The sequence below is a fragment of the Hordeum vulgare genome, chromosome 6H, assembly GCF_904849725.1.
Source record: "Hordeum vulgare subsp. vulgare chromosome 6H, MorexV3_pseudomolecules_assembly, whole genome shotgun sequence".
Taxonomy (NCBI): Eukaryota; Viridiplantae; Streptophyta; class Magnoliopsida; order Poales; family Poaceae; genus Hordeum; species Hordeum vulgare.
In genome coordinates this window covers 227,487,616-227,559,704 of record NC_058523.1, presented here as the reverse complement: position 1 = coordinate 227,559,704, position 72,089 = coordinate 227,487,616, and positions in this window count along the sequence as shown.

Genomic DNA, 72,089 nt, shown 5'->3' with positions numbered 1-72,089 from the left:
GAGACACCACGAACGAGCCCACTGTCGCAGGAGAAATCATCAGCCTCGCGACATCACATGCTGGCAACAGTCGTGGCCAGTATGGAAGTGTTGGGCATACCTCGTCATCAGGGAAAACGTTAAAATGTACCCACCAGACACGACCTAGCTACTGTTAAATTTCACACATGCACCTATCAGGAGGATGAGGTTGTGGATCGTAAGGACGCGTCATCATAGGAGCCCATGCGGCGACCCTTTGGAGCAAGCCTTGTCACTAGGTCTTCCACGTGATCCTCGACCCATTCGGCCAGGGCGGCGTGGATCGTCTCTGGTACTGGATCCAGCACCGAAGCAAAGTCAAAGTTGGGGTCGAGGCGAAGGAGGTGGATTAAGACGTCCGAGGCGGCATGAGCAAAAAGGTCGTGGCTCTTATCCTCCGCAAGCGCAAGGGCCATCTCGGCGCCCGCCTCGAGATGCTCCATGACGCGGTAGAAAAAGCCCAAGTACCCAGAGTCATCGTGAATTAGGGGACTGGAGACGCCTTCTCCACAGATGTCGCTCAGAGCGTGGGAAGCCCTCCGCTCGAGGGACCGGAACATTCTGGAGCACTCAAGTTGAAGGCTGCGAGCGCAGGCTGCCTCTTTAGAAGCCTCTCCAACCAGGGAAGCTGAGCCTTTCACTTGTTTGCAGATATTAGACAGCTTACCATCGGCAGTGGCCTGTGCGTCCTGCGTGGCCTGTCGGCTTTCCACTTCCTGATCCAGCCTCCTCCGGAGGGCACTGACCTCATTTTGCATGCAACCATGATGCTTGAGGAAGCGAGACTCCTGGAGCCTCAAGTTCGCACGGTAATCGAGAAGAAGGGAACGCCGAGCCTCCACCACCTCCTTGTCTATATCCTCCTGAAGCTTCGCTTCACAAGAGGCAAGGGATTCCTCAGCAAGCAACAACTGGCGCTCCCGTGTCTCCAAACGCTCCTGCTCCGGGCACTGCTCCACCTCTCTAAACACGAGCGAGTCGGCGGATGCTCGAGAACCAACGAGGAAGGACTCCGTCGGCAGGCCCCGTAGGGAGGCCCTCGGCGGAGCTTCCGCTTCAAGACGAGCGATAAGGTCGAAAAGATCCTTGTGGCGGTCTTCGGAGGCCCTGCGCTGATAATCAGCCTCATGAGCCTCAGCGAGGGCGCGCTCGCAGGCTTCTACCGCCACAGCAAGGGATGCCTCCGCCTCAGCGCGAGCGCGCTCCCGCTGCAGATGGACAGGTTCATGGCGACCTCAAGCTGGCGCCACCTTGACGCATGGTACTAGCGCTCACCTTCCCGGCGTGTTTCATGACTGGCAAGCCCCGCCCCCACACGTTGAAGCGCGTCCACAGCAGTGCGAAGCAAGCCCCATGGTGCTGCAGGAGAACCCGCGGCAGGCTCCAGAGGCCAGCTGGTGTCCTCGCCTCTCGTACAGCGGATAGGAGAAGCGTGCAGAGGATCACCCGGCCCGAGTCCATGCCTGGGGGCTGGGGGCTCTCGTGCAGCCATTTCGTCGACATTGAGCGCCCCATGAGGCCCCTCATCCCCATGCTGGAGGGGTCCAAGGGGATGGCGCGGCATGGCCCTAGGAGGGGCCACACGCGAGGGGAGAGACATCCCCCCGATGTACCGAAGGCCTCCAACGAAGAAGATCGAGGGGGGTTCACATGCACAAGGCTTAGGAGACAGGGTCGTGCGGAGTGCGAGAGAAGACGCTGCGGGACGCTCGGTGACCTCCGGAGCAGGCGAAGGGGAAGCAGAAGAACAACGGTTCATAAGACATGTGCATAAAGGATGACGAGGGGGTATACGGGCGCTTACTCGTCAATGGCCATCCACTTCTTCCTCGCCAAAGCCCCTTGCATCGGGGGCGGCCGCCCTCGGACAACCTCCTCTGCCAGCCGGCAGGGGCGCCCCAGCGAGGGGACTCAGCACCGCTCGAGCGGGGCTTGGAACTGGGGGCAACGCTTTCCACCGTCGATCGATCACCACCACCAACCTCGGCTTGACTCGGAGTCAGAGCCGGGAGGACGGGCCGGGCCGCACCACCCTCCATGGTCACGGGGTAACCGCACAACCACGGTCTTCGCGGGGCTGACCCCCGAGGGGCGCGGCCTCCACGAAACGTCTTTCCCCCTCAGGGAGGAGACCCTATTCATCGAAGAGCGGCATCTCCGCAATGAGAGATCTCGGAGCCTTGAAGTTGTACATCGGCATGCCGTTCGGGGGGAGCTCGTCAGGATTGCCTCCGGTCAGCCGACGAAGGAGCTCACGCATGACATCAGGGGAAAAGGAGACGAATTGGTTCCTCATCGAGTCGATGAGCACTGTGTCGGCCCACATGGGGCGGGAGTGGCGCGTAAGGGGAGCAATCCGCCGACAGATGAACTCACGCTCCACCATCGCCATCGACACCCCTGCGGGCCTCAGCTTTTCTAGCCGGATCAACACTAGGACGAGCCGGGGGTCGCTGAGCTCTTTGTGCTCCCACCCCCGGTTCGGCGTCGCGGGGGTCGGCGGAGGTTGGAACAGAGCTCCATCCTCGGAGGCCTCAACGTGCACCCACTGCCACCGGAACCCTTCTGCTTCAGGGAGGAGCTCAGCATATAGGACCCTAGGGGTTGTTGCATCGCCAGTTCTCAAGGACGCAGGCCCACAGCATTGTACCTCGGAGATCAACTCAAGGGATAAGAAATGGTGGAGCAATGTCACGGAAGGAGTAATGCCAATAAAAGCCTCGCACAAGAGCGGAAAGGAAGAGAGGAGGACCAAATAACGTGGGTCAAGATGGAGCGCATGGATCTGGTAATGCGAGAGCAATGCATTCAGAAAGCTTGAGAATGGCAGCAGTACACTAGAAAGGAGGACGTGGAAATGCAGAGGAACCGCGGGGGAAACCCTCTCCCTCCGAGGCCATGAGCCCAACCAGATATGGGTCCCCCCCCCACTCATTGGAGTTGGCAGTAACTACCAGCCAATCCTTCTTCAAACCTCAAGGTTCACCACCATCGACCATTCCAGCGCGGGCCAAGGCGCCGCCGTGACGGTTGGGCCCCAAGAGCCTCCATGTTTCCCCCCTTTCTGAGAATGATGGAGAGAACAAGGCAAAGACGACGTGATGCGCGTGGGTCAGAGGAAGAACCGGCGGTCGGATCAACAGAAGGAAGAGCCGGCGACGGAATGGATAGGGGGCAGAGACGGTCGGCGCACGCAGGTCAGGAGATGCTGCACGAAGAGGACGGAATCGCCGTTTTAAAAGCCAGGTCTGAAGGCATTTAGGGACCGCGACGCTTCGGGCCTCCGTCAAGGCTCCGCCAAGAAGCCAACCCAGGCGCGCCTTGGGCCCGTAGGCTACTGTCGGCGTTCTGGGAATGGGGGTATCCATACCTACCTGGCTGTGGCCCAGGTCCGGCCCAACTCACCGACCCAAGATCAACTAGAGCGACATCACCCTTAACGAGTGATAACCCACAAGTGTAGGGGATCACAACAGATTTCGAGGGTAGAGTATTCAACCCAAATTTATTGATTCGACACAAGGGGAAGCGAAAGAATATTCTCAAGTATTAGCAGCTGAGTTGTCAATTCAACCACACCTGAGAGAATAGTGTGTGCAAGCAAAGTATCACTAGCAAACTGGTATGATAGCAACGGTGCCAGAAAAAGGTCTGTTGACGGCAGACTATTCCTAACTTGTTGTATCAATGGCGCCAGAAAATAGCACGTTGACGGGGGACTATTCTTGAGAATAATGCTTCCCCGGCTACGGCTCCAGAAAAGTCTTGCAACTGGTAACAACAAAGTAGCGAGTAACAACAGTAGTGACAGCAGTAGCAAGGAACAGCAGTAGTGACAACAGTAGCAAGTAAGAGCAGTAGTGACAACAGTAGAAGCAAAGTAACGTAGCAAGGACCAGTTGTAAAAGACTCGTGGGCAGTGGATCGGTGATGGATGTGATTCATCACGTAACATCTATAACACGGAGAGATAAGTAACTAGCTCCCGTTCGTCAATCTAATGTAGGCATGTATTCCTTATGTAGTCATACGTGCTTAGGGAAAAGAACTTGCATGACATCTATTGTCCATGCCTCCCGTGGCAGCAGGGTCCTAATGGAAACTACGGGATATTAAGGTTCTCCTTTTAATAAAGAACCGGACCAACGCATTAACACTTGGTGAATACATGAACTCCTCATACTATGGTCATCTCCGGGAGTGCTTCCGGCTATTCTCACTCCGGGGTTGCCGGGTCATAACACATAGTAGGTGACTACAACTTGCAAGATAGGATCTAAAACACACATATATTGGCAACAACATAATAGGTTCAGATCTGAAATCATGGCACTAGGGATCTAGTGACAAGCATTAAGCATGGCAAAGTGGTAGCAACATCAATCTCAGAACATAGTGGATACTAGGGATCAATCCCCGTCAAAACTACCTTGATTACATGATAGATCTCATCCAACCTATCACTGTCCAGCAAGCCTACGATGAGATTACTCATGAACAGTGAAGAGCATCATGGAATTGTCGATGGAGGAAGGTTGATGATGACGATGGCGACGATTTCCCTCTCCGGAGCCCAGAACGGACTCCAGATGTGCCCTCCAGATGAAGAACAGGAGGTGGCGGCGCCTCCGTATCGTAAAACGCGATGAATCCTTCTCCCTGATTTTTTCTGGGCGAAACGGAATATATAGAGCTGAGTTTGGAGGCTTTGGAGCCTCGTGGGCCCCACAAGCCCTCACGGCGCGGCCAGGGGAGTGGCCGCAGCCGCTGGGCTTGTGGCCCACTGGTTCACCTCCTCCGATGGATCTTTGCACAGGTATTTTTCATTAATTCCAGAAAAATTCTTCGTAAATTTTCAGGTCATTCCGAGAACTTTTATTTCTACACAAAAACAACACCATGGCAATTCTACTGAAAACAACGTTAGTCCGGGTTAGTTCCATTCAAATCGTGGAAATTAGAGTCCAAAACAAGGGCAAAAGAGTTTGGAAAAGTAGATACGACGGCGACGTATCAACTCCCCCAAGCTTAAAACCTTGCTTGTCCTCAAGCAATTAAGTTGACAAACTGAAAGAGACAAAAGAAAAACTTTGACGAACTTCGTTTTATCTTGTTGTTGCAACTATATCTAACTCATAACCAGAATTTCAGCAAGATCACAAGCAAACCACATAAGCAAATGACATCTAGGTCTTACGGTAAACTCATATCAATGGCATAATCAACTAGCGAGCAAATAACAATAAGTCTCAAACGTAAACACTTCAATCAAAACAATCATGAAGCAGTATGAATAGATGGTATCTCTCTAGCTCTTTGTGAGACCGCAAAACATAAATGCAGAGCACATTCAAAGATCAAGGGCTGACTAAACATTGTAATTCAAGGCAATGAAGATCCAGTCACAGTCATACTCAACACAGTTAAAAGCAAAACATAAAAACGACAGAGGTGCTCTTTAATTGGTGCTTTTATAAGAGGATGATGACTCAACAGGAACATAAATAGACAGGCGCTTTGCAGAGGGAAGCATTGATTTGCAGAGGTGCCCGAGCTCAAGCTTTAAAGACAGAGATAATAATTTTGGGTGACATGCTTTCATTGTCAACGCAATGACTAAGAGTTCTCAACATCTTCCACGGTACACATGCTATAGGCGGTTACCAAACAGAAAAGTAAAGTTTTGACTCCCCCCCACCAATCAATCACACTCTACGACTAGCCGAATCCTCGGGTACCGTCCATACCAACATCAATCCTGGGGGAGTTTTGGTTGCAATTATCTTTTCGATTTGAGCATGAAACTAGGAATTCCAAATACCGGCCCCTTTCTCGTGAATGATAGTGAATAAACTCATATCGAGGATAACATGTTGAGGAACGTAGCATAAATTCAAAAATTTCCTACGCATGTTCAGATCTTCCTATGGAGAGACCAGCAACGAGAGAGGAGTAAGAGCATCTTCGTACCTTTGAAGATCGCTAAGCGGAAGCGTTGCTAGAACGCGGTTGATGGAGTCGTACTCGCAGCGATTCCGATCTAGTGCCGAACAACGGCACCTCCGCGTTCGACACACGTGCAGCCCAGTGACGTCTCCCGCACCTTGATCCAGCAAGGAGGAGGGAGAGGTTGGGGAAGAAGACCAGCAACACGACGGCGTGGTGTTGGTGGAGAAACGAGGTCTCCCGGCAGGGCTTCGCCAAGCGCCGGCAGAGAGGAGGAGGAAGAAGTGCAGGGCTGCGCCGAGGGAGAGGGAAAACTGTGTACTCCAAAGGCCAAAAGTGCCCACTATATATAGGGGAAGGGGAGAGGGGGTGCCACCCCTAGGGTTCCCACCCTAGGGGGTGCGGCAGCCCTCCCAGATGGGGGGAGTGGCGGCCAGATGGGGAGGAGGGGTGGCGCACCCCTCTGGTGGGCCTAAGGCCCACCAAAGTTAGGGTTCCCCCCCTCTTTTCTTTCCCCTGCGCCATGGGCTGAGTGGGGAGGCGCACCAGCCCAACTAGGGGCTGGTTCCGACCCCCAATTAGCCCATCTTACCTCTTGGGGTCGCAGCCCCCTTCGGTGGTCCCCCGGTGGTCCCGGTGGTCCCGGTACGTTACCGGTGATGCCCGAAACACTTCCGGTGTCCGAAACCATCCGTCCTATATATCAATCTTTACCTCTGGACCATTCCGGAGCTCCTCGTGACGTCCGGGATCTCATCCGGGACTCCGAACAACTTTCGGTAATCTCGTATAACAATTCCCTATAACCCTAGCGTCATCGAACCTTAAGTGTGTAGACCCTACGGGTTCGGGAGACAGGCAGACATGACCGAGACACCTCTCTGGCCAATAACCATCAGCGGGGTCTGGATACCCATGGTGGCTCCCACTAGCTCCACGATGATCTCATCGGATGAACCAAGATGTCAAGGATTCAATCAATCCCGTATACGATTCCCTTTGTCTGTCGGTATAGAACTTGCCCGAGATTCGATCGTCGGTATACCTATACCTTGTTCAATCTCGTTACCGGTAAGTCTCTTTACTCGTTCCGTAGCACGTCATCGTGTGACTAACTCCTTAGTCACATTGAGCTCATGATGATGTTCTACCGAGTGGGCCCAGAGATACCTCTCCGTCACAAGGAGTGACAAATCCCGATCTCGATTCGTGCCAACCCAACAGACACTTTCGGAGGTACCCGTAGTGCACCTTTATAGTCACCCAGTTACGTTGTGACGTTTGATACACCCAAAGCACTCCTACGGTATCCGGGAGTTGCACAATCTCACGGTCGAAGGAAAAGATACTTGACATTAGAAAAGCATTAGCATACGAACAATACGATCTAGTGCTAGGCTTAGGATTGGGTCTTGTCCACCACATCATTCTCCCAATGACGTGATCCCGTTATCAATGACATCCAATATCCATGATCAGGAAACCATGATCATCTATTGACTAACGAGCTAGCCAACTAGAGGTTTGCTAGGGACACATTGTGATCTATTCATTCACACATGTATCACTGTTTCCTGTTAATACAATTATAGCATCAACGATAGACGATTATCATGAACAAGGAAATATGATAATAACCATTTTATTATTGCCTCTAGGGCATATTTCCAACAGTCTCCCACTTGCACTAGAGTCAATAATCTAGTTACATTGTGATGTATCGAACACCCATAGCATTATGGTGCTGATCATGTTTTGCTCGTGGAAGAGGTTTAGTCAACGGGTCTGCAATATTCAGATCCATTTGTACTTTACAAATATCTATCACTCCACTTTGGACATGGTCCTGGATGGAGTTGTAGCGGCGCTTGATGTGCTTCATCTTCCGGTGAAACCTGGGCTCCTTGGCTATGGAAATGGCTCCAGTGTTATCACAGAAGAGTGTCATAGGACCCGACGCGCTTGGAACCACTCCAAGGTCGGTGATGAGCTCCTTCATCCAAATTCCTTCATGAGCCGCTTCTGACGCAGCTATGTATTCCGCTTCACATGTAGATGCTGCCACGACTTCTTGCTTGCCGCTGCACCAGCTCACTGCCCCACCATTCAACACATATACGTATCCGGTTTGTGACTTAGAGTCATCCGGATCTGTGTCGAAGCTAGCATCAACGTAACCCTTTACGACGAGCTCTTCGTCACCTCCATAAACGAGAAACATTTCCTTAGTCCTTTTCAGGTACTTAAGGATATTCTTGACCGCTGTCCAGTGTTCTGCACCGGGATTACTTTGGTACCTCCCTACCAAGCTTATCGCAAGGTTTATATCAGGTCTGGTACACAGCATGGCATACATTAGAGAGCCCACGGCTGAAGCGTAGGGGACAGAACTCATCTTCTCTCTATCTGCTGCCGTGGTCGGCGACTGAGTCTTACTCAATCTCATACCTTGCAAAACTGGCAAGAACCCTTTCTTTGAGTTTTCCATATTGAACTTCTTCAGTATCTTGTCAAGGTATGTACTTTGCGAAAGACCTATGAGGCATCTCGATCTATCTCTATAGATCTTGATGCCTAATATGTATGCAGCTTCTCCAAGGTCCTTCATTGAAAAACTCTTGTTCAAATAGGCCTTTATGCTCTCCAACATCTCTATATCATTCGCCATCAATAATATGTCATCCACATATAGTACGAGGAAAGCTACAGAGCTCCCACTCACTTTCTTGTACAGACAGGCTTCTCCGTAAACCTGTATGAACCCAAACGCTTTAATCACCTCATTAAAGCGAATGTTCCAACTCCGAGATGCTTGCACCAGCCCATAGATGGAGCGTTGGAGCTTGCATACTTTGTTAGCACCTTTAGGATCGACAAAACCTTCTGGTTGCATCATATACAACTCTTCCTTAAGATTCCCGTTAAGGAATGCTGTTTTGACGTCCATTTGCCAAATTTCATAATCATAAAAGGCGGCAATTGCTAACATGATTCGGACTGATTTCAGCTTCGCTACGGGAGAGAAAGTCTCTTCGTAGTTAACTCCTTGAATTTGTCGAAAACCCTTTGCGACAAGTCGAGCTTTGTAAATGGTTACATTACCGTTTGCATCAGTCTTCTTCTTGAAGATCCATTTATTTTCTATGGCTCGCCGGTCATCGGGCAAGTCCACCAAAGTCCATACTTTGTTCTCATACATGGATCCTATCTCGGATTTCATGGCCTCAAGCCATTTGTTGGAATCCGGGCCCGCCATCTCTTCTTCATAGTTCGAAGGTTCACCGTTGTCTAACAACATGATTTCCATCACAGGGTTGCCGTACCACTCTGGTGCGGAGCGTACCCTTGTGGACCTTCGTGGTTCAGTAGTAACTTGATCCGAAGCTTCATGATCATCATCATTAACTTCCTCTTCAGTTGGTGTAGGCATCACAGGAACAACTTCTTGCGTTGTGCTACTTTCCTGTTCGAGAGGGGGTGTAATTACCTCATCAAGTTCTACCTTCCTCCCACTTACTTCTTTCGAGAGAAACTCTTTCTCTAGAAAGGATCCATTCTTGGCAACAAAGGTTTTACCTTCGGATCTAAGATAGAAGGTATACCCAATAGTTTCCTTAGGGTATCCTATTAATACGCTTTGGGTTCGAGCTTTTCTGGTTGAAGTTTCTTCACATAAGCATCGCAGGCCCAAACTTTAAGAAACGACAACTTAGGTTTCTTGCCAAACCACAGTTCATACGGTGTCATCTCAACGGATTTAGACGGTGCCCTATTTAAAGTGAATGCTGCAGTTTCTAATGCGTATCCCCAAAATGATAGCGGCAAGTCGGTGAGAGACATCATAGGTCGTACCATATCTAATAAGGTGCGATTACGACGTTCAGACACTCCGTTGCGCTGCGGTGTGCCAGGCGGCGTCAGTTGTGAAACGATTCCACACTTCCTTAGGTGTGTGCCAAATTCGTGACTCAAATATTCTCCTCCACGATCAGATCGTAGACATTTAATTTTTCTGTCACGTTGATTCTCAACCTCACTCTGAAATTCCTTGAACTTTTCAAACGTCTCAGATTTGTGCTTCATCAAGTAAATATACCCAAACCTACTCAAATCATCGGTGAGAGTGAGAACATAACGATAACCACCGCGAGCTTCAACATTCATTGGACCACACACATCAGTATGTATTATTTCCAATAAGTCGGTGGCTCTCTCCATTATTCCTGAGAATGGAGTCTTAGTCATCTTGCCCATGAGGCACGGTTCGCATGTGTCAAATGATTCAAAGTCAAGAGACTCTAGCAGTCCATCAGTATGGAGCTTCTTCATGCGCTTAACGCCGATATGACCAAGGCGGCAGTGCCACAAGTATGTGGGACTATCATTATCAACTTTGCATCTTTTGGTACTCACACTATGAATATGTGTAACATCACGATCGAGATTCATCAAGAATAAACCATTCACCAGCGGAGCATGACCATAAAACATATCACTCATATAAATAGAACAACCATTATTCTCTGACTTAAATGAGTAGCCGTCTCGCATTAAGCAAGACCCTGATACAATGTTCATGCTTAAAGCTGGTACTAAATAACAATTATTGAGGTTCAAAACTAATCCCGACGGTAGATGTAGAGGTAGCGTGCCGACGGCGATCACATCGACTTTTGAACCATTCCCGACGCGCATCGTCACCTCGTCCTTGGCCAGTCTCCGCTTATTCCGCAGTTCCTGCTTTGAGTTGCAAATGTGAGCAACAGCACCGGTATCAAATACCTAGGAGCTAGTACGAGCGCTGGTAAGGTACACATCAATAACATGTATATCACATATACCTTTAACGTTGCCGGCCTTCTTGTCCGCTAAGTATTTGGGGCAGTTCCGCTTCCAGTGACCTTTTCCCTTGAAGTAGAAGCACTCAGTCTTAGGCTTGGGTCCGTTCTTTTTCTTCTTCCCAGCATCTGGTTTACCGGGCGCGGCAACAGCTTTGCCGTCTTTCTTGAAGTTCTTCTTACCCCTGCCTTTCTTGAAACTAGTGGTCTTGTTGACCATCAAGACTTGATGCTCCTTCTTGATTTCTACTTCTGCAGACTTGAGCATCGAGTACAACTCGGGAATGGTTTTCTCCATCCCTTGCATGTTGTAGTTAAGCACAAAGCCTTTGTAGCTTGGTGGGAGAGACTGGAGGATTCTGTCAATGATAGCATCATCCGGAAGTTCGACTCCGAGTGAAGTCAGACGACCGTGTAACCCAGACATTTTGAGTATGTGCTCACTGACAGAACTGTTCTCCTCCATCTTACAGCTGAAGAACTTGTCGGAGACTTCATATCTCTCGACACGGGCATGAGCTTGAAAAACTAGCTTCAGCTCTTGGAACATCTCATATGCCCCCTGTTGCTCAAAACGTCTTTGGAGCCCCGTTTCTAAACTGTATAACATGCCACACCTGACCAGAGAGTAGTCATCACTCCGCGCTTGCCAGACGTTTAGAACGTCCTGGGCTGCTGCGGGAGCGGGAGGGTCACCTAGCGGCGCATTAAGGACACAAGCCTTTTTAGCTGCTTCAAGGATGAGCTTCAGGTTGCGAACCCAGTCCGCATAGTTGCTACCATCATCTTTCAGCTTGTTTTTCTCTAGGAATGCGTTGAAGTTGAGGTTGACGTTGGACATCTACAATTTTTATAAAGACAACTTTTAGACTAAGTTCATGACAATTAAGTTCATTTAATCAAATTAAGTATGATCTCCCACTTAAATCGACATCCCTCTAGTCATCTAAGTGATACATGATCCATGTTGACTAACCCGTGTCCGATCATCACGTGAGACGGACTAGTCACCATGGTGAGCAACTTCATGCTGATCGTATTCAACCATACGACTCATGTTCGACCTTTCGGTCTCTTGTATTCGAGGTCATGTCTATACATGCTAAGCTCGTCGAGTCAACCTAAGTGTTTCGCGTGTGTAAATCTGGCTTACACCCGCTGTATGCGAACGTTAGAATCTATCACACCCGATCATCACGTGGTGCTTCGAGACAACGAACCTTCGCAACGGTGCACACTTAGGGGAATACGTTCTCGAAATTTTAGGAGGGATCATCTTATTATGCTACCGTCGTTTTAAGCAATAAGATGTAAAACATGATAAACATCACAATGCAATCATATAGTGACATGATATGGCCATTCTCATCTTTGCTCTTTCGATCTCCATCTTCAGGCATTGCATGATCATCATTGTCACCGGCGTGACACCATGATCTCCATCATCATGATCTCCATCATCGTGTCTCCGTGAAGTCGTCACGCCAACCACTACTATCACTACTACTATGGCTAACCGTTAGCAATGAAGTAAAAGTAGTAAGCACATGGCGTTGCATCTCATACAATAAATTAAGACAACTCGTATGGCTCCTGCCGGTTGTCATACTCATCGACATGCAAGTCGTGAAACCTATTACAATAACATGATCATCTCATACATCATACATGCAACATCACAACTTTGGCCATATCACATCACATGCCAAACCCTGCAAAAACAAGTTAGACGTCCTCTAATTTTTGTTGCAAGTTTTACGTGGCTGATTTGGGTTTCTAGCAAGAACGCCTTCTTACCTACGTGACAGCCAGAACGATGATATGCCAAAGCTATTTACCCTTCATAAGGACCCTTTTCATCAAATCCAATCCGACTAGAGTAGGAGAGACAGACACCCGCTAGCCACCTTTATGCACGATGTGCATGTCTGTCGGTGGAACCAGTCTCACGTAAGCGTACATGTAAGGTCGGTCCGGGCCGCTTCATCCCACAATACCGCCGGAAAAGAATAAGACTAGTAACGGCAAGCAAATTGACAAACCATCGCCCACAACTTTTGTGTTCTACTCGTGCATAGAATCTACGCATAGAAAACCTGGCTCGGATGCCACTGTTGAGGAACGTAGCATAAATTAAAAAATTTCCTACGCATGTTCAGATCTTCCTATGGAGAGACCAGCAACGAGAGAGGGGTAAGAGCATCTTCGTACCTTTGAAGATCGCTAAGCGGAAGCGTTGCTAGAACGCGGTTGATGGAGTCATACTCGCAGCGATTCCGATCTAGTGCCGAACAACGGCACCTCCGCGTTCAACACACGTGCAACCCGGTGACGTCTCCCGCACCTTGATCCAGCAAGGAGGAGGGAGAGGTTGGGGAAGAAGACCAGCAACATGACGGCGTGGTGTTGGTGGAGAGACGAGGTCTCCCGGCAGGGCTTCGCAAAGCGCCGGCAGAGAGGAGGAGGAAGAAGTGCAGGGTGCGCCGAGGGAGAGGGAAAACTGTGTACTCCAAAGGCCAAAAGTGCCCACTATATATAGGGGAAGGGGAGAGGGGGTGCCACCCCTAGGGTTCCCACCCTAGGGGGTGCGGCAGCCCTCCCAGATGGGGGGAGTGGCGGCCAGATGGGGAGGAGGGGTGGCGCACCCCTCTGGTGGGCCTAAGGCCCACCTAAGTTAGGGTTCCCCCCCTCTTTTCTTTCCCCTGCGCCATGGGCTGAGTGGGGAGGCGCACCAGCCCAACTAGGGGCTGGTTCCGACCCCCAATTAGCCCATCTTACCTCTTGGGGTCGCAGCCCCCTTCGGTGGTCCCCCGGGACCACCTCCGGTGGTCCCGGTGGTCCCGGTACGTTACCGGTGATGCCCGAAACACTTCCGGTGTCCGAAACCATCCGTCCTATATATCAATCTTTACCTCCGGACCATTCCGGAGCTCCTCGTGACGTCCGGGATCTCATCCGGGACTCCGAACAACTTTCGGTAATCTCGTATAACAATTCCCTATAACCCTAGCGTCATCGAACCTTAAGTGTGTAGACCCTACGGGTTCGGGAGACAGGCAGACATGACCGAGACACCTCTCTGGCCAATAACCATCAGCGGGGTCTGGATACCCATGGTGGCTCCCACTAGCTCCACGATGATCTCATCGGATGAACCAAGATGTCAAGGATTCAATCAATCCCGTATACGATTCCCTTTGTCTGTCGGTATAGAACTTGCCCGAGATTCGATCGTCGGTATACCTATACCTCGTTCAATCTCGTTACCGGTAAGTCTCTTTACTCGTTCCGTAGCACGTCATCGTGTGACTAACTCCTTAGTCACATTGAGCTCATAATGATGTTCTACCGAGTGGGCCCAGAGATACCTCTCCGTCACACGGAGTGACAAATCCCGATCTCGATTCGTGCCAAACCAACAGACACTTTCGGAGGTACCCGTAGTGCACCTTTATAGTCACCCAGTTACGTTGTGACGTTTGATACACCCAAAGCACTCCTACAGTATCTGGGACTTGCACAATCTCACGGTCGAAGGAAAAGATACTTGACATTAAAAAAGCATTAGCATACGAACAATACGATCTAGTGCTAGGCTTAGGATTGGGTCTTGTCCACCACATCATTCTCCCAATGACGTGATCCCGTTATCAATGACATCCAATGTCCATGATCAGGAAACCATGATCATCTATTGACTAACGAGCTAGCCAACTAGAGGCTTGCTAGGGACACATTGTGATCTATTCATTCACACATGTATCACTGTTTCCTGTTAATACAATTATAGCATGAACGATAGACGATTATCATGAACAAGGAAATATGATAATAACCATTTTATTATTGCCTCTAGGGCATATTTCCAACATAACACGCCTACCATCGAAGATACCAATAGCCCCCTGTCACCACATGAGCGGTTCTGGCATGCAAAACAGATTATTTCTTCAAGGTTTAGAGAGTGGCACATGCAAATTTACTTGGAATGGCAGGTAGATACCGCACATAGATAGGTATGGTGGAGTCATATGGAACAACTTTGGGTTTATGGGAGTGGATGCACAAGCAGTATTCCCGCTTAGTACAAGTGAAGGCTAGCAAAAGACTGGGAAGCGACCAACTAGAGAGCGACAACAGTCATCAAAATGCATTGGGATTAACTAACATTGAGTGCAAGCATGAGTAGGACATAAATCACCATGAACATGAACATCATAGAGGCTATGTTGATTTTGTTTCAACTACATGCGTGAACATGCACCAAGTCAAGCCACTTGAATGATTCAAAGGAGGATACCATCCTATCATACTACAACACAGTCATCTCAAAATTCATGTGGGCATCCAAGACAAACCATTATAAGCTACTAGCTAAGTAAACATGGCATAAGCAACTATGATCTCTAAGTTGTCATTGCAAACATGTTTCCCTCACAACAAAGCTGAATCAGGCATGATGAGCTAGTCATATTTATAAAAAAAAAATAGATCGAGTTCATACCAGCTTTTCTAGGCTCAGTCACTTCATCATATATCGTCATTATTGCCTTTCACTTGCACGACCGAACGATGTGAACAATAATAAGCGTGCTCGTGCATTGGACTAAAGCAGGAATCTGCAGGCAAACACAAAGGAGAAGACAAAGTAATATGGCTCTATGACGGCTAAACAGGTATGCATGCGAGAGCCACTAAACATTATAACGAATATCTTCTACCTTGACCCAAAGAAAAAGAAAACTATTTACACGGGAAAGCTCCCAACAAGCAAAATAAGAAAATGAAAATCTTTTTGGGTTTTGTTCAAACTAGACAGACACACGAAAAGAAAATGAGAAAAAGAAAATAAACTAGCATGGATGATACAGTGGCAAAGTGTGAACACCCGCTAACAAAGTGAAAGCATAAGCAAGAATGTAAAGTCGGTGAGAACACGTACTCCCCCAAGCTTAGGCTTTTGTCCTAAGTTGGTCTACTCCGAAGGATGGTCCTGGTGAAACCGAAAAAAATAATGGGGGTTTTACGGGAGCGCTGCAGCCACTGCCTGAATAGCTGCCTCACAGAGACGAGCAGCCTTTGACTCCCTCTCATACATGGGACCTCTCTTGCTTGAGGAATCACCATGAATGTTTATCCTAAACATCTTCCTTTTCTGAAATCTTCAGTGACCCAAAGGAAAAGTGAACAAGGCTCAACTAAACTAGTAGCAACTACTCCCACAACTGCCTAGAGGCCATATTATGCATCAAAACTACTTGGGACCAGCTAAAATTAGCATGCAAAGCTCAAGAACATGGTCACCAAGGCAGCAAATATACGCGGAGTATAAGGCACTAGAGCAAAAACTAATTGAACCAATGGAGGAGTCACTTACCAAGGAGTAATTTCCCCAAAACAGTTCGGAGATCGGTGCTTTGAGCAAAGAGATCAAAAATCTCAGCAAGAGGAGCAAGAACACGGGTTTGAGCTGCGAAACTATTTTTTCTCGAGGTAGGAGAACCAGATGAGGGCAAGAATGAGTGGAGGGGGTGCCTGTGGGCCCCACAAGCTTGGGTGGCGCGGCCAGAGGGGCCCGCGCCGTCAGGGCTTGTGGAACACTGGTACAGCCCCTAGACAAGCTCTTCGTCTTAGTATTTTTCAAAAAATCCAGAAAAAATCAAACTAGATTTTCACGGCATTCGGAGAACTTTTATTTTCGGGGTACTTTTCTACGGATGCTAAAACAGAAAACAGGGAAAACTAAACTAAATCTATCATTTTTCTTCTAAGCAACCTAAAGTGAAAGCTTGGAACAGAGGTTTGTGACTCCTCGATTCATCCATCTCATGTTCATCGAAAGAAATCCGTCAATTTGGTTGATCAAGTCTCCTCGACAAACCTTTTCGAATCGCAAAAGAGAACGGAGAATTTTCAAATAGTGACTAGGTCACCTCAATGGGGATGAGTATCTCCCCAACGAGCAAATCATACTTCATCTTGACACGAGGAATAGGGCATTCAAAGCTCCCAATAAGAATCGATGAAGTTTTTTCGATAGCATTGATGTAGTGTACTCGATATTGTTTCTTCGAAAAGTGCATCATATGCTCTTTACCGTTGACATGGAAAGTGACATTGCCTTTGCTGCAATCTATAACAGCCCCTGCGGTGTTTAAAAAGGGTCTTCCGAGGATGACCGCCATGGCATCGTCCTCAGGAATATCCAAGATAACAAAGTCTGTTAAGATGGTGATGTTAGCAACCACAACAGGCACATCCTCGCAAATGCCGATAGGGAAAGCAGTTGATTTGTCGGCCATTTGAAGAGGGATTTCAGTGGGTGTCAACTTATCCAGTTCAAGTCTACGATAAAGAGAGAGAGGCATAACACTAACACTGGCTCCGAGGTCGCATAAAGCAGTTCTAACGTAGTTGCCTTTAATGGAGCAAGGTATAGTGGGCACACCGAGATCACCTAGTTCCTTAGGAGTTCCACCCTTGAAGGTGTCACTAGCAAGCATGGTGGAAATCTCAACAGGTATCCTTCTCTTATTAGTCACAATATCCTTCATGTACTTAGCATACACCCACATTTTGAGCATATCTATCAAACGCATTGGCAGAAAGACATGTGTGATCATTTCAACAAATCTCTCAAAATCCTCATCATCCTTTTTCTTGGATGGTTTGGGAGGAAAGGGCATGGTTTCCTGAACCCATGGTTCCCTTTCTTTACCAAGCTTCCTAGCAGTGAAGTCATTCTTATCGTATCTCTTAGTTTTAGGTTGTGGGTTATCAAGATCAACAGGTTCAATCTCCACATCCTTATCATTGCTAGGTTGAGCATCATCATGAACATCACTATTGATATTATCATTAGGCTCATGTTCATCACCAGATTGTGTTTCAGCATCAAAGATAGAGACATTGTTTAGACTCTCAGGTGTAGCAGCAATAGGGTTGCTAGCGTGCAGGTTCCTATCATATTTCTTCTTTTTCTAGGATGACTAGGTGCATCAGTGCTAACTCCTTGATAATCTTGTTCAATTCTCTTCGGATTACCCTCAGGATACAAAGGTTCCTGGGTCATTCTACTGCCTCTAGTGATGACTCTAACGGAATTGTCATTCAACTCATTGAGCAAGTCATTCTGAGTTTTAAGTACTTGTTCTACCTGAGTAGTAACCATAGAGGCATGTTTACTTAGAAGCTTAAGATCATTGACATTTCAGTCCACACAAGCACTTAAATGACTAAGCATACGAGCATTCTGTTCCAATTGTTTGCTAACATAATCATTGAAACTCTGTTGTTTGGCAAGGAAGTTATCAAATTAATCCGTGCATAAGCTAGAAGGTTTATCAAAAGGAATATCACTCTCATCAAACCTACGTGGAGAATTTACTTCTACTACGTGTATCGGGTTATCAAGACCATGGATCTCTTCGATAGGTGGTAGATTTTTGACATCTTCAGATTTAATGCCTTTCTCTCGCATAGATTTCTTGGCTTCTTGCATATCTTCAGGACCGAGGAATAGAATACCTCTTTTCTTCGGAGTTGGCTTAGGAGGTGGTTCGGGAATAGTCCAAGCATTCTCATTGCACAAGATGTTATTCAGTAGAATCTCAGCTTGTTCTACGGTTCGTTCCCTAATAACACAACCGGCACAACTATCTAGGTGGTCTTTGGAAGCATCAGTAAGTCCATTATAGAAGATATCAAGTATTTCATTCTTCTCAAGAGGGTGATCAGGCAAAACATTCAGTAGCTGGACGAGCCTCCCCCAAGCTTGTGGGAGACTCTCTTCCTCAGCTTGAGCAAAGTTGTATATTTCCTGCAAGGAAGCTTGCTTCTTATGGGCAGGGAAATATTTTTCAGAGAAGTAGTAGGCCATATCCTGGGGGCTACGCACACAACCAGGAGCAAGAGAAGTGAACCAGGTCTTAGCATCATCCTTTAGCGAGAAAGGAAACAGCTTAAGGATATAGTAGTGGCGGATCTTTTCCTCACTAGTGAGTAGGGTGGCTATATCGTGTAGTTTGGTAAGATGGGCTACCACTGTTTCAGACTCATAACCGTGAAAAGGATCAGATTCGACAAGAGTGATTAACTCAGGGTCGACAGAGAATTCATAATCCTTATCGGTCAAAAGATAGGAGAAGTAGCAAACTTCGGGTCGTATTTCATCCTAGCATTCAAAGATTTTTCTTTCCACTTGCGCGGTAATTTCTCAACATCATAGCTATCCTTACACGCAAGAAAGTCCTCAGCTATCTCTCCCTCCATAACAGGAAATTCAGGCATAGTAGCGGGTTCTACTTGAATAGTATCAGCAGTTTTAGAAGTATCATCACATCTAGCAGCAACTCTAGCAATTTGTGCATCAAGGAATGCACTAGTGGCAAAGCAGTATCAGGCATAGCATCATCAGGCATAGTATCAACCTTAGCATCATCAGGCATAGTATCAAGGATAGCATCATCAAGCATATTATCAAGCATAGCATCATCATAAGCATCATGGGCAGCAGAAGTAGCATCATCAAGCACAGGCGACATATCAAGATTTCTAGCAGGAGGCGATGTCGCAAAGTTACTCATAACTAAAGGTGAATCAAGTGCAGAGCTAGATGGCAGTTCCTTACCTGTCCTTCGAGTGGAAGGCAAGACATTAATTCTTGGATCTATCGGATTCATCATAGCGACCAACAGACGAAAATCTCAAGTGACTAAGAGAATATAGTTGTGCTTCCCCGACAACGGAGCCAGAAAATAGTCTTGATAACCCACAAGTGTAGGGGATCGCAACAGTTTTCGAGGGTGGAGTATTCAACCCAAATTTATTGATTCGACACAAGGGGAAGCGAAAGAATATTCTCAAGTATTAGCAGTTGAGTTGTCAATTCAACCACACCTGAAAGATGAGTGTCTGCAAGCAAAGTATCAGTAGAAAAGTGGTATGATAGCAACAGTGCAAGAAAAGGGTGTATTGACGGCAGACTATTCCTAACTTGTTGTATCAATGGCGCCAGAAAATAGCACGTTGACGGGGGGACTATTCTTGAGAATAATGCTTCCCCGGCTATGGCTCCAGAAAAGTCTTGCAACAGGTAACAACAAGGTAGCAAGTAACAGCAGTAGTGACAGAAGTAGCAAGGAACAGCAATAGTGACAGCAGTAGCAAGTAACAGAAGTAGTGACATCAGTAGCAGCAAAGTAACGTAGCAAGGACCAGTAGTAAAATACTCGTAGGCAGTAGATCGGTGATGGATGAGTATGCCGGATGTGATTCATCATGGAACAGGTATAACACGGAGAGATAAGTAACCAGCTCCCGTTCGTCAATCTAATGTACGCATGTATTCCGTATGTAGTCATACGTGCTTAGGAAAAGAACTTGCATGACATCTATTGTCCATCCCTCCCGTGGCAGCGGGGTCCTAATGTAAACTACGGGATATTAAGGTTCTCCTTTTAATAAAGAACCGGACCAACGCATTAACACTTGGTGAATACATGAACTCCTCATACTATGGTCATCTCCGGGAGTGGTTCCGGTTATTGTCACTCCGGGGTTGCCGGGTCACAAAACATAGTAGGTGACTACAACTTCCAAGATAGGATCTAAAACACACATATATTGGCGACAACATCATAGGTTCAGATCTGAAATCATGGCACTCGGGCCCTAGTGATAAGCGTTAAGCATGGCAAAACTAACTCGATTACATGATAGATCTCATCCAACTAATCACCGTCCAGCAACCCTACGATGACATTACTCACGAACGGTGAAGAGCATCATCGAATCGTCGATGGAGGAAGGTTGATGATGACGATTTCCCATCTCTGGATCCCAGAACGGACTCCATATCTGCCCTCCAGATGAAGAACAGGAGGTGGCGGCGCCTCCGAATCGTAAAACGTGATGAATTCTTCTCCCTAATTTTTTCTGGGCGAAACGGAATATATAGAGCTGAGTTTGGAGGCGATGGAGCCTTGTGGGCCCCACAAGCCCTCACAGCGCGGCCAGGGGGGTGGCCGCGTCCCCTACGCTTGTGGCCCACTGGTTCACCTCCTCCGGTGGATCTATGCGCAGGTATTTTTCATTAATTCCAGAAAAACTCTCCGTAAATTTTCAGGTCATTCCGAGAACTTTTATTTCTGCACAAAAACAACACCATGACAATTCTGCTGAAAACAGTGTTAGTCCGGGTTAGTTCCATTCGAATCATGCAAATTAGAGTCCAAAACAAGGGCAAAAGAGTTCGGAAACGTAGATACGATGGAGACGTATCAACGAGGCCCTCGCGAGAGGCCAAGCCTCGCAAGGAGGACGAGCATTAGGACCCACCAGGGACCTCCTCAGGACCCCTCCGGAGCAGGGCATATTCCGAGTTAAGGCCAGGCCTCGGGAGTCAAGGATAACGCCAGGAAAGGACATGCGACTAGTAGATGGGAGGATGGGGCAGTTTCCCCTTTGGTCCAAAGGAGGCGGGAGCGTGCAGGGGTTCCAATGGCATCTTCCAAAGGTTTCCCTTTTGGGGCAAAGAAGCCGCCGCCGCCTGCCAGTAGGGCAAACGTCATCACCGGGCCCGTCCCTGCAGCGCGAGCAGTTACTTTGCAGGCGAAGACCACCTTTGGGCAGGGGAGCATGTTCCCGTCTTCCCCTTCAAAATTAGCCGCTATGGGATCCATTCCCGCCGAAGCTAGGAGGGAAGAGGACCCGGGCCTCCACTATAAATAGAAAGGGTTGAACACTTGGTAGAGGGGGTTCATTCGAACCCTAGAGAAATACACCTAGCCACTTGGCCTCCGGAGGCTCGAGAGCACTATACTAGTTCATCCACCACCTCTGCGAGAGGCAATCAACCAAGATCTGGAGTATAGTTTTATGCTTCGCAACGGCCCGAACCTGGGTAAATTGTTATGTTCTGTGCTACCCTCGCCATCGAGTGAGTCCTTCGTCGTTTCCATCGAGTAGTGGGCTAGGCGAGGCTGAGCAGGGAGAGATCTTCGTACACGCCTAGCGTTCGAATCCTTAGAGTTTTGTGGAACCCGAAATCCGACAGATTCTAAGGGAGTGCTTTCACCCAAAGATTGTATTCTGGTTTTAGCACTATTAAAACTATCCAAAATCATAAAATAATTATTTTACAAAATATTTTTCTATTTTATTTGCATGTCTTTTCTGAGGCCAGAAATGATGTTTCTGAACGGAAAATGATTTTTCTGCCTTAGAAACATCTGAGAAAAATTTGCAGATACTCAGAGGACATATATTTTCCATACATAATATTTTCAACCCCTATTTATGTTCAAAATGTTTGAGAAAAACCTTGAAAACCTATTCTGTCTGTTTTAACCTTTTGGGATATTTCGATAGGAAATATTCTCAATAAATTTCCAGAAAATTGTGGCATGCCTCCCAAGCTATATTTGGTGATCATGCCAAGTTTGACCTCATTCGAAGGTGGTTTGGTTCACCAAATACTCCTAAAACCTTTCGTGTCCAGAAAACAATTGTAGCAACTCTACATAGCAAAGTTTGTCTAAATGACCTGAAACCTTGCAGGAGTGCTGAATACCCCAAATGAGGAGTCTCTGCCAAGAATTGGATTTTTCGGGATTAATTTACCCAAATTCTCCTTTAATAAGATAGAACTGTCCATTTGGGGGTGTTTTCAAGTTTACATTGTAAACCTTGTCCAATGGAGCTCAAATTTTGTAGAGCATCCTTCTTTTGCAAAAAACCCAATCCTGTTAACTTTCAGCATCAGTGGTGGAGGTTAACTACCCCAAACACATATCAAACACCTTCTGCTAGTATGGTTAAACAACACCTAACACCATCTACACCCACTCCCTTCTCATTAAACTCTTAGCACAGGCTGGCAGCGTCACTCCTCCACAGCAGACGAGTGGCCCCTCTCTGGTTCCAAGCCGGTAAGCCCAGAATCACCAATTTAGTTTCTGGTTCAAGACAAACAACATCTCCAAAGCACTTCCCGTTTACCAGCATTGAGTCTCTCGGCTCCAAGCAGCCAAGGGGCATCTAAGCCAACCCCCGGACACGCCAGACAGGGCCAAAGCACACCAGAGCGCGCCAGCATGCCGTGGTATGCCAAATCTGTGCTCTAGGCGCGCTAGAGGGCGCACCCAAGGCAAAGGAGGCCAGCCCTGGCCGGTTCACACCTCCCCTCAGTGTATCTCCGCGTCTCCGACAAACGTCCTGACTCAGGGCAGCTTTAGGGCCCCTTCTCCACCTCTCTACTGACCCAGGCGAGTGTGCTCGCGTGCGCCAGATTCGAACAGAAGTGCGCGGCCCCGCAGCACGTGCGCACTGAGCACCTCTCTATCGTTGAGTCTCTGCAGTATCAAACCACATCCGCTAAATCGTGGTATCGACCATGAGCTCTCCCTACCTAACCTGCAGCCGCGGTGAAACCACCGGCGCTACCCTGCTCGATCCAATGTTGCTTGCCTATAAATAGGCCCTCCCCCTTCACTCCAGCACCTCACCCCACTCCTCTAGACCCTCAATCGAGCCCCTAGACAATCCACTTGAGCAGAAAGAGTTGCGGTGCTCGAGATCGACCGAGGCCCAGCCGCTTCGTAGCTTCGTCGATCTCGGGCTACAGGCCAGGTCTTGCGCTCCTCTCACCTTCTTTGTGACCGTAGTGAGCTTAGGAAACCTCTCCACCACCTCCCTGAGCTTTTCCCTGTCCGTAGCACCCGTCTCCACCACCACCCGAACCATCTCCACCGTGGCCACGTCGTCGCCAGTGACCCAGGACCTCCCTGTCGTTCATTCGACCACTAGTAGGTAGGCGACGATGCCACAGTGACGTTCCTTCCATTGCGAGGCCTCGAGGGCGTCGGAGCCGCCACCGGCGTGCCTCCCCTCCTCTTTGTCCCGAGGAGGAAAACAACCCCGAGAGGCATGCCCCAACTGTCGGTGGCCAGTCTCTCCCCCTCTCTCCTCTCTCTGCCGCTAACTACAGGGGCGGGCACGTCAGTTCGAACCTGACGGCGCCCGCGCACCTGGGCTGCTCGCTGGCTAACTCGCCGACTCGACAGATGGGCCGGCCCAGCCACTGGCCGAGCCAAGCCATGGTTGAGCCCTTTTCTGTTTTCCTTTTAAATATGTTTCTAAATCATTTTTGTAAGATTAAATATTGAATCAAATTTAAATATTGTTCCACCACAATTCTTCTAAAAATATGTAGAATTTATTAGTGTTGTTGTACTAATTTTTGTAAAAACTATTCAAATAGCCGTGTCCATGGTCAAGGACAGTTAGGTGGTGCTGCTTAAACTACGTCTAGTTGTTTCCGCGTAAACCAAGTGTGTGATTGTGTTCATAAGTGTTATCTGGAAGAGATGATAAGGTCAAGTTCAGTGACTTAGGGTATAGGGTGATCCCGAAATGTTCAACCCTCAGCACATATGATGATATTTGTAACCTGTGTTACGTTTACAATCTAGCTTATGATGCATATCCTGACAAGTAATTGACCATGAATACTCTTAAGTAAAATCTTTCTTTTCGCTAAGGTTGCATATTACTTATTATCATACCAATTGCATTACCCACGTCAGGGTTTGTTTACAAGTACATTCGAAGTACTCACTGGCTAGCCACTGGTTATTTTATTGACCAGACATGGAGGAACCGGAGTATGGAGAGGAATTCGTCATCGGAGATGGACGCACGAACTAGGATGCTTCCCAGTCAGAATGCCTGTTGGTTGAGGCTGATGGCATGGGTTCCCGTTTACTACCAAGTATTCCGCTAGTAGTTGTGATGGTGTGACTGGCCCTTTAGGCCCTATCTTTGTAAGACTTGACCTTGATGGTCCCTTTGTTGTAATAGACGTTAAATTCGTATGTAAGACTCTTGTTATTCAGTATCTGTGTGTTCAGTGAGCATTGATCTCTGGGATCAATGTACACGTGCATTCGGCAATCTCCACACGTTAGTTGGGGTTCCCACAGGCTTAAAGCTTCGTGTCCCAACATACTTATCACAAAGATAATTGTCAACAATAATGAATCATGATCAAATATATTTGATTGGATATATATTTTTGGACCATTCCCCTCCACGTGGTGCTTCACAACGAATAGAATGAGGTAGTAATAAGAAGTTGACTCAACATGAAAATTTAGTAACATGAAAGTAAATAGATTACCCCTTCGCAGAGGGAAGTAGGGATTTACAGAGGTGGCAGAGCTCATTGTTTTTAAATAGAGATGAATATGTAATTTTAGGTGGTGTGCCTTTCATGTCAACATCACAACAGAGTTTTCAGTATCTTCCATGCTAATCACATTATTGGCGGTTCCCACACAAAATTGAAAATTTACTCCCCCTCAACCATTCAATCACATTCCATGGCTAGCCGTATCCAGGGTGCCCTCCAAACAATCAACTTTCTGGGGGGAGTTCTTGTTTGTTGATTTTTGTATTATGCAGGACTAGGCATCCTTCTTACCGGCATCTCTCGTGCAATGACAAGTGAATAAACACTCGTCATGAGAATAATTCGCTTAGCATGGAATATAATGACCGTCCCGTCACTCCATGAGTGGCACGAGCACACAAAAGAGATGTTTATTTGAAGGTTTTAGAGGTGTCACGTGCAAATTTAATTTGGAATGGCACTGAAATGCAATATATAGGTAGGTATGGTGGACTCTCATGGATGAAACTCGGCTCAAGGGTTTGGATGCACAAGTAGTACCTATACTTAGTACAATGTTTTGGCAAGAAAAAGGTTCTTAGCAAGGACCACACGTTGGAGGATCCATAGCAAAATAGCTTCTATCCAAATATACCCAAACATAACCATTAGGTTGTCTTTCTTGTCCAAGTTCAACTATTTGATCAAGGCTGAAAATAACTAATGGGTATTCACAATCAGAAAAGATGTCCAAGATAATAAGTTTGCATGTCAAAGTTCTCTTTCTTATACTAATCATTCATGAATTGTTTTAGTGACCACTATTGTGGTTGTGAAACTTCAATAGATTTTACTTTCTGAACCAAATGTGACACTACTATTAAGCATATATCAAAATGATAATTTCATATTTATGATATTTCATTTATTCTCCATTTTCTCTCAGGATATAAGTGAAGCACAAGAGTGAACATCAAACTACTCTCAACAAGATATAACTGAATTTCACGGATAATTCTTTAATGAATATAGAGATATCAGTACCAATCTGGAAATATATAAGTGAAGCAGGCGAATCATTCTATAAAGTAGTACTCAAAATATTTAAGTAAAGCACACAGAGCCTTGTATAAATAAACCGAGGATTATCTCATGCTAGCATGGAAAAGGAATAGTAAACACAAAATACGCTCCAAGAATAACACATGTGAGCGAATGAAAACTTAGGATCAACATTGGCTAACCGATAATTGTTGACGAAGAGATGTGAGTTGCGTAGCATCCCCAAGCTTAGATGCTTGAAATTTCTTGAAATATTTACTTGGGGTTCCTTAGGCGTCCCCAAACTCCAGATTTTGTATCCCATTGAATCATCTCGTATCCCGGTTTCACCTAAGCCTCAAAAACTTCATCCACACAAAACATGAAAAGAACTCGTGAGCTAGGTTAGTACACACAAGAATAAGTCTACACTTCATGTACTGCCAAGACAAGTTGCATAACAATTGTAAAACATTAGGTATTGTATACAATAATTTCCACAATTTCAATCTACTAATATAAGTTGTGAAAACTCTAGGATAAGTAGATAACAAAACTATGACACCAATTTGTATAAACATAATAGTCTCTAGTAATCAATTTAAACAACATACTTTTGTATCTACAAAATTTCTGAAACTTTAGTACAAGATAAAGAATTTGTATGACCATACTATATAATAGTATAGAAACTTTACACGTTCTGGCAAAATATCATAGCTCAAATACTACAACAAAAGTTCCTATTTTTATACAGGACACCTCACACATGCAACTCAAGCATTCTAAGGGAAATTCTTGGAACTTTTTAGTGAGAAACAAGATTATAATTAACAACAATAAAATAATATAAAGTAAAATTAGTCTCCAAGAAAAACACATATTATGTGACAAATAAAAATATAGCTCCATGTAAGATATACCGATAGGTTGAAGACGAAAGAGGGGATGCCTTCCAGGGCATCCCCAAGCTTAGACACTCGAGTATTCCTTGGATATTATCTTTGGGTGCCTTGGGCATCCCCAAGCTTATTTTCTTGGTGCTCCTTATTCTTCCCATATCGATATCTCACCTACAACTTGAAAATTCCAATCACACAAAACTTAATAGAAACCTCAAGAGATCTGTTAGAATAATGGGCAAATCATAAACTTTTGGTACTGTTATAAATAGATTAATATTTAATTATTTCATCTGGAACTGTATTATAACTTCTCAATATCTTATAACCCCGATACAATCCATAGCATCATCAAAAAAGGCAAATTATGCAAGCAAAAAACAGAATCTGTCTAAACTAGTATAGTCTATAATGATCTGCACAAACACCATACTTGTGTAACTCACAAAATTCTGAAAAAATAGGACTACCTAGGAAACTTGCATAGAAATATTGTGTAAAAATTCATATCAAAAATATGTCCTAGTATAATCATAGGAATTCTGCACAGGACATGAAAGTTTCTGTTTTTGCATCGTATAAATTCTACTCATCATCCAAATCATCCCAAAGGCTTTACCTGGCACATACTTGAAATAAAAGACCCAAAGCATGATTACTACAGTATATTAATTATTTTATGACACTAAAATAGAAATTATAAGTGTTGGATTGTCTCCCAACAAGTGCTTTTATTTAAAGCCTTTTAACTAGGAATGATAATTTCAATGATACCCACATGAGGATAGTTGATGCAATGCAAAAGAGGATCATGAATATTATGAAAAGCACATTATTTTTATTGTATTTTTGTATATCCAAAGGTATATTTATTTTTATGAAAAACTTCCATGAAAATTTCAACATTTTTCCATGAGCATGAACACAAGTGTTCAAGGTCGACCCTCACTTCTTCAATGCATAACTTCCCAATCGCTCCTCATTTTTGAAGCAAGTAATATTTTTGTGTTTTCAATGTTTCATATTTTTTTGTTCGTTTGACCCACACGTAAATAAAAAAACAAGAAAGCAGAAACAAAAGTAAAAAATCTAGTTAGTGATAAAATCAAAGAAACAAGCATAGACGAATATATTAACCCCACGCTATTGCTCCCCGACAACGACACTAGAAAGGAGCTTGATAATCCCCAAATGCAAGGAATCACCATAGCACTTTCAAAAGATGGAAGCGGTAAGTATAGAGTGTCGAACCCACAAGGATATAAAGGTAAGATTAATGTTCTCTCAAGTCCTATATGCCACCGATACAATTCTACATACACCGAACGTTTGCTTCTATCTAGTAACGAGATAGAAAATTGCATTATGGGTATAAAGAGGATAGATTTGCAAGATCTTGCAGAACAAAAATATGAAAATAGTATCTTCCTAAATAGAAATATTACAAATATAGAGTGTGGAATAACGATGGTATGGTGTATCGTATCATCCTAGGAAATTGATATCAAGATCGGTAATCATTCTTGTAATTTTACCTGAGGGAGAGGCATGAGCTAACACACTATCTATATTTGGATCATATGAACTTAGGATTGGACCTCTAGCAAGATCCACAACTACTATAAATCATTAAGGTAAACCCAACCATAGCATTAAACATCTAGTCCCCATTACTCCCACACGCAAACAACTCCCTTACTCGGGCGTAAGCTTTTGTCACTCTAGCCACCCACTATAAGAGAATCATGAACATATTGCAAATCCTACGGAGATAATTCCCTCAAGTATGTGTGGCATGAAGGGCACCATAGGACAACACTAGAATAAAACATACACTCAAATCAATCAAGATCATCAATCAACCCAAATGACAACATAAATGTAGTCAAACATCATAGGATGGCAACACATCATTGCTTAATAATATGTGGCATGAAACACCATATTCAAGTAGGGGATTATAGTAGTGTGCGAGAGATTGGAGCGCCATAGATAGATGAGGTAAGATGATGGAGATGGTGATGCTGATGAAGACGATCACCTCGGCGATGGTTCCCCCTACAACAATCCGACACCAACGGAAGAGAGGGGGAGAGAGTATCCCCCCTCAGGCTTGCTCTTCCATGGACTCTCCCTAGATGGGGAGAGGTTCTATTGGTTGAAAATATGCCCTAGACGCAATAATAAAGTGGTTATTATTATATTCCCTTGTTCATGATAATCATCTATTATCCATGCTAGAAATGTATTGATTGGAAACTCAAATACATGTGTGGATACATAGACAAAACACTGTCCCTAGTGAGACTCTAATGGACTAGCTCGCTGATCAAAGATGGTCAAGGTTTCCTGGCCATAGACATGAGTTGTCATTTGATAATGGGATCACATCATTAGTAGAATGATGTGATGGAGAAGACCCAAACATAGACATGAATCGTATCGCATATGACCTCGAAATACAGAAGGACCATCAAATGTTGATGGTCAATGAAACCACTAGTTTCGAAAATAATGGCAAGGGAAAGAAGGGTAACTCCAAGAAGAGTGACAAAGCAGTTGTCTCTCACGTGGGGAAACCCAAGGCTAGACCCAAGCAAAAAACTTAGTGCATTCATTACAAGGAGACTTTCCACAAGAAGCGGAACTTCCCCAAGTATCTGGCCGAAAAAAGGCGGCCAACACCAAACAAGGTATATATGATATACATGTTATTGCTGTGTAGCTTACCAACTCTCATTGTAGTGCCTATGTATTTGATACCGGTTTGGTTGCTCACATTTGCAACTCAAAAGAGGAACTACACGATAGATGGAGGTTGGCAAAGGACGATGTGACAATGCGCGTGGGAAATGGTTGCAACACTGACGTGATCACCATTGACACACTCGCTCTTCAATTACCGTCGGGATTAGTGATGAGCCTGAATAATTTTTATTTAGTGGCTGCGTTGAGCACGAACATTATATCTGGATCTTGTTTGATGCGCGACGGTTACTCATTTAAATCAGAGAATAATGGTTGTTCTATTTATATGAGTAATATCTTTTATGGCCGTCCACCCAATGTGAGGGGTTTATTCTTATTGAATCTTGATATTGATAACACACATGTTCATAAAATTGATGCCAAAAGATATAAAGTTAATAATGATAGTACCACTTTCTTGTGGCACTGCCGCTTAGGTCATATTACTTTAATAAGCATGAAGAAGATCCATGTTGATGGACTTTTCGAGTCACTTGATTTTGAATCACTTGATGCATGTGAACTATGCCTCATGGGGAAGATGACTAAGACCCCGTTCTCCGGAATAATGGAGCAGGCAAGTGACTTATTGGAAATCATACATACTGATGTGTGTGTTCCAATGAGCAATGAGGCACACGATGGATATCATTATTTTCTCACCTTCACTGATGACTTAAGTCGATATGGGCACATTCAATTAATGAAACACAAGTCTGAAAAATTTGAAATGTTCAAGCAATTTTAGAGTGAAGTTGAGAATCATCATAACAAGAAGATTAAATTCCCACGATATGATCGAGGAAGACAATATCTGAGTTATGAGTTTGGCACGCACATAAGACAATGTGGAATTGTTTCATGGTTAACATCGCCTAGAACACCACTATGTAACGGTGTGTTTGAACGTTGTAATTGTACCTTATTTTATATGGTGTGTTCTATGATGTATCTTGCCGATTTGCCATTATCGTTTTGTGGTTATGCGTTAGAGACAACTGCGTTCACCTTAAATATGGAAGAACTAAATCCGTTGAGATGACACCATATGAACTACGGTTTGGCAAGAAACCAAAGTTGTCGTTTATTAAAGTTTGGGGATGCGGTGCTTATGTCAGAAGGCTTTAGCCGGAAAAGCTCGAACCCGAAGCGTAGAAATGCATCTTCATAGGATACCCAAAAGAGACAGTTGGGTATACCTTCTATCTCAGATCCAAAGGCACAGTATTTGTGTCTAAGAACGGAACATTTCTTGAGGAAGAGTTTCTCTCAAAAGAATTGAGTGGGAGGAAGATAGAACTTGATGGGTTTGTTAACCTTCACTTCATCCAGAGAGTACCGCAATGTAGAAAGATGTTTCTGTGGAGCCTACATCAATTGAAGAGCAAGCTAATGATGATGATCATGGAGCTTCAGATCAAGTTTATATTGAACCTCGTAGGTCGACAAGGGCACGCACTGCTCCTGAGTGGTACGGTAACCCTGTCTTAACAATCATGTTGTTGGCCAACAAAGAACCTATGATCTTTAGAGAAGCGATGGTGGGCCCGGATTCCAACCAATGGTTAGAGGCCCTCAAATCCGAGATAGGATCCATGTATGAATAAAAAGATTATGGAATTATTACCTGAAGGGCGAAATGCCATTCAGAATAAATGGATCTTTAAGAAGAAGACGGACGCAGATGGCAATGTCACCATCTATAAATCTCGATTTGTGGCAAAAGATTTTTCAAGTTCAAGTAGTTAACTATGACGAGACTTTATCACCCGTAGTGATGTTTAAGTCCGTTAGAATCATGTTATCAATAGGTGCACTTTTTTATTATGAACTTGGCAGATGGACGTGAAAACAATGTTCCTTAACGATTTCCTTAAGGAAGAGTTGTATATGATGCAACCAGAAGGTTTTGTCGATCCAAAGAATGCTGTCAAGGTGTGCAAGTTCCAGCGATCCATTTATTTGGATGGTGCTAGCATCTTAGAGTAGGAATCAGCGCTTCCATGATGCGTTTGGGTTTATACAAATTTATGGAGAAGTTTGTATTTAAAAGAAAGTGAGTGGGAGCTCTATAGCATTTCTAATATTATATGTGCATGCCATATTCATGACTGGAAACAATTTAGAATTTTTGGGAAGCGTAAAAGAATATTCGAACAAAAGTTTTTTAATGAAGGACCAAGGAGAAGCCACTTTCATATTAGGCATCAAGATCTATCGATATAGATCGAGTCTCTTAATAGGACTTTCAGACAGCACATACCTTCACAATGTTTTGAAGAAGTTCAAAATGGATCAGTACAAAAAAGATTTCTTGCCGGTATTGCAAGGTGTGAAATTGAGTAAGACTTAATGCCGAGTGACTACAAAAGATAGAGAGAAGATGAGTGTCGTCCCCCATGCTTCTGCCATAGGCTCTATCATGTATGCAATTTTGTGCACAAGACCTGATGTCAGCCTTGCCATAAGTATGGCGGGAAGGTTTCGAAGTAATCTAGGAATGGAACACTCGAAAGCGGTCAAGAATATCCTAAAGTACCTGAAAATGACTAAGGAAATGTTTCTCGTTTATGCTGGTGAACAAGAGATGGTCGTAAGGTGTTACGTTGATTCAAGCTTTGACACTGATCCAGATGACTCTAAGTCTCAAACCGGATACGTATTTATTCTCAATGGGGAGTGGTAAGCTGGTTTAGTTCCAGGCAAATTATGGTAGCTGATTCTACATGCGAAGCGGAGTACATAGCTGCCTTGGAGGCGGCTAAAGAAGGTGTCTGGATGAAGGAGTTCACGAAAAATCTTGGAGTTGTGCCTAGTGCACTGGATCCAATGACTCTGTTTTGTAACAACACTCGTGCCATTGCTTTGGCCAAGGAACTAATATTTGCAAGATGCACACATAAAGCGATGCTTCAATTTCATCCGTGATTACATCAAGGAGGAGGACGTAAATATTTTCAACGTGCACACAGATCTGAATTTCGCAGACCCATTGACTAAGCCTCTTCCATGAGCGAAACATGATCAACACCAAAACTGTAAGGGTGTTAGATTCATTACAATGTAAATCTCATAGTGATGTGAGCTAGATTATTAACTCTAGTGCAAGTGGGGGACTGTTGGAAATAGGCCCTATAGGCAATAATAAAGTGGTTATTATTATATTTCCTTGTTCATGATAATCGTTTATTATCCATGCTATAATTGTATAGATTGGAAACTCGAATACATGTGTGGATACATAGACAAACAAACTATCCCTAGTGAGCCTCTGATTGACTAGCTCATTGATCAAAGATGGTCAAGGTTTCTTGTCCATAGACATGAGTTGTCATTTGATAATGGGATCACATCATTAGTAGAATGATGTGATGGACAAGACCCAAACTATGAATGTAGCATATGATCGTATCAACTTATTACTATTGTTTTCTCCATGTCAAATATATGTTGCCATGACCATGAGATCTTTCAAATCACTAACTCTATTGGAGTACCATGTGTATATCAAACATCGCACTGTAAGTGGGGACTATAAAGGTGATCTACAAGTATCTTCGAGGGTGTCCGTTGAGTTGGCTTGGATCAAGACTGGAATTTGTCACTTCATGTGACGGAGAGGTATCTCACGGCCCACTCGGTAATACAACATCACAATGAGCTTGCAACCAATGTGACTAAAGAGTTAGCCAAGGGATCTTCTATTACACAATGAGTAAAGAGACTTGCCGGTAATTATATTGAACTAGGTATGGAGATATCGACGATCCAGTCTCGGGCAAGTAACATACCGATGGATAAGGGGAACTATGTACGAGATTGATTGAATCCTTGACATAGTGGTTCGACCAATAAGGATCTTCGTAGAATAGGTAGGAGCCAAAATGGGAATCTAGGTCCCTCTATGGGTTATTGGACGGAGAGTGTCTCGGTCATGTCTGCATAGTTCTCGAACCCGCAGGGTCTGCACACTTAAGGTTTAGTGATGATTTGGTATTAATGAGTTATGTGTGATGGTAACCGAAAGTTGTTCAAAGTGACGGATGAGATCGTGGGCGTCACGAGGAGCTCCGAAATGGTCCTGAGTTAAAGATTGATATATAGGCAGTTGGTATTCGAGGTCGGGAAAAGATCCGGAAGATGCCAGTTTTGTGAGGGGAGAGCCGGAAGTGTTCCTGGGGTCCAGCGGCAGGGTCCACCTGCCCTGGAGGGCCCCATGGGATGTGAGAGGGGGCGCACTAGCCCTTGGTGGGCTGGCCGCCCCTCCCACCAAGTCCAATGTTGCAAGGAAGTGGAGGGCTAACTCACAAGGGGCGGGCCACGCTTACCTTGGGTGGCAAGGCACCCTAGGGATGCCGCCCCACCCCTTGGCCGCCGCGCCCCTACGGGGGGAACCCTAGGCCGAACCGGTCCTCTCCTCCTATATATATGAGAGCGGAGGGAGGGCTGCTACACCCTAAGCCATGGTGCATCCTCTCCCACTCCTTATAGATCGTCTCCTCCTCTTGATTTTTCGTTAGTGCTTGACGAAGACCTACCGGGACAGCTACACCACCACCACATTCACGCTGTCACGCTACCGGGGAACTCATCTACCACTCTGCCCTTGCTTTCTGGATCGAGGAGGCGGAGAAATCATCGATCTATACATGTGGAAAACACGGAGGTGTCATTCGTTTAGCGTTTGATCGGGAGTTCGCGGGACAGATCATGATTGGATCGCGAAGACTTTCACTACATCAACCATGTTCTTTAACGCTTTCGCTAAGTGATCTACAAGGGGATGTAGATACAATCTCTACTCTCATAGATGTGCATATCCTAGATTGATTTTGGTGAGCGTAAGACATTTTTTGTTTCCCATGAAACATTACCCAACACTACCCTCTGGTCCTTGGCCACCATGGCTACCGGAGGGGCGAGAGCCCCTCCGACATTGGATCTCTCTCGCTCTGTGTTTCTTCCCTATTTTCGCTGCTGATTTGGGGCCCTTTGTTGTTTCTTAAATACCCTGAGATCCATAACTCGGATTGGGCAAATATTTGAAGGACCTTTTTATTGGAAATATATCTCTCTTGCGGAGAAAGATGGGCCCAAACCGTGTTAAGGGGGAGACAAAGGCATCAGAGCATGCCCACCCCCCTAGTGGCACCCTGTTGCCTTGTGGGAGCCTCGAGAATCGTGTGGTGTTGATTATTCTTCCCTAAATTCACATATATTCGAAAGAAATATCCGTAAATTTGGACTCCGTTTGATATGGAATTTCTATGGAACAAAAACATGAAAAAAAAACAGGAACTGACACTCGGCAGTGGATAAGTAATTTAGAACTAAGAAATAATACAAAGTCTTGCCAAAAGTATAGAAAAGTTGTAGAATATTGGCATGAATACTTCATAAATTATCGATATGTTGGAGACGTATCACACCTTCCCTACAAATGTGTGTTGAATGATAATGAAATAATATCTTCTTATACCAAGGATGTCTATAATGATTATGATATTGAAAAAATGGAAGAATTGTTGCTTCTAAGAGTGTATATGAAATTGCTTCTTTGATTGAATAGTATGATGCCATTCTTTATAAATCTAAATTTTCTGGCATACTTAAATATTGCCGTGAAAACTATGCGTCTAACGCTTATGTTAAATAATTTACTGAAAAGATTTGTGTTGCCTTAGAACGGACTGTTATTTTATAGGAATCTATGGATGAAGAATTTTTTTTAGATGTGAGCTCATTAGATGAAAAAGATGAGGAGGAGAGTGAAGAACAAAAGGAGGAAAAGGGGATTAGCTACTCGTGCCCACCTTCTAATGAGAGTAACTCTTTAACTCATACATTGTTTAATTTCCCTTCGTGCTTACCGAAGGATAATTGCTATGATCCCTTGGATTCATGGGAAATATCCCTTTTCGGCATACTTAAATATTTCTACCGAATGATTTTAATGAATATAATATGCATGTGCTTGCTGCTCCTACTTGCAATTACCATGAGAGAGGAACCAAATCTTCACCTCTCTATGTTTCCAATATGATAAAAATGTAAGAACAACTTATGCTTGCTATGCTCGTGGCCATGATGCCTATGCATAGGAAGAGAGTTGGATTTAGTCGTCACATGATATATATTACTTTGTGCTCACTACGACATTACACATAATTGTCAACTAAAATTGGCTTTGATATGACTTGGGATCCGAGTGGATCAATTACTTGAGCACTATTTGCCTAGGTTATTGGATTTAAAGAACGCTCTACCAGGGAGACAACTCGAAATTTTCAAACAGTCATTTTATACTATTGTGTGATTTTAAAATGATTAAAACCCAAATATAGTGTGGGGAACCTATAACTTTTTCAAAAATAAAAGTGAAAGGAGAAGGACTAGCACCCTCGAAGTGGGTGCTAGCCTTGAGCTTTCGTGGCCATGGATACTTTGTGAATCTTGACTAATTTTTCCTCAACAAAAGCAATTATCCCCTTGTAAAAATTCATTGTACTACAAAAATAATGTGCCAAGATTTACCATTAGGATGTTTAAATTGCTTGTTTGATTTGTGCTCTGCAAAAATAGAAACTTTGGGTGTAGTGTTTGATTTTTCCTATTTTACTGGAAAGTCAACAAATTCGTAAACTCTTAGAGAGTGCTTCGATGGGAAATTTTGTTTTAATTTAGTTTTGATTGTGCAAGATTGGGCATCCTTTTTACCAGCTTATCTCATGCAATGAAGGTGAATAAATTCCCGTATTGAGAATAACTTACCTAGCATGGAAGATACTGATTGCCCTATCACTCCATGAATGGTACGAGTGCACGAAATAGATGTTTGTTTGAATATTTAGAGGTGGCACATGCAAATTTACTTGGAATGGTAGGGAAATACCGCATCTAGGTAGGCATCACTAGTAGAAAAGGGCCTTTTGTCCCGGTTCGTAAGGGCCTTCTGTCCCGGTTTCGGAACCGGGACTAAAAGCTCGTTACAAATGCCCTTGGCCTTTAGTCCCGGTTCTTCCACGAACCGAGACAGATGGGCCTCCACGTGGCTGGTGCGGCGAGCCCGGGCAGGGGGGCCTTTAGTCCCGGTTGGTGACACCAACCGGGACCAAAAGGCATCCATGCGTCAGCATTGCAAGTGATGGGTTTTTTTTGAAAGGGGGGGGGGGGGGGGTTTAGGGGGTTTTGGGGGGTTAATTTAGGTGTTTCATATATTGTGTTAGCTAGCTAATGAATAGAGAGATGTGTCCTCTCTTATCTCCGTGCTTGGTCGACGCTACATACTATACGTATAGAGAGGACTAGACACGCTAGCTAGTAAGCAAATGAAGGAAACAGAAGATCGGCATGAACATATGCATACAAAGAGAAGTGATATCGACCACCTCTCCTCTGAGAGATTGGTCGAACAACAAGTTCTTGTATATCTATCCGACGCTACTGGCTACATATATACAATATATTTATCTCTTACAATATAATCTCCTAATTAAAATTCAACTCGTTAGGGTTCACATGGTATTCTCCGTCTTTAGCGATCACGTGGTCAAGAAAGAATGCCGCCAATTCCTCTTGAATTCCTCGCATACGATCTTCTGGTAGGAGTTCATTCCGCATTCGATATATCTAATTTGAAGAAGGGGGTCAATACATATATATGAATAAATGAAACTGAACACAAATGATGGTAATAAAATAAAATTGTGAATATTATTATTTACGCACGTCATAATGTTTGTCAGAGTAGCCCCGCTCACAGGTCACGTTGCAGATGGACTCGCAAATGTAGTATCCACAGTAATCATTCCCTGGTTCCTGCCACAACCACTTTACAAGAAATATAGGTCAATCAAACTAATAGTTAGCAAGCATGCTAAATTGTATTGATGAAACTAGCGCTTGAATCACCACGAGATGCGTGGAACATGCTACTATAGTACTTACTTTCGGTTGTCTAAATTGCAGCTTCTTCGGCAGTCCCGGAGTTTTTGCGGTGAATTTTTTCCAAACCCTGCCACACAAAGAAAATAGTTACTTGATATCAGGAAATGAACAAAGTTGCCGATATGGTGCGATAATGATCGATTTAACTTACTTCTCTAGAATTTTAGTCATGTCCGCATACTCGTTGGGATGTTTTCGTCTCGAGTCTAAGACGGTTACTAGTCCCTGCTCAAGCTTAATCTCTAGGAGAATATAGTGGAAGCTGCGCACGCATGCATAACTTATCAATTACATTACTATAACCTTGACTAATAAGGGAAACCGAATATGCACAAGACAGTAACACTCACTGGAATTCGTAAGGGAAGAGTATTATAGCTTTGTTTTGATTCAATACAAACGATTGTAGCAGGTTGGCCTCGGTATCTTTGGCCTGATATTTAATCATAAATGCATCTACGAGATTTGTGTTAATGAACCCAATATCACCAATTTGTCTTTTCTTCCATTCGATGATCTTCAATCTGCATATAATATAGTGAGGATAATTAAAAATATATGCAATGAAAGAGCTGACCTATATATAGAGACTTAATGACAGAAGTAGTACTACTTACAGGCAGTAGCAAGTGATCATTAATTTATCGAGGGCCTTTAGATTGAAAAACGAGAAGAACTCCTAAAATGCAACCATCAACAGTTCAAGTCCAACGAGGTCATGCTCCTTTCTAACTCCCAGCGTCAAAATAATACTCCCCCCAGACTCTTTGCAAGTTTTCATGTACCAATCATGGAATCTTCGCATCATCGTTGTTAGAGATCTTTCATCTTTGACGAGAGGCTTCTTGTACACGTATTTGTGTTCGTCCACCTCCAATAAATCAAAATGTGCATCATCGGGCAGGTAATCTGCAAGATTGGTACCGAGCAACAAGATCCCCGGATGATTAGCGACGATATCGCTATACACCTTGAGCGGGGGGAACGATTGGTTTGCTTGTTCGCCGAGCTGGGCAACTTTTTTCCCAGCTCGTCGTTCTGCTAACCTTTGATCACTGACAGTACTCCCCGACCGCTGTGCTTCGATAAATGACTTTGTAATAATGCGCTCATAGTTGCCTTTCGTCAGAGACTTTGGTGGTTTCTTGAGGGCAGCCAGAGTACGCTTTGCTTTTACCGGATCTATCTTCTCCTCCGGAGGTGGATGGTTCTTTGCTTTCAGCCCTTCAAAGAAGTTCTTCACTTCGGCTTCCACGATCTTCTCGTTTTCCTCCGGGCTCCTCTCGTATGGTAACTTCTCTAGAGGCTTCAGAGAAGGATCGTATTTTTATTGCCTGCCTCTGGCTGTACTGCTCCACATCGGAGCAGACGGAGCGACTGCGACTGTCTTTCCTTTCTTACCAGGCGGAGGAGAAGGACTACGCGCCGGAGGAGCCGGAGCAGCGACGGGTCTCTTCAGCCCTTGTTTACGAGGCGGAGAAGGAGGAGGCAGCTGGCTGCTCGGGCGCACCGGCGCAGGCGAAGAAGGAGGCGGAGTGCCGTCACGCGCCGGAGAAGGAGGCTGATTGCCTTGATCACTCGCCGGAGGAGGCGGAGGAGGAGGCGGGCACTGACTCGCCGGAGGAGGAGGAGGAGGCGGAGGCGTCCAGTTCGGAAGGTGGATGAGCTCCTTCCGCCATAGGCATGCAGTCTTCAGAGAAGAACACAGCCGAATCTCCCCTTCACCCGTAGGGTGGTCAAGCTCAAGGTCCTCAAATCCTTCCGTTATTTGATCCACCATCACCCTAGAATATCGTTCTGGAATCGTCTGGCCATGGTAGGTTGAGCCAGGTTCATTATGTATAACAGAGCCAACAGCCGCCTTGCCTTTGAATGTCATCCATTACGTCATAAGGTAGCAATGTTGAGACTCTGTCATAGCATCCACGGGGTAGCACGTGAAGACAGGCTCCAGCTGCTGAGTCTGCTCGATGGAAGCCATGCTGCTTCTCCGTTGAGATGGCGGGGTAGCTTCAGGGGAAGCTTCAGCAGGTCGTTTGCTGTGATCTGCTTCTCGTTCCTCTAGCCCTTGTACCCTTTCGTGCAGCGCGTGCAGTTAGCTATGCTTCGCTTTCTTCCTCCTCTCCTGGTTTTTGTAACCCCCTGCGTCCGGAAACCCAGCCTTCCACAGAAGGGAGCCTGGCGTGCCTCGTGTCCGTCCAGGGTGCTCAGGATTCCTGAGGGCCATTCTGAGCTCGTCATTCTCTCTGTCTGGAATGAACGCCCCTTCCTGTGCTGCGGCGATATAGTGCTGAAACTTCCTGAGGGGTATTCGCAGTTGCTCTTCCATCCAAACGCACTCCCTTGATACAGGGTCCAAGGTTCCGCCAACACCAAAGAACCAAGTCCGGCAATGGTCTGGCCATCTCAATGTCTCTGGTTCTACCCCTTTAGCAATCAGGTCATTCTCAGCCTTGTCCCACAAAGGTCGGGCTTTGAGGTAACCACCTGACCCCGTGCGATGGTGATGCTTCTTCTTCGCAGCATTTTTCTTGTTTGTCGCTGACATCTTCTTACTCTTTTTCGATGTCTTGTGGGCCACAAATGCGGGCCATCGATCTATGATCTTCTCAAACCGGCCGGTGAATTCTGGTGTCTCTTCTTTGTCGACAAACGTTTTCAGCTCATTCTTCCACCTCCTGAATAGTTCTGCAATCTTCTTAAGAGCATGAGACTTGATCAATTCCTCTTTAACTGGCTTCTCAGGATCCTCCTCTGGCGGTAGGGTGAAATTTTCCTTAAGCCTTGTCCAAAGATCTTCTTTCTGTTTATGGGAGACATAAGACGTCGGCACCTCAGGGTCTTCCTTCTTTGGCTTTAACCATTGCTGGATACTGATCGGGATCTTGTCCCTAACAAGAACCCCGCACTAAGCACGAAATGCATCCCTTGTCCGGATGGGTTCAATCGGCTTGCCATCGCGCGCGATTGCTGTGATCTCAAACCTTTCATCCGAGCGCAACTTTTTCTTCGGGCCTCGTTTCTTTACCGAAGTTGAGGTTGATCCACAGGGCTAGAGAAAAAAGAAGAAAGACGAGAGTTAATTAATATGTGTACATATGAAAACAATGAATGCATCAATTAACTAGTCAGCACGGGCTTAACTAATATATATATACCTGGTCGGACTCGGTTCGGTCAACGGAGCCGTCATGAACGCCCTCTTCTTCACCTGGTCCTTCCAGATCATCATGAACTCCCTCTTCTTCACCCGTTCCTTCCAGATCATCATGAACATAGCCCTCTTCTTCACCCGGTCCTTCCAGACCATTGGTGTCTCTGAGAAACGATGCTATGACATCACTTCCTTGGCCGATTATCTCCCCCAAAGTCGCTTCTTCCTCTTCGTCTCGGGAGTGATCCATAGTTTCTGCAAATATTTATAACATGTCAATTATTATTCAAACATGGTACAGATGGATATATATTAGTGGCAACCGTAGAACTAGCTAGCTAATCACAATAAGGAATCATGTTAGTGGCCTCGACGCTGCTTCTCTAGGGTTTGGGGTGGCCTAGACAACGCTTTAAGGGTTTGGGGTGGCCTCGACACAACGCTTCAAGGGTTTGGGTTGGCCTGAACACAACGCTTCAAGGGTTTGGGGTGGCCTCGACGACAACGCTCTTTTAACTTGGTAAATTTGGGAGGGGGTATATATCGACAACGACATACCCGATAAAAAATAAGAAGACAAAACAAGAATTAAAAAGAGGAGAGGAAGAAAGGAATAGAAGAGAAGCAATCGAAGAAAAAAAAGGAGAAGAAGAAAGGAATAGAGGAGAAAGAAGAAAAAAATTATAAATTTTCTATTTTTTCTTCTTCTCCTCTTCTTTTTCTTCTTTTTTCCTCTTCTTATTTATTTCTCCTCTTCTTGCTCTCCTCTTCTTCTCCTTTCTTCCTCTTCTTATTTTCCTTTTTCCTCTCAGTCATTTTCTTCTTCTTCCTTATCTTCCTAGCTAGATATATAATACTTTTCTAAAAATGTAACTTTTGCATATATAAACCTTTTTCTTCTTCTTCCTTCTTCCTTCTTCCTAAATATATATAGATAAAACTAACCTAAAATGTACTAAATCAGAGAACATATATAGATAAAACTAACCTAAAATGTACCCAAATGTACTAAAAATCTAACTTTTATATGCACAGAGAACATATACATATATCAATTTTTATAAAAATGCAAAAAACAAATCATCATATATATGAACAAAAAATTTAATAATGAAAAGAACATATACATACATATACTCACACATATACACATAGTGTGGAAAGAACATTATATAATGAAAAAACAGAGGAGTGGACAGGCGGGCGGCGCCGCCGGCCTGACCAAGGAGGGAGAGGTTGGTCGGGGCAGGGGCAGAGGCATGGCGTCGGCGTCGGTGTAGAGGGCGGAGACGACGGCGTGGTCGGGGCAGGGCGATGGCGGTGTCGACAGGGCAGAGGGCGGCGACGGCGTCGACCGGGCAGGTCGGGGGCGCGGCAGAAGCACGGCGACAGCGGAAACGGCGGCGTGGTCGGGGGGCAGAGGCACGGCGACGGCGGTGACGGTGGCGTGGTCGGGGGGGCAGAGGCACGGGGACGGCGGCGTGGTCGGGGAGGGGGCAACGGTAGCGTGGTCGGGGGGCAGAGGCGTGGTCGGGATCTCAGGTAGCCTGTCGGCGTCGTTGCAGGGATCGAAGAAACTGACGAAAATTTCAGAAGCGTGGGCTTATATATCAAAGCCATTGGTACCGGTTCGTGGCACCAACCGGTACCAATGCCCCCTTTAGTCCCGGTTGGTTCCACCAACCAGGACCAAAGGTCACTTTTCAGCAGCCCAAAGGGCGGGAAGCGGCGGCCTTTGGTCCCGGTTGGTGGCACCAACCGGGACTAAAGGGTGGGCATTGGTACCGGTTGGTGCCACGAACCGGTACCAAAGGCCCGTGTAATGCCCGCATCGCGGCCAAAGTTTAGTCCCACCTCGCTAGTTGAGAGGGGAGCGCAATGGTTTATAAGCCCCACTGCCGCACCCCTCTCGAGCTCCACTCCACTGCAGGCTTACGGGCCTACTTGCTAATGCTTTCCCTGATGGGCCTTCTCGGCCTACTGCGGGCCTGAATCCTGGCCCATGGATGGGTTTCTAGTCGTATTCAGGTCGTGGTGGCCCAGTTGGTGGCAATTTTTTTATTTTTTCCCAGTTTTTTGTTTTCTTTTTTGCTTTATTTATTTTATTTCTTTTTTGCATTGGTACCGGTTGCCTGCCGTAGCCGTGGCGCGGTTGAATGTTTAGTCCCACGTAGCCAAGTGAAGGGCTTCCGAGCCTGTTTATAAGCTCCGCCGCGGCTGCAACGTGGAGAGGAACAACTTTATAGAGAAAATTCAACCTAAATTCAAAGTATTAGTTAGCGCTAACTAATACTTTGAATTTAGGTTGAATTTTCTCTATAAATTCGCATCTATTTTTTTTCCATTATTTTTTTTGTTTTTTGCTTTATTTTTGTTTTGTTTATTTTTTTAGTTAGCTTATTTTGTTTTGTTTCTCCTTACAACAAAATACTTATTTTTTTATTTTTTCTAATTACTTATTTATTTTGTTTTATGATAATTCTTTTTGCCATTAAAGTTTCTAACAAAAAAGTTCTTGATGAAAATTCTTTTTGCTTTTAATGATTTTTAACAGAAATACTTTGATAATTTTAGTTGCATTTACTAGTTATTTTTTCTTTTATTTTTTGTTTTGTTTATTTTGTTTTGTTTCTACTTAAATTCAAAGTGCTAGTTAGCTTATTTTGTTTTGTTTCTACTTACAACAAAATACTTATTTATTTTATTTTATTTTGTTTATAAGTAATAATTAATTTTATTTTATGATAATTCTTTTTGCTATTAAAGTTTCTCTCATATATGGTGGACACTCCCTCACCTGATTTTACGACCGTCGATGATGGCCGCTATTCCTTCTTCCCCTAATGCATAACAAATATCTAGCACAAGGAGAAGAAGGAAGAGCGACCCCCATAACAACAGCCGACATTCTTCTTCTCTCATATGCATGAGCTAGAGTGGCAATAGCATGGCATGCATACTCACACCTCAACGCCCAAAAACACAAGAGAGGGGTGGGAGGGGGGAGGGTTTATGTAGGCAATCCTTTAGTCCCGGTTCGTATCTAAAATCGGGACTAATAACATATGCGGCATGCGACGTGTTTGCGCGGCACGCCACGTGGTTTCGCTGGATCTTTAGTCCCGGTTTTTGTCCTGAACCGGGACTAATAACATATGCGGCACGCCACGTGTTTGCGCGTCACGCCACGTTGTTTCGCTGGATCTTTAGTCCCGGAAACTCGTCTGCTACAAAGGGATTTCATTTTTTTGAACTTATTTGAACTCCATAGTTTTTCTGTGTTCAAAATGCACCATTCAAAGCCACCTCATCAATTTACAACCCTTTCTGACTTCATTTGTTATTTTTCATGCATTTAATGATTATTTTGAGCTATAAGACCATGAAATTGAAAAGCATTTGAAATGAACTCTAAAAAGGTTCCATGTTGGCATGGTATCATCATTTCACCCACATAGCATGTGCGAGAAAGTTGAGAGGGTTACGGCAAAAACTGGATGCACTTCGTGTACAAAACGGACAATCTCTTTCGAAGTATCAGGGTTTCATATGGAAACTCGTCTGTTACAAAGGGAATTCATTTTTTTGAACTTATTTGAACTCCATAGTTTTTTGTGTTCAACATGCACCATTCAAAGCCACATCATCAATTTACAACCCTTTCTAACTTCATTTGTTATTTTTCACGCATTTATTGATTATTTTGAGCTATAAGACCATGATATAGAAAAGCATTTGAAATGAACTCTGAAAAGGTTCCAAGTTGGCATGGTATCATCATTTCACCCACATAGCATGTGCGAGAAAGTTGAGAGGGTTATGGCAAAAACTGGATGCACTTCGTGTACAAAACGGACAATCTCTTTCGAAGTATCAGGGTTTCATACGGAAACTCGTCTGTTACAAAGGGATTTCATTTTTTTAAACTTATTTGAACTCCATAGTTTTTTCTATGTTCAAAATGCACCATTCAACGCCACATCATAAATTTACAACCCTTTCTGACTTCATTTGTTATTTTTCATGCATTTACTGGTTATTTTGAGCAATAAGACCATGAAATTGAAAAGCGTTTCAAATGAACTCTGAAAAGGTTCCAAGTTGGCATGGTATCATTATTTCACCCACATAGCATGTGCGAGTAAGTTGAGAGGGTTATGGCAAAAACTGGATGCACTTCGTGTACAAAACGGACAATCTCTTTCGAAGTATCAGGGTTTCATACGGAAACTCGTCTGTTACAAAGGGATTTCATTTTTTTAACTTATTTGAACTCCATAGTTTTTCTGTGTTCAAAATGCACCATTCAAAGCCACATCATCAATTTACAACCCTTTCTGACTTCATTTCTTATTTTTCCTGCGTTTACTGATTATTATGAGCTATAAGACCATGAAATTGAAAAGCATTTGAAATGAACTCTGAAAAGGTTCCAACTTGGCATGGTATCATCATTTCACCCACATAGCATGTGCGAGAAAGTTGAGAGGGTTACGGCAAAAACTGGATGCACATCGTGTACAAAACGGACAATCTCTTTCGAAGTATCAGGGTTTCATACGGAAACTAGTCTGTTACAAAGGGGTTTCATTTTTTTGAACTTATTTGAACTCCATTGTTTTTCTGTGTTCAAAATGCACCATTCAAAGCCACATCATCAATTTACAACCCTTTCTAACTTCATTTGTTATTTTTCATGCATTTACTAATTATTTTGAGCTATAAGACCATGAAATTGAAAAGCATTTGAAATGAACTCTGAAAAGGTTCCAAGTTGGCATGGTATCATCATTTCACCCACATAGCATGTGCGAGAAAGTTGAGAGGGTTACGGCAAAAACTGGATGCACTTCGTGTAACAAACGGACAATCTCTTTCGAAGTATGAGGGTTTCATACGGAAACTCATTTGTTACAAAGGGATTTCATTTTATTGAACTTATTTGAACTCCATAGTTTTTCTGTGTTCAAAATGCACCATTCAAAGCCACATCATTAATTTACAACCCTTTTCGACTCGGGTATTAGTCCCGGTTCATAATGTACTCCAAAGTGCGTTGGCCACCGTACATCCATTGGCGGTTCATCTCTATTATGAAATTAAGTATATATAAAAAAACCATTGCAGAACAAAATGAATAGATAAGTGACCAAATTAATACAAGTTCATCATCACATTAAAACCAAAGCACAATAGTGATCAAATGTTATTAATGAAAAATAAATACATAAAGTTCTCTCATAAAACAACGTACAACTATGTAAAACATTTAAATGCAACAACAAACGCGATCAAAATCACAAGTAAGGTAACAATTGACGCAACAACATAATGATACCAAGCCTCTTTATCAATGGCATATTTTCTCATATTCCTAATCTTCAAGCGCATTTCATCCATCTTCAAGCGCATTGCATCCTTCTTCAACCGCATCACATCGATCTTCATCTTGCGATCGTCAATGACCTGGCAACATGTAACTCCATTTCCATATTCGTATCCTCAATTATTTTCAATTTTTCCTTCAAGTATTTGTTTTCTTTTTCAACCAAAGTTAACATCTCGAGAAGCATTTCTAGGTGGGTTGGAATTTCTTGTTCACATACCTCCTAGATATAAAATATATGTCACGTTGGTCATCATAATTGTCATAAACAATAAATGAACCAAATAGTTATTAAAAGGTAATATATACCACATCTGAATCATAGACAGAACGAGGGCCGACGGGGGCGGATACCAAAACCATCGCACTATATAATAACAAGGAATAATAAAAGTAAGAAAATTAGACAAGTATCTATCTGAAGTCAGAATTTTTTTCTTTCAGAAAGAAGATAAGAACAAGAGGCTCACCACGCTAAATCTAGACAAGTCTCGTTGAAAATGGAGCTCGCAGGTCGAGTTTTGAGAGGAGAAAGCTTAACTAGTGTGGCTCGGGCATTTCATCGAACACCTCATGTGCATAGGAGGTGAACTAGAGCACCCAAATGCCCTCCCCTCGCCGGCTCAACAAAAATAGAGCACTGTGGAGTGCTCTGCCGCGGCGGTGGGTATATATGTAGGCAAGTTATTTGTCCCGGTTCGTGGCATGAACCGGGACTAAAGGTTGTGGGCCAGCAGCGAGGACCATTGGTCCGGGTTCGTGGATCGAACCGGGACAAATGGTTCCACACGAACCGGGGCCAATGCCCACGAGGCCCCGGTCGGCCCCCTGGGCTCACGAACCGGGTCTAATACCCCTCATTGGTCCCGGTTCTTGAAGAACCAGGATTAATGGGCTGGACAGGGCCGAACAGTAGCCATGTTTTCTACTAGTGCATGATGGACTCTTGTGGAATAATTGGATTTAGGATTTTGGATGCACAAGCAGCATTCCCTCTTAGTACACATGAAGGCTAGCAATATATTGGGAAGCGACGGTGATTAACATGCATTGCAAATAATTAAAATTAGATATTAGCCTGAGTAGGATCTGAGCACTCCGAATTTCAACATCATAAAGGATGTATTGTTTTTGAATCAACTACATGTTCACATGTGGGCCAAGTCAGGCCACTCGAACCATTTAGAGGGAAATACCATAATACCATGATGCATTATACCTATTTTGATGCATGCTAGCGCACAAGATAAATCATTATGAACTCCTATCTATTTAAGCATGGCATGAAAAACTATGATCTCCAATTGTCAACATAGACATGTTCACTCATGACATACTGAATCAAGATCGAATGAGCCAACATATTTACAAAAACAGAGAACAAGAAGAGTTCTTTCCCATTTCCTTTACCGCGATCACTTCATCAAATATCCTTATTATTGCCTTTCACTTGCACGACCGAATGATACAATTATAATAATAATAGTGCAAGCGCGTCGTGCACTACGCTGGAATGTGTAGGGTACTTGTAAACAAAAGAGAAGGCATGGTAATACTGGCTCTTCGTTAAATAAACAACAAAGCATATGAGAGCCACTCAAAAATTTCTTCTTGGTCTTCTTCTTTCGACGACTGATAGAAGATAAAACAAATTCAAAGGAACACACTAAAAATATTTTTGGGGTTTTTGATTTTTCTCAAGCGGAAAGAAACAAGCCAAGGAAAAACAAAAAACGAGAAAAACTATTTACATGGGAAAGCTCCCGACAAGTAAATGAAATATTTTTGGGTTTTATTTGAATACTACCACAAATAAACGGGAAAAAACATGGATTACAGTGAAAGAGGATGAACACCCACAATTTATATGAAGTGCGTCACCATGAATGTAATGTCGGTGAGAAATATGTACTCCCCCAAGCTTAGGCATTTGCCTAGCTTGGTGATCACCACTAACAATAGTCGTCAGGTCTGAGAAATCACTTTTGTTGTGGCACCTGAGCATCCCAAGCCTAGGCCTCAGCCTCCGCAGCGGCAAACTCATTCTAGTGAGCAATTATGTCTGTTGGTGCCACGGTGTATCTGTTCCTTGCCTGAAAGTTAAACAAAGAGTGTGTGGGCAACACAATGATATCGCGAGTGTTCTCTATATATACAAAGTTATAACAGATGTGATACTGGTGAGGGAGTCTGCGACTAAGGGGTCCTCGGATGGTTTGCCCATCTCTTAGAGGCCTACCTAGTGGTTAGTATTGTTGGAGAACAGACTAGGTGATGACCTCATGTTCAAGAGGGAAAGTTGTGAAGACTCGTGTGTCGACCAAGTTGATTAGGCTAGATCGGCGCATCTGTCCCTGGCTGGAGGTAGGTTGTATTTAACCCTAGGAACACTTGGAGGTCAGTTGTATATGAACCAGAGGGTTTCATCCGCATAGACAAGTTGTCTCATCTAGGGTTTTAGTTCATACGATGTCGAGGTAGATCAACTCTGAAATGGTCATACCCATCAATATAATCAAGCAGGACGTACGGTTTTACCTCCTCAAGAGGGCCCAAACCTGGGTAAACGTTGTCTCTTCGTCCCCTATAACCAATCAATCCAAGGTCCATAGCTCGGGTCCCCCTGCCCGAGATCCACCGGTTTTGACACTGACATTGGTGCTTTCATTGCGAGTTCCGCTATTGGATCGCAGGAAAGATTGATGGCACGCTTAGTCATCCGTGCAGAGATCCGCAACAATGACATATTTGTCCCCGGATAGATCTTCGCATTCAGAAGCATCGGTCTGCATGCTAATCCGACCAGCCAGCTTGGCCATGTCGCAAGCTTCACCCTCGATCAGGAAGTAAGGTTCGGGAGCCTAGAGATCACTAACCACCCCCGGGAGGTCTTGTGTTAACAATTCTCCTAGATCCTTTCGAGGAGCCCACGAGCCAGGATGCCTTGATTTCGGAGGTCTCGGATCCCACTTCCGGGGTCACTCTAACCATTGGTTCGGCCTTACACCCCGACGCGGTCGATACGCCCAGATTCGTCTCGCGGGAACACATCTCGGGAACTTCCTCGAACGACCCCGGGGCATCAGTGTCGCTGGCCAATCCCGAGCACTCAAACGGCATGGACTCCATCGAGACTCCGTTATTACATGAGTTACAAGAGGGATCCAATCTATGGGCATGATCGACGACCAATCTTCGATCTACGATCGAGTCGGGCTTAGTCCCGACGATAGGGAAATTCACGTCCCACCCATCATGCATTTGGTAGCCACCATCGAGTTCCTGGATATGAGCTCCCCACATCAACTACCGGAAGTAATGACGGTCTACATCCCAGTTGTCAATCATCCGGACTCCTTCAATAATCCGGAACCCGGATCTCGCCCAGAGATAAACTCGGGTCATGCGGCCGATCCGGCATGCGACCCAAAATCAGTGCAGCAGGGTCTCGTCGTAATCACGGACCCCGAGCCTGTCGCGCTAAACCCCACTAAAGCACGGGACGCGTTCACCAAGGTCTCGGACTCACATCTCATCTGAACACGAAATTTCATCCCACCCACCACCCAACTCGAGCATCCCTTGGGAATAGAGAAAGGGTTCCGTTTACTGGACCCACACAAGGTTATACAATGGATGCTGGAATCTGTACACCACTTTTTGGCAAAGATTCCTCCTCAACAAGGCTAGGGTAGAGGTCCATGGTGAGGAGGAGTTCATCAATGCCTTCTGGCATAGCTTCCATGATGAGGGCATCCTCAACGCCCTCGCCCATCGCCGAATTCAAACCTTCGCCGAGGTGTCAAGCCTGGTGCTCAAATATTGCGCCATGGAATGCACTTGACAAATACAGCAAATGTGCATGGAACCTAGACATATCACACTCCCGCTTTCACGGGGCCGATTACCTTCGGGCCCGGAGAGAAAAGTAAAAAACATGGACGAGAGCCAGATTGGTCCTTAATGTACTACTGGACAAGCCTTGCCAGATATACTTGGTCTCCCCTAACACAAGCTCCATCCACAGCCTTCGAGAATGTTGGGTCGTTAGGTAAGTTGCAAAAAGTGGAGAAGCCATCCTCAAGTCCCCACTTACCAAGGAATAGTCAGGAATGCCGCCTAATAGCAACGCGGAGATCCTAATGATCTATCAAATATTTTTGTGGAAAAATCAAAGAAACATAGCTCTTCGAGAGCTCCGTCAAATCGACCATGTAACAGCGGCAAACCCATGGTCGGACGCACCAATTACTTTTGACAAAGACGACCAGCTGATTACTAGCACATGCCGAGCACCTGCCACCCTACTCTAAAACCCCATAGTCGATGGCTTCAGACTAAATAACGTGCTAATGGACGGGGGCAGCGGTCTGAACCTCATTTACAAGGACACACTTGGAAACATGCAGTTCGACAGATCTTGAATTGACGAAAGCAACACCGCTAAAAGTGTGTTATATCGACTAGAGGGGGTGAATAGGCGCGTTTTACAAATTCATCACTCAGGAAATTCCTAGTGAGGAAAGTCCTCAGTCATGAACTGATTGCAACAGGAATAGTACTTAGACAGAAGTGCAAAAACGACTAAATCAAAGTACTCGGCGTGAATTGAGAGAATCAGTTTGCACATGTCATGTATACATGATAAGCAGGTTATGAATAAATCAGGTGAAGAATTTGAGGTGAGGAATTCATTGAAAGTCTTCAGTCAAATTCTTCAAACGGTACAGGTGAAAGTCTTCAACATGCAATTGAGGAAATGAAAAGAGTTTAAGAAATAGAACTAGTAGCTCGATGAACATAGTGATTGATGACACAATTCAAACTGATGTGACAGTTGTACATCTCTTTTGGAGCGGCTTGGTGTTGAAACCAAAGGACACAAAATCCCGGGACACATAGTCCCTACCGTATTATCCTTGAGCTAAGTGTTGGAAATATTCCCTAGAGGCAATGATAAAATAGTTATTATTATATTTCCTGTTTCAAGATAATCGTTTATTATCCATGCTATAATTATATTGAATGAAAGCATAGATGCATGTGTGGATATATAGACAAAACAATGTCCCTAGTAAGCCTCTAGTTGACTAGCCAATTGATCAAGGATGGTTAAATTTTTCTGACAATATGCAAGTGTTGTCACTTGATGACTGGATCACATCATTGGGAGAATGATGTGATGGACAAAACCCAAACTATAAACGTAGCATGTGATCATGTCATTTTGTTGCTATTGTTTTCTGCGTGTCAAGTATTCATTCCTATGACCATGAGATCATGTAACTCACTGACATTGGAGGAATACCTTGTGTGTATCAGCCGTCGCAACATTACTGGGTGACTATAAAAGTGCTCTACAGGTATCTCCGAAGGTGTCCGTTGAGTTAGCATGGATAAAGACTGGGATTTTTCACTCCGTGTAACGGAGAGGTATCTCGGGGCCCACTCGGAAATACAACATCACATATAAGCCTTGCAAGCAATGTGACTCAAGTGTTAGTCACGGGATCTTGTATTACGGAAGGAGTAAAGAGACTTGCCGATAATGAGATTGAAATAGGTATAGGGATACCGACGATCAAATCTTGGGAAGTAACATAGCGAAGGACAAAGGGAATGATATACGGGATTATATGAATCCTTAGCACAGAGGTTCAACCGATAAGATCTTCGTAGAATATGTAGGATCCAATATGGAAATTGAGGTCCCGCTGTTGGATATTGACCGGGGACTCTCTCAGGTCATGTTTGCATAGTTCTCGAACCCGCAGGGTCTGCACACTTAAGGTTCGGTAACGTTTTGGTGTAGTTGAGTTCTAGGTGTTGGTGACCGAAGGTTTGTTCGGAGTCCCGAATGAGATCATGGACGTCAAGAGGGTTTCGGAATGGTCCGGAAACGAAGATTGATATATAGGATTCTTTCATTTGGCCTCCGGAAAGATTTCGGACATTACCGGCAGTGTAGCTGGAGTGACGAATGGGTTCTGGGTATTTACCAGGAGGGGCCCACCCACCCGGGAGTGAACCTAATAGCCCAAGGGTGGCGTGCCAACCCTTAGTGGGCTGGTGAGGCAAGCCGAAGTGGGCTATTTTGGTCAAGAGGAAAATATCAAGGAGAAAGAAAAAAAGGAAAGAAAGAAAGAAAGAGGAGGTGGGAAGGAAGGAAGGGACTCCTCCCTCCAAACCGACTTGGAGGAGGATCCCTTCTCCCTCTCGGCCGGCGCCCTAGGGCAAAGCCCCACCCCTTGGCTCGTCCTATATATACTTCAGGTTTAGGGCTTTTGAGAAATAACTTTGCCACGTGGAACCCTAAACCTCTGCTTCGTAGTTCTTCCTCTAGATCGGCTTTATGCGGAGCTCGGGCGGAGCCCTACAGGAATAGATCATCACCATCACTGGCGCACCGTCATGCTGCCGGAGAACTCATCTACTTCCCTGCCTCTCTTGCGGGATCAAGAAGGCGAAGATCGTCATTGAGCTGTATGTGTGCTGAACACGGAGGTGCCGTCCGTTCAGCGCTAGACCGGAATGGATCGTGGGACGACGCTGATTTGAATCACGAAGCTGTTCCACTACATCAACCACGTTTCTTAACGCTTCCCGCCTAGCGATCTACAAGGTTATGTGGATCCGATCTCCCTCTCGTAGATGAACATCACAATGATAGGTCTTCGTGTGCTTGGGAAATTTTTTGTTTCCCATGCAATGTTTCCCAATAGTGGCATCATGAGCTAGGTTCATATGCAGATGTAATCTTGAGTAAAACACAAAAGTTTTTGTGGGCGTTGATGCTCGATTTGCTGCCCTCCTTAGTCTTTTCTCGATTCGGTGCTATTGTTGGATTCAAGCGGCCCAGACCAACATTACTCATACGCTTACGAGAGACCGGTTTCATCGACTAACATGCAACTTGTTGCATAAAGATGACTGGCGGGTGCCTGTTTCTTCAACTTTAGTTGAATTGGATTTGACCGAGGCGGTCCTTGGGGAGAGGTTAAATAGCAATTTGCACAGCTTCGTTGTGGTTTTGCGTAAGGAAGATGTGATCATACTAGATACCCAGAGCAGCCACGGAAAACATGCAACAACAAATTAGAGGATGTCTGACTTGTTTTTGCAGGGTATGCACGTGATGTGATATGGCCAAAGACATGATGTGATATATTGTATGTATGAGATGATCATGTTGTAATAGTTAAATATGGACTTGCACGTCCATGCTACGGCAACCGGCAGGAGCCATAGGGTTGTCTTTAAACTAACGTTTGTGTTTGCAGATGCGTTTACTATATTGCTAGGTTGTAGCTTTAGTAGTAATAACATAGGTAGCATGACAACCTCGATGGCGGCAGGATGGTGGAGATCATGGTGATGGAGATCATGGTGTGGTGCTGGTGACGATGAAGATCATGCCGGTGCTTTGGTGATGGAGATCAAGGAGCTCAAGATCATGGCCATATCATGTCACTTATGAATTGCATGTGATGTTAATCCTTTTCTGCTCCTTATCTTGCTTAGAATGACGGTAGCACTATAAGGTGATCCCTCACTAAAATTTCAAGATAAAATTGTGTTCTCCCTGACTGTGCACCGTTGCGACAGTTCGTCGTTTCGAGATAGCACGTGATGATCAGGTGTGATAGACTCAACGTTCACATACAACGGGTGCAAAACAGTTGCACACGCGGAACACTCAGGTTAAACTTGACGAGCCTAGCATGTGAAGACATGGCCTCGGAACACAAGAGACCGAAAGGTCGAGCATGAATCGTATAGTTGATATGATTAACATAGAGATGTTTACCACTAAAAGTACACTCAACTCACGTGATGATCGGACTTGAGTTAGTGAACTTGGATCATGCCACACTCAAGTAACTAGAGGGATGTCATTTTGAATGGGAGTTTATTAGTAATTTGATTAGCTGAACTCTAATTGTCTTGAACATAGTCTAAGTCCACTTTGCAATTTTTATGTTGTAGATCAATGGCTCACGCAGTAGCAACCCTGAATTTCAATACGTTCCTAGAGAAAGCTAAGCTGAAAGATGATGGCAGCAAATTTGTAGACTGGGCTCGTAATCTAAGGCTCATCCTACAAGCTGGAAAAAAGAATTATGTCCTTGAAGCTGCGCTAGGAGATGAACCACCCGCTACGTCTGATCAAGATGTTTTGAACGCTTGGCAAGCATGTAAGGAGGACTACTCAGTAGTTCAATGTGCAGTCTTGTATGGCTTAAAACCGGGATTTCAACGACGCTTTGAATATCATGGAGCATATGAGATGTTCCAGGAGTTGAAGTTTATCTTTTAGAAAAATGCCCGGATCAAGAGGTATGAGACCTCCGATAAATTATATGCTTGCAAAATGGAGGAGAATTCGTTTGTCAGTGAACATGTGCTCAAAATGTCTGGGTACTCAAACCGTCTAGCCGAGTTGGGGATTGAACTCCCACAAGAGGCTATCACTGACAAAATTCTTCAATCACTGCCACCTAGCTACAAGAGCTTTGTGTTGAACTATAACATGCAAGGGATGAATAAGTCACCCGGCGAGTTATTCGCGATGCTCAAAGTCGCAGAGTCAGAACTCCGGAAAGAACATCAAGTGTTGATGGTGAATAAGACCACTGGTTTCAATAAAAGCGGCAAACGCAAGAAGGGTAACTCCAAGAAGATCGGCAAAGTTGTTGCTCCTTCGATGAAGAAACCCAAGGCGGGACCTAAGAAGGAAACTGAGTGATATTATTGCAAGGGGATGGGTCACTGGAAGCGCAACTGCCCCAAGTGTTTGGCTGATAAGAAGGCGTCCAACGCCAAACCAGGTAAATGTGATATACATGTTATTGATGTGTAACTAATCAACTCTCGTAGTAGTGCCTGGGTATTTGATACCGGTTCTATTGCTCATATTTGCAACTCGAAGCAGGAACTTCGGAATAAACGAAGGCTGGCGAAGGATGAAGTGACGATGCGCATGGGAAATGGTTCCAAGGTTGATGCAATCGTCGTCGGCACAATCTCACTTCAGTTACCATCAGGATTAGTTATGAACTTAAATAAATGTTATTTAGTGCCTGCATGCGTTAAGCATGAACATTATATATGGATCTTATTTATTGTGAGTCGGTTACTCATTTAAGTCAGAGAATAATGGTTGTTCTATTTTTATGAGTAATATCTTTTATGGTCATGCACCCAATGTGAGGGGTTTGTTCATATTGAATCTTGATTGTGATGACACGCATATACATAACATTGAGACCAAAAGATGTAGAGTTAGCAATGATAGCGCAACTTTTTTGTGGCACTGCCGCTTAGGTCATATTGGTGTAAAGCGCATGAAGAAACTCCATGCTGATGGGCTTTCGGAGTCACTTGATTTCGAATCACTTGACACGTGCGAACCATGCCTCATGGGCAAGATGACTAAGACTCCGTTCTCCGGAACAATGGAGCATGCAAGTGACTTGTTGGAGATCATACATACTGATGTGTGTGGTACAATGAGTGTGGAAGCGCGCGGCGGATATCGTTAGTTTCTCACCTTCACTGATGATTTGAGTAGGTATGGATATATCTACTTGACGAAGCACAAGTCTGAAATGTTTGAAAAGTTCAAGCAATTTCAGAGTGAAGTTGAAAATCATCGTAACAAGAAGATCAAGTTCCTACAATCTGATCGAGGGGGCGAATATCTGAGTTTCGAGTTTGGTGCTCACTTAAGACAATGTGGAATCGTTTCACAGTTGACACCGTCTAGAACACCGCAGCGTAATGGTGTGTCCGAACGTCGTAATCGTACTTTGTTAGGTATGGTGCGATCTATGATGTCTCTTACTGATTTTCCATTATCGTTTTGGGGTTATGCATTAGAGACAACTGCATTCACTTTTAAAAGGGCACCATGAAAATCCGTTATACGACACCATATGAGCTATGGCATGGCAAGAGGCCAAAGTTGTCGTTTCTTAAAGTTTGGAGATGTGATGCTTATGTCAAAAAGCTTCAGCCTGACAAGCTAGAACCCAAAGCGGAAAAGTGTGTCTTCATAGGTTACCCAAAAGAGATAGTTGGGTACACCTTCAATTTCAGATCCCAGAGCAAAGTGTTTGTTGCTAAGAACAGAGCTTTTCTTGAGAAGGAGATTCTCTCGAACGACTTGAGTGGGAGGAAGATATAACTTGATGAGGTTGCGGAACCTCTCCTCCCTCTAGATGGTGGTGCAGGGCAGAGGGAAACTTCTGTCGAGGCAACAAATGATCACCGTTTGAGGAGAAAGCTAATGATGATGATCATGAAGCTTCGGATCAAGTTACTATCGGACCTCGCAGGTCGAGAATATCACGTACTACTCCCGAGTGGTACGGGAATCCTATCTTATCTATCATGTTGTTAGACAACAATGATCCTGCGAATTATGAAGAAGAAATGGTGGGCCCGGATTCCAACAGATGGTTAGAGGCCACGAAGTCCGAGATCGGGTCTATGTATGAAAACAAAGTGTGGACTTTGGAAGTATTACCAGAAGGTCACAAGGCTATTCGGAACAAATGGATCCATAAGAAGACGGATGCGAACGGTAATGTGACCGTTTATAAAGCTCGACTTGTGGCAAAGGGTTTGTCAATGGTTCAAGGTGTTGATACGATGAGCCATTCTCACCGGTAGCGATGCTTAAGTCCGTCCGAATCATGTTAGCCATAGCTTCATTTTTAGATTATGAAATCTGGCAGATGGATGTCAAAACGGCGTTCCTTAATGGTTTTCTTAAGGAAGAGATGTATATGATGCAACCCGAACGTTTTATCGATCCAAAGAATGCTAACAAAGTATGCAAGCTCCAGCGATCCATTTATGGACTAGTGCAAGCATCTCGAAGTTGGAATAAGCGCTTTGATGAGGTGATCAAGACATTTGTGTTTATACAAGTTGTTGGAGAATCTTGTATTTACAAGAAAGTGAGTGGGAACTCTTTAGCGTTTCTAATATTATATCTAGATGACATATTGCTGATTGGAAACAATGTGGAGTTTTTAGAGAGCGTAGAGGATTACATGAACAAATGTATTTCAATGAAAGACCTAGGAGAAGTTGCTTACATATTAGGCACTAAGATCTGTAGGGATGGATCGAGGAACCTAATAGGACTTTCACAAAGAACATAACTTGATAAAGTTTTAAAGAAGTTCAAAATGGAGCAATCTAAGAAGGAGTTCTCGCTAGTGTTACAAGGTATAAAGTTGAGTAAGACTTAGTGTCCAGTAACTGCAGAAGATAGAGAGAAGATGACTACCGTCCCCTATGCTTCAACCATAGGGTCTATCATGTATGCAATGTTGTGCACAAGACCAGACGTCAGCCTGGCCATAAGTATGGCAGGAAGGTTTCAAAGTGATCCAGGAGTGGAACATAGGGCCGCAGTCAAGAATATTCTGAAGTCCTGAAAAGGACTAAGGAAATTTTTCTCGTTTATGGAGGCGACGAAGATCTCGTCGTAAAGGGTTACGTTGATGCAAGCTTTGACACTGATACGGATGACTCTAAGTCTCAAACCGGATACATATTTATTCTTAATGGGGGTGCGATAAGCTGTTGCAGTTCCAAGCAAACTGTCGTAGCAGATTCTACATGTGAAGTGCAGTACATGGCTACCTCGGAGGCAGCTAAGGAGGGTGTCTGGAAGAAGCAATTCATGGTGGATCTTGGAGTTGTGCCGAGCGCACTAAATTCAATAGCTTTGTTATATGACAACACTCGTGTCATTGCTTCATCTGCGAGTATGTCGAAGGAGAGGACATATATATATTTGCAAAGTGCACACGGATCTGAATGTTGTAGATCCGTTGACTAAACCTCTTCCATGAGTGAAGCATGATCAACACCAGAACTGTATGGGTGTTAGATTCATTCCAATATAAATTGCATACCGATGTGAGACTAGATTATTGACTCTAGTGCAAATGGGAGACTGTTGGAAATATGCCCTAGAGGCAATGATAAAATTGTTATTATTATATTTCCAGTTTCAAGATAATCGTTTATTATCCATGCTATAATTGTATTGCATGAAAGCATAGATGCATGTGTGGATATATAGACAAAACAATGTCCCTAGTAAGCCTCTAGTTGACTAGCCAGTTCATCAAGGATGGTTAAGGTTTTCTAACCATATGCAAGTGTTGTCACTTGATGACTGGATCACAACATTGGGAGAATAATGTGATCGACAAGACCCAAACTATAAACATAGCATGTGATCATGTCATTTTGTTGCTATTGTTTTCTGTGTGTCAAATATTCATTCCTATGAACATGAGATCATGTAACTCACTGACACCAGAGGAATACCTTGTGTGTATCAAACGTTGCAACATTACTAGGTGACTATAAAGGTGCTCTACAGGTATCTCCGAAGGTATCCGTTGAGTTAGCATGGATCAAGACTGGGATTTGTCACTCCGTGTACCGGAGAGGTATCTCAGGGCCCACTCCGTAATACAACATCACATATAAGCCTTGCAAGCAATGTGACTCAAGTGTTAGTCACAGGATCTTGTATTACGAAACGAGTAAAGAGACTTGCCGGTAACGAGATTGAAATAGGTATAGGGATACCGACGATCAAATCTTGGGCAAGTAACATAACGAAGGACAAAGGGAATGATATACGGGATTAAAAGAATCCTTGGCATAGAGGTTCAACCAATAAAATCTTCGTAGAATATGTAGGATCCAATATGGACATCCAGGTCTCGCTATTGGATATTGACCGGGGAGTGTCTCAGGTCATGTCTGCATTGTTCTCGAACCTGCAGGGTCTGCACACTTGAGGTTCAGTGACGTTTCGGTATAGTTGAGTTATAGGTGTTGGTGACTGAAGGTTTGTTCAGAGTCCCAGAAGAGATCCCAGATGTCACGAGGGTTTCCGGAATGGTCCGGAAATGAAGATTGATATATAGGATTGTTTCATTTGGCCTCCGGAAAGATTTCGGGCATTACCGGTAGTATACCGGGAGTGACGAATGGGTTCCGGGTTTTTATAGAGAGGGGCCCACCCACCCGGGAGTGAACCTTATAGCCCAAGGGTGGCGCACCAGCCCTTAGTGGGCTGGTGAGGCCAGCCCAAGTGGGCTATTTTGGCCAAGAGCAAAAAAATCAAGGAGAAAGAAAAAAAGGAAAGAAAGAAAAAACATGAGGTGGGAAGGAAGGAAGGGACTCCTCCCTCCAAACCGACTTGGAGGAGGATCCCTCCTCCCTCTCAGGCAGCGCCCTAGGACAAAGCCCCACCTTTGGCTCCTTCTATATATACTTGAGGTTTAGGGCTTTTGAGAAATAACTTTGCCACGTGCAACCCTAAACCTCTACTTCGTAGATCTTCCTCTAGATCGGTTTTCTGCGGAGATCGGGCGGAGCCCTGCACGAAGAGATCATCACCATCACCGGTGCATCGTCACGCTTCCGGAGAACTCATCTACTTCCCCGTCTCTCTTTCTGGATCAAGAAGGCAGAGCTCGTCATCGAGTTGTACGTGTCCTGAACACGGAGGTGCCGTCCGTTCGGCGCTAGATCGGGACGGATCCTGGGACCACGATGATTTGAATCACGAAGCTGTTCCACTACATCAACCGCGTTTCTTAACGCTTCCCGCTTAGCGATCTACAAGGGTATGTGGATCCGATCTCCCTCTCGTAGATGAACATCACCATGATAGGTCTTCGTGTGCGTAGGAAATTTTTTGTTTCTCATGCAACGTTCCCCAACACTAAGGACACACAGTCCTATCCCAACACTCGTCGTAACTCTTCAGGGCATACTTCCAAACACACACAAACACGGTCACCCGACGATCCACAATTGACTGCTGGATTCTCTAGACCATGAAGCCTAACCCTCTGGAGGATGCACAGTCCTCAAAGGTAACAAGCATCGGTTCCACACAGGAACAATCACTTCAGTGTTGCTCAATCACTTTGGTTTTGGTTTTGGTTTTGGTGCTTGGGGTATTTCCTCACTTGATAATGTTCGCTCAAAGTCCTCGAGGAATTGGGTTGCTCTAAATGACATGTGTCAGTTTCTCTCGCAGCAGCCAACCAGCTAGTGGTTGTGGTAGGGCGGCTATTTATAGCCTAGGAGCATCCCGACATGATTTGACATTAATTCCATTAATGATGTGTCGTTGGTTGGATAAGATTTGGTACAGGTGGCGCGTGGCGCGGCAACAGTCGGAACTTTCAACTGTGAAAGTTCTCATGTCTCTCATGTTCCTCACTTTGAGGATCTGGTAGGTGTAGGTTTGCGTTGAGCATCATGAGGAAATTCTTTCCATAGTTTTAACTCCACCCCCTTTGATAGTACGGTGTTCCTATGACTCAAGAATGAAGAAAATGAAACAGAAAGAGTAAATCTTCAAGCTTCAAAGTCTTCTGAGTATTCTTTTCAAGACACACCGAATTCGTCATCTTCAATGTCTTCATGAGGAATATCATTTTCTTCGCAATTTCTTCGCAATCGAAGTCTTCAACGAATGACGAAAGTCTTCACCTGAAGACATACATTTTTAGGGGTCGATATTCATCGAATAACTCAAACTCCTCATCGACTTATAGAGCATGTGTACATTCACAAACGTATCGGTCCCTTAACCTATAAGTCTTTAATCCATCAAAATCTCTAAGGGGCACTAGATGCACTTACAATCTCCCCCTTTTTATTGGTTGATGACAAATTGGTTAAGTTTTCAATGGGGATAAAAATATGAAGTGTAAGTATAGAATTTTGAGGAATTTCATTGCAAGATATAGAGAACCCCCGTGAATATGTGCATATTTGAGGAGTTTGCGTTGTACATCAAATGCATACAGGTAATATATATCATGGAGATCTCCCCCTATATCTTGTAATTCATGCATGCGTTTGACATATAGTATGAGGAATTTGAAATGCATGATGAAAAATGGTGCGTGACGAATTTTAGGATGCATGCATTTAATTAACTTGCGGAATAAGCATGCAAGGAAAAAGGTTCAAAAGTGTCAAAACACAATCGGGCTGAAGTTACAACTCATTAGATGAAACACTTCAGAAGAAACGAGAGTTTGTAACTTAATAAAGTTTATAAGCCCATAATCTAGAACCGCTTGAAGACTAACTCAGATTTCTCCCCCTTTTTCATCAAGTGACGAAAAGGGACAAAACTGAGGACTAACGTCCATGAAGATCTTCACTTCCGTGGTGTAGTAGAGGCGCTAACATTCTTCGGGTCAGTCTTCCTGGTTGGGCCTGTTGTAGTATCACGAGGTTCTTCATCAGAATCAGCAGAGCAGTATGAGGAATATGAGCCGTCCACCAAGTCAGGAACTGGGACCTTCTTGAATTTCTTCTTTGGTGGCCATGACCAATCAAAGTCTTCAGTGAATTCCAGTTCTTTAAGTTCCTCGAGAGTCTTGAGATCTGACAGTGTGGCACAAGTGCGATCAAATACATCATGAAGATAATAGTGATTTTTCTTCACAACATTTTCAGTATCATTGAGGATTTTCACAATAGAGCCAAACTGATGTTTATCCCACTTATGGTTTTGATCAACCTTCTGATCAAGACTGATGAGTAGCTCTCTGTTAGTCATCACCCGTGGGGCAGTTCGACTTGGAGGTTCTGCTCTCCCATCAGATTCTTGGGTCGTAGTATCATCATAGGTAGAGTAGGATGTTGCCTTGCAAAATTGACCATCCAGTGCCCAATTTCCTTCATCAATCACAGACTTGGCTTTGCCCTCAACTGGTTCAAAAGATTTCTTCATGACTTTGAGAGGAGGAAGGTAACTGACGTGATTCTAAAAGTCATCTTGATAGTTGATTGAGGATCTGGTTCTGATCTATCTCATGATCCAAGGCGCATAAATCTTTAGCTCAAATGGTGACAAAGCATTATTGGCCAAAGACCTCAAGAAGAAGTCATGAATATTCATTTAGATTCCATGAATGACGTTGAATAGTATGTTCTTCATGATCTCTACAACATCTTCTTCATTATCATGTCCTCTGATAGGGGCGAAGGAATAGGCCAAGATCATTTAGACTGTTCTGGGCACATAATTCAATTCCATTACCATGAATCAAGTCCTTGGAGGCTGGCCCGTAGCTAAAGGATTCATCAGGGCTTCCATTAAATGATTTGACAACTATTTTTCATCGTATAGGCTTATTGCTTCATCTGAAGGAATTGGGACTGGTATAGCTGGAAGCAATTCAGTGGCTGGAGCTGTGAAGTGAGTGTGCTGAGTCATCCAGTAAAAGACCCAAGAGTTGAATTTTTTGGGGTCACCTGAGATGTGCACAGTGGCAAAGAACTGAACAATAATGTTTGTGTTCCAGTCACAGATGTCCGTGCAGAATGGCAGTAGCCCTGCATCATGAACAACACTTAGAACAGAGGTAAAGCAAGGAATTTCTTCCATGTCACAATGAGGAATGTGTGTGTGGTGGAATATATTCTTCTTCCCTACTATCACAACAACATAGTAGTTGAGTTGTGTTCTGGGCCAAAACTTCATGTGCATGATACGAAGCTTGTGGTAAGGATTTGCCACAGTGAAGAAATGATGTTCATCATAGAATTCTACTTTCAGAAACTCTTGCCTCTTTGAGTATGTCTGTCTAGGCTTAGGTTGGAGATTTCGGTGTGGAATTTCTTCAGCTTGAGGGATTTTGGCCACCACAATTGCTGATTCAGGATTTTCAACAAGTGGTTCATCAGTTGTTTCTCTATTAAGTGCTTAGGCAGTTTCTTCAGGCATGTGTTCTTGAGTTTGAGGAATTTGCTGCGCCATGGGTGCAATTGCAGGTAAATAGTTTCTTCAACACTTGCATTTTTATTAGCCGATGCACCAGATTCTTGATCTGGTGCTGACTTCACTGGTGAGCTCTTCTCTTGAGAGCCAGTCAAAATTTCTGTAACTGCAGGGTATGCATGGGTTTAAGGAATTTGAGAAACAATTGGCGAATTTGGATGAGCCTTTTCCTAGAAATCATCATGAATTACAGGTGTGCTACAGCCAATGTCCACAGCATCCTCCTTTTCTTCAGTATTCGTCTCTGGGTTTTGAGGAGGAGGTGTTGTGACTTGAGGAATTTGATCAGCTTGAATTTCCTCATCTCTTGGTGTGGATGTTGCAGTCCAATTTTCATCCATTTCCTCATCCCTTTCTGGAATGATAGGTTCTTCACCAAATGGTACAACCATGTATGACGGTGCAACGCTGAGAGGAGTTGCGCCAACTAGAGCTGATGATGAAGTAGGCAAAGTCTTGAGGCATTTTGCCTCTAAAGAGTTTGTAGGTGTTGATGACTTTCTCTTCTTGGCTTCCTTGTGAGTAGCTTTTGTTTTCTTCACTTCTAAGGCAAAAGGAAGTGCCACTTTTTCACTTTTGAAGACTTTGGTGAAGGAGCAATTTCTTTAGGCATTGCATATGCATTTGCAGGCCTCTCAGATTCTTTAGCAGTTTCATCAGAAGTGCACTCATTTGCAGCAGGTTCTTCATCTTCATCCGCCTGTTGTACAGAGTAGCTGGCTTGAGGAATAGCTGATTGCTTTGGGGTTGTAACCCTTTTGTTGTACTCAGCAATGGTTTCACTTGCGGCCTCGACAAACCTGACTTTGAATCCCTTTCGGTCTGCATGAAGACTTGTGTATTTGTCAGTGAAAGCACAATTGCTCCCTAGGGTGGTTTTGATAATTGATCACAACATATGCATCATTGAACTAATGTGTTTTCCAAGTATATTTCAGAAAAGTTCAAAAGATGCTATGGCTTAAGGTTTATGTGGAGATGCACCTGGATAGAAGAAAGGAATAATATTGTCTCAAGCTTCAATCTAGAAGACTTCATTTTATATTTTTGAGAAATCACTTTTGAGTCCATAGGAAAGCCAATACTATTAAAAGGGGGTGAGGTAGTAAAATGAACTGATTGCTAAAATGCTCAATGTGACCACCAAAACATTAAGTCATTTTTCCGACATATCCACAGTGTCAAGTTCAACATGCACAAATTCGGAGTAACCAACATTGCCACATAAGACACACTGAGTTTGAACCTAGGACAAAACCCTAGCTATTCCCACCAAATCGGTATAACCGAAACTGCATCGATGCTACCGAGTTTGGTGTGACCAAAATTCTGTTGCCAAGATACACAAAATCGGAATTTCTGAGTTTGAGAACCAGTGCCACCGAGTTTGGCCATCTGACCGTTAGTCACCTTTTCGGTGCCACCGAGTTCTATATATCGGTCTCACCAGGATTCAAAAGTTCATCACTTTAGTGCTAATCGGTACCACCGAGTTGTCCACTTCGGCGTCACCGAGTTTGCTCTTTTGTGTGTAACGGTTGGATTTTGGCTGCTGCCTATATATACCCCTTCACCCACCTGTCATTCGTGGGAGAAGAACTGAGAACACACACTTCATTTCCAGATCCATTTTCTGAGAGAGAACCACCTACTCATGTGTTGAGACCAAGACATTCCAATCCAATCATTTGAATCTTGATCACTAGCCTACGCAAACTGGTTTCCACCAAATCGACCTTTCCTACCCATGCATATTCTATGAGAGAGAGATTTTTGTTGAGGAGACTATCTTTATAAGCACAAGAGCAAGGATTCCATTGATCTACCCCATCTATTACCTTTTGGAGGGTGGTGCCTCCTAGATTGGTTAGGTGTCGCTTGCGAGCCTCCTACTTTGTGTTGTGGAGTTGAACCAACATATTGGTAAGGGCAAGGAGATCACCTACTTCGTGAAGACTTGCCGTGAGTAAGGCTAGTCCTGTGTGGACGGAAGCCATGCTGGGATAGACAAGGTCGCTTCTTTGTGGACCCTCCGTGGGTGGAGCCCTCCGTGGACTCTCGCAACCGTTACCCTTTGTGGGTTAAAGTCTCCACTAACATGGGCGTACGATAGCGCCACCTATCGGAACAGTGCCAAAAATCGTCATGCCAACCTTATGCGTTTGATCTCCGTTCCTTACTCCTCTATTTACACTTGCATGTTTACTTTCCACTGCTATACAATTACAACTGCTTGTGTTGGGTGTATTTTACTTGTCATAACTTACGTAGTTGCCTCTCAAGTAAAATTGGGAAAAGGCAAATAAAATATCTTGTCAAGTAGTCTAATCATCCCCCCTCTAGACAAACAAATGGTATCATAAAATGAAGATGGCACTAATTTCATTTCATTGGTTTAGCAACCTAGGAGAGTATGGCATCTAGTGAGGGAAATTATCATCGTAGAGGTCTTTACTTCGATGGCACTAATTTTGCTAGTTGGAAGCATAAAATGAAGATGCACATTCTTGGCTTTAATCTTCATGTTTGGGCTGTTATTCGTGTTGGTGTGCAAGGTAACTTCTTTGGAGAAGGGCATGGACCAGAGCATGATGCAACAACTGATGAACTGAAGATGTTGCAACTTAATGATCAAGCCTGCGATATCATCTTCAACTTCTTTGCCTCGAACAATTCAACAAAATTAGTCGTCTTGAGAATGGAAAAGAGCTTTGGGATACTTTGGTTGATATGCACGAAGGTATTGATTTTGTCACAGAATCTAAGTTGGATGTGCTTCAAAGGCAACTTGACAAGTTCAAGACGAAGGATGGTGAAGGAGTCGCTGAAATGTACTCTTAGCTAGCTTTGATCACCAATGAGATTGTCGGCTTAGGAAGCAAAGAGATGATCGACAAATTCATCATCAAAAAGGTACTTAGATCTCATGATGGCAAGTATGACACTGTGTGCACATTGATCCAAATGATGCCAAATTACAAAGATCTCAAGCCAACTGAAGTCATTGGTAGGATTGTTTCTCATGAGACGTCACTCAAAGACAAAGATGAGCTGCACAACAAGTCAAGCGGTTCTTATAAAGCTTCATGTGATGCTCCCGCTACTTCAAAACACAATATTGTCACAGATGAAGAGATAAGCCTCATGGTTAGAAAATTCAACAAGTTCTACAAGAGTAGAGGCAAAGATAGAAGTTCAAGTTCAAGACATGATAAGAAGCGTTCGTCCAGTCGTTAGCGAAACTGCTACAATTGTGGGAAACCCGGACACTACTCAAATGAGTGGTCGGCTCCATACAAAAGAAGAGAAGGGTCACCTCGAAGACGATGCTCAAGAGATCAGTCACCTCGCACAGAGAGAAGGAGTAGTGAAGATCACTATGAACAAAGACACTCACGGAGAGGCAAGCAATCAGAGAAGAAGGACAAAAACACCAACAGAATTTCAAGAAGAAGACATCAAGCTCATGTTGGGGAATGGGTTTCTGGCTCCGAGTCTAATCACCAATCTGGGAGAAGCTATCACTCCCACTCCGGCTATAGTCAAGATGAACGTTTTGTCGGCATTGCACTTGTTTCCTCCAACTCGTACGACTTACTTGATTCACCAAATGAGGGAGTCGGAAACTTCTTCATGGCTAAAGGCCCCAAGGTATCATACCCCGAGTATCTGGATTTCAATAGTGATGAGGGTGACTTGTTAGGCGAAGATGACTTGCTTCTAGATAAAACTAGTGATTGCACTAAAAACGAACTTGCTAATTATCATGCTAGTCAAGAGAAATCAAATGATGATGATAAGATAGAGATTGAACGACTAACTCAATAATTAAAAATTCTTAAGTTAGCTCATGAGACTACTCTAGAAGATCATAGATAGCTTGCAAGAACCTATAAGAAGTTACACTTCAAGAATCTCAACTTGGAGCAGGAGAATGAGTTCTTAATAGCAATCAATGATGACCTTCGAAAGAAGAGTTGTTCTTATATAGGAAAATGATTACTCTTGCCTAATTTTGTTCCACAAGTTAAGCCTAAGAATACTAGTAACAAAGGCAAGAAGGTTTCTTCATCTAGTAACAACAATGCTAAAGCTAAATCCAATAATGTTGTTCCTAGCAACTCTATTGATTCCACTAACGATTCTCTTAGCCACGTTACACTTGAGAAAGAAAATGATTTATTGAAAGGCATTATAGAGAGAGGTGTCTTCAAGAGTCTTGCCGAAAATAAGCAATTCGGGGAAATTGTGTGCAAGCAAGGAGGACATCAGAAGAAACAAGGTGTTGGCTATTTCAACATCAACGGAGATGTTTGGGAAGAAGGTCCATATCCCACTTGCAAGTGTTTCCCCAAGAGGAGAAGTGCACTCCTTCCGAAGGAACAAGCACACAAGATGACCTTCCACCGAAATACCACAAAGGCAAGGGAAATCTTAAAGAGGACATTGACCAATTTGAAGAAGAACCCTAAGCCAAGGTCGAGTGGGTTCCCAAGGATACTACTAGCTCTACCTCAATAAGTGCTAGAACAACGCCAAGGATTCCCATCAATTTGATGTGGATTCCCAGGAGTTAGAACTAGAAGTTCTTGAAGGGTGACTCTTCCAATGAAATTTACTCTTATTCATTTTGGCAAGAACTATATGAAATCGACCTCAACATTATGCATTACATCAAGGATTCACACATTCCCTAAAAGGTAAGCAAGGAACTAGGTAATCAATGCATCTTTGGACATCATCCCATTTGTGCTTCACTCCATGTCCATAGGTATACTTGCATATGTTCCTTTTTGGTTTGGGACTAACCCATGTAGGTGAGAAGAGTATGAAAACAACAAGGATTGCTCCCAACTCAAGATGATCTTCATCAACTTTGAGCATCCACCACTACTTCACCTATTTGAAGTCTTCCACGACAGAACCCAAGGTTAGTTGATCCCTCTTTGTGGGGATATCATATCAAGGGGGATCTTAAATCATATACTTGAGTATAAGCATCTCCTAAGGATATGAACACATTAGTGCTTATGTAAAAGTGGTAACCCCACTGGCGCAACAATAAGTATAACCTATGATCAAGTATTCTTGCTTGGCTCATATGTCAATAAACTCATATATAGATGACCTTGTCATCACCCAAGTGCTTGATAGCTACTAGGATGTTTGTGCATGTTCACCATGTTTGTATCATCATTCTTATTGTGTGAGCATGTTGGTCTGCATGAATTTAATCACTCGAGGACATCCAATTGTTGTTATATGGGTTTTGTTTTATCTTTTGCCAATTCGATGGACAAGAATGCCTAGGACCCTTTTCTATCTATCTATGCTATCTCGTCTCAAGTTCTATTCATGCTTCATCACAAAACTTGATCAAGCACTTGTCGATCAATCTGTGTGAAGGTGCACTCGGAGTTCAGTATCATCAAAGGTTGCCTTCGAAAACCTCTTTCAAAAACTCAATGTGACCAACTCCACAAACTCGGAGCCACCGATTGTGAGATTTAGGGATCCACAAAACCCTAAAGATTCGAACTCAGGGGCATGTACGAATATCTCTTGTGGGCTTGCCTCACCTAGCTTGCTACTTGTCGGAGATGGAAAAGAACTCACTCGATGGTGAGGAAGACACAGAACACCGCATTTTACCTAGGTTCGGGCCACTAGGAAGCATAATACCCTACTCCTAGTTTGGTGGATTGCCTCTCGTGGAGGTTGGTGGATGAACTAGTATAGTGTTCGAGGGCCTCGAAAACCTGGTTCGGCCTTGTGTGATTCCGGTGGGCGAGGATGAATGAATTGGGTTCGATCCCCCCTACGAAGTAACCTCTCCTCTATCTATAGTGGTGGCCCTGGTCCTCTTCCCTTATTGTTTCGGCGGGAAGGGATCCCACAACGGCCAATCATTGAAGGGGAACTAGGGAACAAGCTCCCCTGCCCTGAAGGTGGTCTTCGCCTGCAAAAGTGGCTGACAACGCAGCAGGGACGGGTCCAGGGGTGATGTCCGTCCCGTCGGCGGGATGCTATGGCCTTGTTGCACCAGAATGGAAATCTTTGGGAGATGCCTTCGGCCCCCACGTACGTCCTTGCCCCCCATGCACTAAAGGGAAACTACTCCGTCTTGCTATCCGCTGCTCGCCTGTCCTTTCACGCGTCATCCTTGAATCCTGACGCCGGGACTTGCCTCAGAATATCCGCCGCTCCGGAGGGATCTGACAAGCCCCCCTGCGGGTCTTGAAGCTATTCCTCCTCCCAAGCCTTGGCCACTCGCGAGGGCCTTGTCCTGGGTGGTGTCAGGCCCGTCGGTTTACTTGATGAAGTGGGCCAACCGTGGGTCGCATGCAGCCATGTCTGAGTACCCCCAATCCCAGAACATCGACAGTAGCCCACGGGTCCAAGGCGTGCCTGGGCCAGCTTCTTGGCGAAGCCTTGAGGGCGGTCTGAAGCATCACGGGCCATAAAAGTCTATGGTCCGGGCATCACGTGCGCCACATAGCCAGGTGGCAACATTTCAAGATCCTGAGGCGCTCGGAGGTGCGCCGGGTCAAATCGACGAGACGCCCGAGCACTGTGCCAGCCATCATTGCTCCTTGGGGATGTGATCTCTACGCACGCCACGCGGGCGCGCTCCCTCATGAGTCGCTGAGTGATGACGGTGTGCCCTTGGCCATATATTAGACCTCGCGAGGGCGATAAGGTCCACATTGCCTCCGGCTTCTTCATCTTCTGCTTGGAGCCCTCACCTCCTCAGCATGGCGCCGATGAGGGGGTATTCCTCTGCCGACAAGGGGAAGGCTTCTGGGGAAGGTTTTGCCGCCCCGCCATCCAAGTGGGGTCGCGGCCGCCCTCGGAAGTTCGCGGTGGTGTCGACTGCAATCTCACGCGGGCGCGGATGTGGCTCAGCCCGCCCTGGAATCACCATCGGTGTCGTCGGCGGGGCGTCGGTCAGCGCGGGCGTCCGCAGTGGCTGGGGCGGAAGGTCGATGGCGGCCCCTCGATCGCCACACCCGCAGCTCCATTCAGCCGACACAACAATGAAGTTCGTGATGTGGGTGGATAGGCCAGAAGTCGCATGGTTCCAGCTCCCAAACTTCTTTTGGGCGGTGCTGCCGACCGGCAGACTCCCACGCCTCTCGTTGTAGGCCGACGACTGCTGCAGTGGGGCATCCTAGATGGAGGTCGAGGTCACCCCCCGCGGCTACGTGTATCTGAACTGCGGGTGGCATACGTTCACCCGTGCCCGACGCCTGAAGGGGGGGAGCTACCTTCAATTCAAGTATGACGGGGAAGTGGTGTTTTTTCTCAAGATCTTCGAGAATGAGGACGAACGTTTGGGTTGCTGCTCGGAGGACGCCGGCCGTGGCGATCTTGAAGATGGGCCCGCCTCCAGCGGTGGACGCCTCGCCTCCGGCAGCACTGACACCCCCTCCGGAGGGAGCCCGAGCGACAGCACCTACGACGAGCCGCCTCGCTGCCGCGCCCGGACCATGGCGAGATGCCCCCTCGCGCGGTGACACTCGTATGCTCCTGTGGCGCCCGTGAAGGAGGAGGAGGGCATAGACTGAGTGGTGGCGCACGGGCGTCGGACGCCTGCGGCGGCAACCCCCTTGGGACCTCCATCGCTAGCTGTCTCCTCCTTACTCATGGCCCTGCATCCATGAAAACGACGAAGGGCCCTTTGGGCATTTAATTGATTTGGGCGATCACCCTTTTTGTTAGTACTCTTGTGTTTGACCGGTTTACATACTTAGTTGTGTGTGCTTGCAGCGAGCCTCTTTGGTTGTGAGGCATGGTTGAGGAGTTTGAGGGGATTTTCTTGTCCTCGTTGCGGGTGAAGTGGGTCGATGCTCTATGTCATCAGGCGGCTCTGACCTTTTGGGCAAGCCGCTTTCGGCACCTAATCTATTCTTCGCCTCTATCGCCACCTAGTGCGGAGCTAAGGTCTTCCACTAGGGGTGGGGTGGGCCCCTTCCGCGTCCTCGGGGGACCCTGGGCGTATACAGCCTTGGCTCGTTATTACGTGAGAGTGTCACGGTGTGCGTGTATCTGGGATGTCGCGAGGATGCTTTGGCCTCGCGAGTGTCCTTACCCCCGAGGCATAGGCGCCTGATTCCGGAAGTCATCGGTGGACTGTGTTGATTTCCTCTGTCTTTACCCAGCGCGGAGCATGGGTCTTCCACTAGGCATGGGGTGGACCCCTTCCGCGTCTTGAGGGGCCCTGGCGTATATAACCTTGGCTCGTAATTACGTCAGAGTGTCACGGGATAAAGTAGGTTCCCGAAGGAATGAAGGACGATGGAGAGGTGCCGCGAGTTGGTGCAGGTCTCGTGGGCATTGTAGGGCGAACGCGAGGGCACTCTGGCTCCACGATGTATCCTCCTTATCCCGAGTGTCGATGAGGGGTTTTCTACTGGTCTACGTCGACAGGTCCGAGTCACTCACATTTCCCTGCCACCGTGAGGCGCCTCACGGGGCAAGGCCCCGACACCCCCCGATACCGACCGAATCTGCCTGGACGATACCAGGGTGGTCAAGTGGCTTTGTGACCGATATGGCCCTCGAGGCACGATGCCCAGGAGCCCCCTTTGACGTTTGAGCAACTCTGCGTCGCCAAGACCTGGCGCCGCACATTTCCCAACCGCCGTTGCTTGCGACCGAATGGACGATCTCAGCTACGGGGTCAAGCCCTGCCACGCCTGATAACGACCGAATGTCCGTGGACGATATCAAGGGCGACAGGTGGCCTTATGACCGGTAAGGCCCCTGAGGCCCGATGCTAAGGATTTGATGCTCAAGCGCCCCCATTTCATCATGTTGGTTGTGGCCGTGGGGAGCCGCGGGGCCTCCCCGGGTCCCGCGACGGGGTGACACGCACCGGTCGGAGCCCCCGAGCGGTGGGGTAGATCGCCCAAAGATGCAAGCAATGCAAGATGTCAGATCATGAGTGCATGGCGCAGAAGTTATGGAAGCACGCGTAAATGATATGATGGGCAGGGGTGTGCCCTGAACACTCGAAGTTCATGCGGTCGACAGACGCCCCCTAGGGCTGTGACCAAAAAAAGTACCTTGCATATCTTC